At 46.4% G+C, this 72,089-nt stretch overlaps 1 protein-coding gene across 1 annotated transcript; it reads right to left on the bottom strand.

Moving 5' to 3' along the window:
* Positions 1-8,779: 8,779 nt before the first annotated feature.
* LOC138666423 (zinc finger protein 84-like) lies at positions 8,780-43,279 on the bottom strand. The gene is made up of 7 exons (XM_069754645.1): positions 43,223-43,279; positions 41,196-41,387; positions 40,887-41,066; positions 40,682-40,805; positions 40,501-40,598; positions 40,213-40,303; positions 8,780-10,969 (listed from the first exon to the last, which is right to left on the bottom strand). Exons 1-7 carry the CDS (start codon positions 43,277-43,279, stop codon positions 8,943-8,945), a joined length of 2,769 nt encoding a protein of 922 aa, XP_069610746.1. The 3' UTR covers positions 8,780-8,942.
* Between the last annotated feature and the right edge of the window lie 28,810 nt (positions 43,280-72,089).

Here is a 72,089-nt window from a genome sequence, read left to right on the forward strand (position 1 = left end):
CTGCCATCCTGTGCCCGTTCTGTCATGTGCTGCGGCCATCCTGCGCCCGTTCTGTCATGTGCTGCGGCCATCCTGCGCCCGTTCTGTCATGTGCTGCTGCCATCCTGCGCCCGTTCTGACATGTGCTGCTGCCATCCTGCGCCCGTTCTGTCATGTGCTGCTGCCATCCTGCGCCCATTCTGTCATGTGCTGCTGTCATCCTGCGCCCGTTCTGTCATGTGCTGCTGCCATCCTGCGCCCGTTCTGTCATGTGCTGCTGCCATCCTGCGCCCGTTCTGTCATGTGCTGCTGCCATCCTGCGCCCGTTCTGTCATGTGCTGCGGCCATCCTGCGCCCGTTCTGTCATGTGCTGCGGCCATCCTGCGCCCGTTCTGTCATGTGCTGCGGCCATCCTGCGCCCGTTCTGTCATGTGCTGCTGCCATCCTGCGCCCGTTCTGTCATGTGCTGCTGCCATCCTGCGCCCGTTCTGTCATGTGCTGCTGCCATCCTTCGCCCGTTCTGTCATGTGCTGCTGCCATCCTTCGCCCGTTCTGTCATGTGCTGCTGCCATCCTGCGCCCGTTCTGTCATGTGCTGCGGCCATCCTGCGCCCGTTCTGTCATGTGCTGCTGCCATCCTGCGCCCGTTCTGTCATGTGTTGCGGCCATCCTGCGCCCGTTCTGTCATGTGCTGCTGCCATCCTGCGCCCGTTCTGTCATGTGCTGCGGCCATCCTGCGCCCGTTCTGTCATGTGCTGCGGCCATCCTGCGCCCGTTCTGTCATGTGCTGCTGCCATCCTGCGCCCGTTCTGACATGTGCTGCTGCCATCCTGCGCCCGTTCTGTCATGTGCTGCTGCCATCCTGCGCCCATTCTGTCATGTGCTGCTGTCATCCTGCGCCCGTTCTGTCATGTGCTGCTGCCATCCTGCGCCCGTTCTGTCATGTGCTGCTGCCATCCTGCGCCCGTTCTGTCATGTGCTGCTGCCATCCTGCGCCCGTTCTGTCATGTGCTGCGGCCATCCTGCGCCCGTTCTGTCATGTGCTGCGGCCATCCTGCGCCCGTTCTGTCATGTGCTGCGGCCATCCTGCGCCCGTTCTGTCATGTGCTGCTGCCATCCTGCGCCCGTTCTGTCATGTGCTGCTCCCATCCTGCGCCACCATTGTATTATATGCCCCCCGCTCCAGTGTGTATGCCCCCGAATGCTGCTGCCATATAAAAAAAAAAAAAATACCATACTCACCTATCGTCCGGCTCCACTGCAGGTATGTCTTCAAGAAAATGGCGCCGGAAAGCGGGGACTGCGCAGGCGCCGATTCCGGCAGCAGGAATCGGCGCCTGCGCAGTCCGCGCTTTCCGGCGCCATTTTCTTGAAGACACACCTGCAGTGGAGCCGGAGTGTGTCTTCAAGAAAATGGCGCCGGAAAGCGCGGACTGCGCAGGCGCCGATTCCGGCAGCAGGAATCGCCGCCTGCGCAGTCCGCGCCCTCCGGAGCCGGGAGCAGAGGAGCCGGGAGACGGAGCCGCAAGCAGCGCTGGAACCGGGAAAGGTGAGTATACTTACCCTCCCTCCTGGCGGTCCCTGACTCTCCAGTGGAGATCGCGGTATGCGTTCAGTGCTTACGCATACCGCGATCTCCCGGGAGCGTCGCTCTGTGAGGCCCAGACTGCGCCGGCGCTTGCGCTTGCGCAGTCTATAGAGGCTTCGGACAGAGTGATGCTCCCAGCGTTATATTATAAGATAACAAAGCGTTTTCAAGTTGCCCTTTCCTCAGTTCGAAATGTAACTAAGAAATAGCAGTTACCAGGAACAGTAGAGGTCAAGATAAGGTCTGGAAGACCAAGCAATATATTTCTAATATTAATGCGCCAGTAATGGGGAATCTCCACATAGCTTCACTTACAGAGCTGCACACCAGATATATGGCTGCTGTGTGGGCACAGGACCTCTGATGAGGTCACAGGAGGGGAGGAGTCAGGGGTCACATGATCAGGGGCCTCAGTGTATGCATTACTCTACTGTGCTGGTTAGGCCTCTTTCACGCTTCCGTCGGTCGTCCTGAGTCAGAGTGCGGTGAACCCGATGTATCGATGGACGCTGTAAAAATAGTGGAAAACGAGAGAGAGACTGACTTTTCCCCGGGTTCGAATATGCTTCCATGCATGCACAGATGTAAAAACTGCGTCCGTCACTGGATTCTGGCGTTTCACAGTGTGTGCAGGATCCAGTGTCCATAGGCTCCCATTCTGTGGAATGACGTATGCCGCAGGAGGCGTCGGGGCACGTTTTTCCACTGCAGACAGAAAACGTTTCATGGAACGTTTTTTTCAAAAGACGGGCCGTCAAATTCTACAGGATCCAGTGCACGATGGATCAAACGTGTGGCCACACGTCGCGATACGGAGCTAATACAAGTCTATGGGAAAGTGTGAAAGAGGCCTTATAATGTTACTGAATGAGCTGAAGTTTATGTGTGGGGTCAGGAGGGGTTTACAGTGTGGATGTAGCTGTCCCGTGTGTGCATGAGGTTTACTGAGCTGAGCCGTGTGTGTATGAGGTGTACGGAGTAGAGCCGTGTGTATGGGATATATGGAGCTCAGCTGCCTGTGTATGGAGTGGAGCTGCGTGTGTACGGGGTGTGCAGTGCTGACCCGTGCGTGTACAGTATGTACGAAGCAGAGTTGTTTGGGTACGGACAGAAGCCATGTTTGTACGGAGCGCAGCCGTGTGTGTACGACATGTACTGAGCAGAGCTGTGTGTGTACGACGTGTGCGGAGCTGAGTGTGTGTACGAAGCGGAGGTTTGTTCCATCATGTTTTGATTCATTTAATAAGTAATTTTGCTATAAAATAATGATTGGATTCATCTGAATATTACATGTAGTGTTCTTTTTCCTTCTTCCTAATATTATTCTGTGTTCCGCAGCTGCAGGAGAGAATGGCGAAAGTTATGACTATCATGAAGGAGAATCTTCTCCAGGCACAGGCAAGGCTGAGGTAGTTTCAGCCCGGGAACCCCATGCTAGTGCTTATCCGTACGGTGGAGAGCAAGTTGCTAGCTAAGAGGCAAGGCCCATGCAAGGTTGTGGAAAAACTGGGTGAAGTTAATTGCAAGGTCCACAGCCGCATCGAAGGAAGTCGCACCAAGTCTATCATGTGAACTTGCTAAAACCTTGGCGAGACTGAGAATCGCTGGACGCCCCTTGCCTGGGAGCCAGTCCCAAAGCCAGAGTGGACGATGTCACTGTTGCGGAGACTCTAACGCCCACCCAGAGGCAACAGTGTCGGGAGCTGCTGCAGCAGAACCATGACCTGTTCTCGGAGCTGTCAGGGCATACTCAGGTGGTAGATCATGACGTGTTGACAGAATGTCAGGGTGAACCTCAAACCCTATAGAATTCTAGAAGCACATCAGGAGGTGATTTCAAATGAGGTAGAGAGGATGCTAGATCCCGGGAAGAGAGAGGAGTTGAAAAGTGGATAATCGAGTCCAATCGTCCTTGTGCCAAAGCCTGATGAGTGGCGGTTCTGCAACAACTACCGCAAGCTGAATGAAGTCTAAAGATTTGATGCATACCTAATGCCTTATGTGGACAAGCTCATTGAGAGACTTGGTCCCGCAAGGTACATTACAACCCTAGACGAAGGGCTATTGGTAAATCCTCATGTCTCATATTGTCAAGGAGAAGATGGCCTTCTCGACACCTGATGGATGTTTTCAATACACCAGAATGCCCTTCGGTCTGCAGAGGACCCCGGTAACCTTCCAGAGGGCGATGAATTGGATCCTGACTCCGCATAAGAAGTATGCTGCAGCATACCTCAAATGACATTGTTGTCTTTAGCCCTTACTGTCATCTGCCAAAATTACTGACGTTCTGGATGCTTTAAGAAATGCGGGGTTCACCATAATTCCGAAAAAATATGCCAAGTACCTAGGCTATGTCATCGGGAGGGGAGAAATTATGCTACAATTAAACAAGATCAAGGCAATTCAAGAGTGGCCGCAACCACTTTCCAAGAAGCAAGTGAGGGCTTTTCTTGGAATTGTGGAGTACTATCGGCTTTTTATTCCGAGTTTCGCAATAATAGCAGCACTATTGATAGATCTTCTTAAAGGCAGCTGTTAGAAAAAAATAACGCTTTCTTACTTTTTTAAGTAAGAGCACGGTGAGGATAGAAAGGAAAGCAATATTGAATTGTGTGGATAAAACAAATCTTGTTTAATGTTCATTCAAAAAATTGATTACAAAAATAAAGAAAAGTTCATAGCGCACAAAAATAAGTATTAGGTTATAGAAGAGAAAACAATCATTCATTGGTTCTTACATATGGGGTCTTGAGGCATAATGTGGTCAGTGTTGGAGATTCTGAAAGAGATCTGTCTGAACAGAAATAAGGTCGGTTTATATACTATTTTGACCCATTGACTTACATTGGTTTCTATTTTTCCTGTCTCATAACCACCTTTGGTGATTTGCTGCTATATTCGTAGTCTCTACCCTATTAGAAGAACACTAGTAACTTATGGAATATGCTTATTAGTTATTTGTACATTACCTCATTTTGAAATACTTAAAGGGAACAGGTCACCCGCCCCAGGGTTTTTGTAACTAAAAGAGCCACCTTGCGCAGCACTAACGCTGTATTCTATCAAGGTGGCTCTTTTAGTTGGGGGTTGTGTATCTAAGAAGAGGCAATTGTGTGGACTGAGACAAATATTATTTTGCTGACACCTGGGGTATGAGGATATAAATTCCTGGTTTACTATAAGGAAATGGGGAAACAGTCCGGTATAGGATTTCTGGGGTTTAATGAAGCAATACCGGGAGTAATAAACTATTGTTCCATATGTGGATGGATTTCTTGAGTGCGTTCCATTAATGTAATCTTCCCTTTCCAAGCATAGCGTGATATTTATCCTGGGTTATAGTTCTGTTATCATTGGGGGAGAATTGTCTATCCAATATAGTGCCAACAACTTTCTGGCTAGAATAATATTCTTGAGCTATTACTATATGGGAGTCTGGGTCTACGTCCTCTCCCAGGAGTCCTAGGATACAGATTTTAGGTTCCAACTGAAGTTGGATACCAAATACAGATAGTACAAGAGCGATCCCCCCTTCCAGTAGTCGCCAATATTCTCACATCCCCACATCATATGCATCAGGTGGGAGTCATTGTGACCACATCTAGTGCATGTGTCATCCGTTCATGCTCCAATATTAAATAAAATACTTGGGGATCTATATTCCCTATGCATGAGGAATTTGGGACATTCTTTGTGACTTCGACATGTAAAGGTTAGGTGTCAAATACTGCATTTTCCCCCATTGCTCCTCAGATAAGGGACCCACATCCTCCTCCCATTTTGTCTTAACTATCAAACATAGGTCCAGTAACTGCCTATAAATAAGGAATATTAGACCTTTTCTATCCACGGCTGTAGAAATGGTATCTATTGTGAGATATCTATAAATCAGTATGGCGTTTATTCTTATTTGCAGACTAGATATTGAACCCGTTCTATGCCCGGGTGGTGAGCATTTATATTGGTATATGGTCTCCATCCTGGTATGTGCTGCTCCATCCTGCGTCCCCATCCTGTCATGTGCTGCACCCATCCTGCGTCCCCATCCTGTCATGTGCTGCTCCATCCTGGTCCCTATCCTGTCATGTGCTGCACCCATCCTGCGTCCCCATCCTGTCATGTGCTGCACCCATCCTGCGTCCCCATCCTGTCATGTGCTGCACCCATCCTGCGTCCCCATCCTGGTATGTGCTGCACCCATCCTGCGTCCCCATCCTGCGTCCCCATCCTGTCATGTGCTGCACCCATCCTGCGTCCCCATCCTGTCATGTGCTGCACCCATCCTGCGTCCCCATCCTGTCATGTGCTGCACCCTTCCTGCGTCCCCATCCTGTCATGTGCTGCACCCATCCTGCGTCCCCATCCTGCGACCCCATCCTGTCATGTGTTGCTCCCATCCCCTGCGCCCCCATTCTGTCATGTGCTGCTCCCATCCTGCACCCCCGTTCTGTCATGTGCTGCTCCCATCCTGCGCCCCCGTTCTGTCATGTGCTGCTCCCATCCTGCGCCCCCATTCTGTCATGTGCTGCTCCCACACTGCTCCATTATGGTTTATGGCCTCATAAGATGCTCCATACTCTATGCCCCCGTACACTGCTCCATTATGGTTGATGGCCCCCTTAACATGCTCCATTCTATATGCCCCCGTACACTGCTCCATTATGGTTGATGGCCCCCTTAACATGCTCCATTCTATATGCCCCCGTACACTGCTCCATTATGGTTGATGGCCTCCTTAACATGCTGCATTCTATATGCCCCCGTACACTGCTCCATTATGGTTGATGGCCCCCTTAACATGCTCCATTCTATATGCCCCGTATGCTGCTGCTGCTGCAATATAAAAAAAAAACAAAAAAACACTCACCTATCGTCGCTGGGCGCCGAGTGCTGGGGGCCTGAGCAGGCGGGGACACCGGCGCGCTGTGGGGGTCAGGTGCCGGTATCGCCGCCAGCTCAGGCCCCCCAGCACTTACTATATTCACCTGTACCGGTTCCACCGCTGAGTGCCGCCATCTTCCCGGCTCCTCTGGCTGTGACTGGTCAGTCAGAGGGCGGCGCCGGTGCTCATTAAGCGCGTCATCGCACCCTCTGAACTGAAGGTCACAGGCCGAAGACCGGGAAGATGGCAGCGCTCAGCGGTGGAACGGGGACAGGTGAATATGGCCGATAATTACCCTCCTGGTGGTCCCTGCTTCTCTGTTGGAGATCGCGGTGTGCGTTCAGTGTGAACGCATACCGCGATCTCCCGGGAGCGTCACTCTGTGAGGCCCAGACAGCGCCGGCGCTTGCGCTTACGCAGTCTATAAAGGCTTCGGACAGAGTGACGCTCCCAGCGTTATATTATAGATACTGGTAAAACACCCTATACGGAAGGTTTAAATCGGCCTTTATTTGTTCAAAGCTCTTGAATAATCCATTCCTCAAGATTTGTGATACACCTGAGAGACACCTGTAAAAAGGCTCGAGTTACCTGCCATGCGGGTAGTGTCCTACCAACAAGGGGGACAGAGAGAAAGTGAGGACCTTGTGTGAGGCCTAAGGCAGTAAGGGACTAGAACAAGGAGCAGAGAGGAAGGCTTCCAACCCCACCTGACTAAGGGGATTCCTGAATCGCTTCCAAGCCGGCCGGACCATACCAGTACCAGTGATCCGTTACCCTGGACTGTAGCTGCCTTACACCAGTAAAGAGGTAAAGAGACTGTACCTTGTGTCCTCTAGTTCTTTCTACACCATCTACCATATGCCCCTACTGTACCGGGAACCCTGAGGACCTCAGCTTCACCTGTGGGAAGCCATACCATCCTTGCTGCAGTGCCATCACTCCCCAGAGGACCCCTTTAGGCAGCGTCGGTAAACTCTGACCGAATACCACAGGTGGCGTCACGAACATTTCTTATTCTATTAACCCCTTTAAAGTCCTTTCCTTTAATTTGGACATTCAGGGTCACGGACCGGGTCGCTGCCACCGTGACCACCCCTTTAACGACGACTGGACCCGGTACCGAGTAAACTCTAGGCCCTGGGGGGCGCTTCAGAACCATGGAATATATAGTGAGTAATGTAATACAGCCTGATATTACAGTAATATAATGTGAACTCAACTTATATGTCTTTCTAAGATCTCATATGAACTGAGACATTCTATATAGTGGGTGAGAGGGGATATAAAACTCTATTAAGCTATATTTAATTCTATTCTTAAAGAAACAACCAAACATCTGCAAACTGTCTCTCTCATCACATAAGACAAGTTTCATTTCAGAGTTCATATGATTGGCAGGTTCCTTTCCCATCTGTATTTATCACATCAAGTTCCTGATCCATTGAAAGTCTTCTGCAACGTGCTGGAGCGCTTTGTGGCAATGGTGGAGCAGGTGGCCAGTCAGATATATGGATTCTGGGAATGTCCAGGGCATCATAGAATGGGCTCATTTACATTGAAAAAACGTGTGACAGATAATGTCTATTGGACTCTCAGAATCTGAGCCATGATTGTCTAGTGTACGGTACATCCTATCAATCTCTAGCTCCTTATCAATAGAATCACCAAGGATATTATTGAATAATGTGACCAGTGGTTGCATAATCGCTTATATATTGATGCTTTCAGGTATAACCCTTTATCTAGATGTTATTATGATTTTCTTTGTCATCAACCATATTATCAAGACGGTTTATTTGCTAGCTGTGAAGATCCAGTGTTTGTTTATGAGCAATTTTATGGTCCAAAACCTGTACATCATCCTCTAATCTCTGTACTTTGTCAGTAAGCTGTGACAGGCTAGAAGTGAGGGAACGTATTTAAGTTTTGTATGTGGTCTCCGGCCTTTGTATATATTGTTCCATGTTTTGTTTAATAGGGATAGATGCAATATGGTATACAAATCGATTATGGCGTTCCCCATATCAGAATCCCCTGTGGCTTGGGAGGAGAGGAGGTAAATTCCCCTGTGAAGCAAACATTGCTCAGTATGTGGGCTTCGGTGAGAACACAAGGAGATTTGTGGCGCTATTTTCTTGTGAAACCGATATTAAGAAAGGAGAAATTGCTGGACTTACAGGCTTGAGCTGTCTTGCATTGTGAGGGTTAAAAGTGCTTCTCTTATCAAGCGGAGGTAGTAATGGCACCGAAGTGGGACGATGAGCCCTTCGATAAGAAATGCGGGAATGCGAATCGCGACACCAATGAATCAGCACCGGCATGGAATGAAAGTATGAGTGTTTTTATTGTAAAGAGACCAAACATAAGAAATGAGAAGGTCCAATTTTCAGATAAAAAAACACCATTCTGAAGATGAAAAAGGCTTCTCCCCTCTGTGACTTCTCTGAAGTTTATTAAGAGTTAATTTCCATGTAAAATATTTCCTGCATTAAGAACATGAAAAAAGCTTCTCCCCCGTGTGACTGCTCTGATGGTTAAGAAGAGATGATTTCTTCTCAAAACATTTTCCACATTCTGAACATGAAAAAGGCTTCTCCTCTGTGTGAATTCTATGGTGGCTATCAAGATGTACTTTCTTGTTAAAACATTTCCCACATTCTGAACATGAAAATGGCTTCTCCCCTGTGTGAGTTCTCTGATGTGTGATAAAATTTGATTTATGGTTAAAACATTTTCCACATTCTGAACATGAAAATGGCTTCTCCCCTGTGTGAGTTCTCTGATGTGTGATAAAATTTGATTTACGGTGAAAACATTTCCCACATTCTGAACAGGAAAATGGCTTCTCCCCTGTGTGAGTTCTCTTATGTTTGATAAGACTTGATTTCTGGTTAAAACATTTTACACATTCTGAACATGAAAATAGCTTCTCCCTTGTGTGAGTTCTCTGATGTGTGATAAGACTTGATTTCTGGGTAAAACATTTTCCACATTCTGAACAAGGAAATGGCTTCTCATTTGTGTGACTTCTCTGGTGTGTAACAAGATGTGATTTATGGCTAAAACATTTCCCACATTCTGAACAGGAAAAAGGCTTCTCCACTGTGTGGGTTCTATGGTGGCTATCAAGACTTGCTTTACTGTGAAAACATTTCCCACATTCTGAACAGGAAAATTGCTTCTCCCCTGTGTGAGTCCCATGATGTCTGATAAGCCCTGATTGATCTGTAAAAGATTTTCCACATTCTAAACATGAAAAAGGCTTCTCTCCTGTGTGAGTTCTATAGTGGCTATCAAGATTTGCTTTTTTGTTAAAACATTTCCCACATTCTGAACAGGAAAATGTCTTCTCCCCTGAGTGAGTTCTCTGATGTGTGATAAGACTTGATTTCAGGCTAAAATATTTTCCACATTCTGTACATGAAAATGGCTTCTCCCCTGTGTGAGTTATCTGATGTCTAACAAAAGTTGATTTCTCTGTAAAACATTTTCCACATTCTAAACATGAAAAAGGCTTCTCCCCTGTGTGAGTTCTATGGTGGCTATCAAGATATGCTTTCTTGTTAAAACATTTCCCACATTCTGAACAGGAAAATGGCTTCTCCCCTGTGTGAGTCCCATGATGTCTGATAAGCCCTGATATAGCTGTAAAAGATTTTCCACATTCTAAACATGAAAAAGGCTTCACCCCTGTGTGAGTTCTATGGTGGCTATCAAGATTTGCTTTATTGTTAAAACATTTCCCACATTCTGAACAGGAAAATGGCTTCTCCCCTGAGTGATTTCTCTGATGTGTGATAAGACTTGATTTCTGGTTAAAATATTTTCCACATTCTGTACATGAAAATGGCTTCTCCCCTGTGTGAGTTCTCTGATGTCTAACAAGAGCTGATTTCTCTGTAAAACATTTTCCACATTCTAAACATGAAAAAGGCTTCTCCCCTGTGTGAGTTCTATGGTGGCTATCATGATTTGCTTTTTTGTTAAAACATTTCCCACATTCTGAACAGGAAAATGGCTTCTCCCCTGAGTGAGTTCTCTGATGTGTGATAAGACTTGATTTCCGGCTAAAACATTTTCTACATTCTGAGCATGAAATTTTCTTCTCACTTGTGTGACATCTCTGGTGTGTAACAAGATGTGATTTATGGCTAAAATATTTCCCACACTTGGAACAAGAAAATCTATTCTCCACTGTGTGAATGTTTTGATATTTAAGAAAAGACTTTTCGAGGGGAAAGTTATTTATATATTCTGAACGTGAAAATGGCTTCGTTGCTTTATCAGTTTGTTTTTTAATGTTTATTTTGTGACTTAGATTTGCCTCAGAGGTCGGTAATGAATCAGAAGACAGGATCTGTTTCAAAGGATCAGATGGTAGATCTTTGCTGCGAAAGGATGATGGTATATCTGGAGTAATGGCATTCACTTCAGTTGTATCCTGTGGAATCTCAAGATCATGTGATTTAAATATTGAAGATGTCAGCTGTCCCTCTGATCTCCTGGTACAGTCATCTGCCAAGAATAAAACCAATTATTATTTTTGAATAAAATCCTTGAAACTTTTATTAAAATAATAAATAAAATATTTTTTTAACATTTCTTCTTAAACTATCTGTATACATGCAAGTTATGTTAAAAAAAGTTTAATTATTCACGAAGACAATGACATTTCACAGTCTGATAGAAAACCTCATAGCATGAACCAGTAGAGCGTGGTGTTCGACTGTTTGTTCATTCTGCCTCCCAAAAGTAGGTGAAAATAACAACAATAAATACTTCTGCTCATCTCACAAAAAACAAGCCCCACTCAGGTCCATCATCTCCCAGAGGAAAAACAGAAGTTTCCACATTATTAGTTGTTATGATGCGGTGGATTAGGAGCAACATGGAACAAGCTCAGAAGGAAGTGGTATCTGTACTGAAAGCAGTCCCTAAGCTCAACACAACACTAGACGTAGCCGTGGGATGCTCCTAACTCTCCCTAGGCACCTCGTCACAGCCTAAGAGCTAACTACCCCTAAAGATAGAAGCAGGAAAACTATCTTGCCTCAGAGAAAATCCCCAAAGGATAGATTAGCCCCCCACAAATAATGACTGTGAGTGGAGAGGGAAAAGACATACACAGAATGAAACCAGGATGAGCACAGGAGGCCAGTCTAGCTAGATAGATAGGACAGGATGGAATACTGTGCGGTCAGTATAAAACCCTACAAAAATCCACGCAGAGTTTACAAAAATCTCCACACCTGACTAAAGGTGTGGAGGGTAAATCTGCTTCCCAGAGCTTCCAGCAAGACAGAATTAATTCATACTGATAAGCTGGACAAACATAGAAAGCACAGAACGGATAAGTCCACTATCTGAGGACAGAAAAGAGCAAGCAAGAACTTAGCTTTGCTGAACTGGTCAGGATAACAGGGAAATCCAAAGAGATGTGAATCCAACCAGAAACCATTTACAAGTGGCACTGGCTGAAGGACAGAGCCAGACATAAATAGCCGAGAGAAAAGCAATCAGTGGAAGCAGCTGCCGACAGCTAAATCCAAGGAGCAGCCATACCACTTGAAACCACAAGAGGGAGCCCAAGAGCAGAACTCACAAAAGTGCCACTTACAACCACCGGAGGGAGCCCAAGAGCGGAATTCACAACAATTAGTGGCTTAAAGGCTCTTGAAAAGCAACATGATTTCCATAAACCAATTCAGCAATATCCGCTCTCCCAAAGTCAAGTCTTTCCCTCACTTCTGAGCCTTGCCGTGTGCCCCAACCACATTCAACATCCATGTATTTGGCAATACAATATTGAGAAGAACCGACTTCATTTACGGTGTGTCTCCTTTAGCACAATCTGGGCACTATGTGTAGGGTAATAAAATGGCAAATGTGCCATTTTCACTCTCCAACATCCACTCGGTGCTAATTTCCAGAAAGTGGCTGTGAAGTCAAAATAGTCACTATTCCTAAAGATTAATTCCCTTGGGGCTATTATTTCCAAAACTGAGCCACTTTATTGGGTTTTCTACTGCTATGGTTTTCTATTTTGTCATATTAGGACTTCTGAAAATGATGTGTCACATTTTTTACTGGATCTGCTCCTGCAATGTCTGTTTCTGCCACCAGGTGCCACCTTTATTCCTTCTGCAGGCAGTGCTGGTGATGCAGGAGAGATAGCAACCAGAAACTCTGGATGGCACAGGCTCAGTCCTTCCAATAAGATTAGGTTGCCTGGGACCTGTAGTACCATCCAGTCTAGCAGTATGGGATTGCATGGTGTCCAACTGCAGTAATCTGCTTCCTATTCTCTTCATACAGGTATATAGCTCATTCAACTACTGCATAGATCCTGCATGTCTCCAGACATTTCTATTCCATGTCAGCAAGCATATCTAATTGTATATAGTTTCTTCTTACTCTGCATTTCCCTTAATGCTGTAAGGTCATGTAACTTTGTCAAAGAGGTTTATGATCCATGTAGGCCTGCAAAGTTGTTTATTTGTCTCTCCATTTGTCTACTGCTGTCTTAACTTGGTTGCTTGATTGCTAACAAGGTAAAATAGTGATAGATCTAGGAGCAAGCGTCCTCTATATTCAGACACAGCTTGGGGATGCATTTATGTAGGGATGGCATTTATCTACATTTATTCAAAGTACATTTTTCAAAGTATCTTACAGTTATACATGGCAGTTAGAAAGGGCAAGAGACAGGTAAGACATTTAAACAAACCTGTTCCCAGTACATTTGGAATGCAACAAATACCATATGCATTTGTATCATTTATATTCTGGTTGCTGCATTCACACCTACCCACCGTGCATGCATTAACTCTTTACACTTCATCCACATTGGCCCCTCAGTCCTCTCCTCTACTATGTATAGCATTCACGCTCTTTTCACATTGCTAAACTGCACAGATCCATTCAGTCCCACCATTCAACAGAAGAGACGCTTTCACAAGTCTCTTAACCATCTGCTCACTCTTTCTATCCTCCTAGTCGCAGGAGATCTCTCCCAACCCTGGCCCCTCATGTTATAGTAAGTCACACACCTCTACTGCTACATTCAGAAACCCCTCAAATCTCATTAACATTCCCTGTGTGTCTTAGGTCTCTTAATTGTGCCCTTTGGAATTCTCGCTCAGTGTGTAAAACTCTCCTTCATCCATGACTTCTTCCTTTCTGATTCTCTTAACCTTCTGGCTCTTACCGAAACCAGGATCCAGCAGTCAGACACCACCGCTGCTGTTGCCCTTTCACATGGTGGACTACACTTTTCTCATACCCCAAGATCGGACAACAGAGCAGGTGGAGGCGTTGGTCTGCTCCTATCACCCAAATATACCTTTCAGGTTATCCCTCAAGTACCCTCACCTATCTTCCCTTCTTTTGAGGTCCATGTTGCCAGACTATACATCCCTTCTCCATGTGAGTAGCGGTTGTGTATCATTCTCTGGACCCCTCCCATCAGTTCCTGGATCACTTTGGCACCTGGCTTCCACATTTTCTCTCCTGTGACATCCCACCCCTCATCATAGGAGACTTTAACATCCCCATTACTTTTCCCCTCTCCCCATCTGCTACTCACCTTTTATCTATAACCTCCTAGTTTGGCCTTTCGCAGCTTACTAAGTCTCCTACACATGAAGACGGAAACTCCCTCGACTTGTTCTTCTCCCGCTTTTTCTCAGTGTATGATTTTCCAAACTCCCCTCTCCCGCTCTCGGACCACAATTTTCTTTCATTCTCGGTTAAGAACTGCTATCCTGCTCAGGTCACCCCCACTTTCCACACTTACAGAAATATACAGACCATTAACAGCCAAAATCTTATGAAGAACTTGCAGTCATCATTGGCCCCTATCTCCTGACTCTGAACTGAAGCATTATAATGAAACACTGCAAAGTGCCCTGGATGAAACCGCACCCCTATACATAGAACAACTCAGCACAGATGGCAACAACCCTGGCATGCACTGCAAAAACGTTTCCTACAGCGGTGCTCCAGGTGCCCCGAACATCTGTGGAGAAAATCCAATCTATCTATTATAAGTTTATGCTTAAAACATACAACACTGCCCTTCACCTCTTAAAACAAACCTATTTCAACACCTTCATCACCTCACTATCCAATAACCCTAAACGTCTCCCTGACACTTTTCATTCCCTACTCAACCCAAGAGTGCAGGCTCCAACAACGGATCTCTGCGCTGAAGATCTGGCCAATTAATTAAAAAAAAAAATTGACCATATCTGACTGGAAATTTTCTCCCAATCCCCTTAAACCATGTACTGTCCTCCCTCCCCCACTGCATCTAGCTCACTCTCTGATTTTGAACTAGTCACAGAAGACGTGATCAGGCTCCTTGTATCTTCTCGTCCTATTACTTGCACCAGTAACCCTATTACGTCAAACTTCCTCCAGTCCCTTTCCGCTGCTGTCACCACTCACCTAACAAAAATATTCAACTTCTCGCTCTTTCTTTTGGTATCTTTCCCTCCTCATTTAAGCATGCCATCATACATCCATTACTTAAAAAAACCATCCCTCGATCAAAACTGTGCTGCTAACTATAGACCTGTCTCTAATCTTCCCTTCATCTCTAAACTTCTCAAACGCCTGGTCCACTCCCATGTTATCCACTATCTCTCAGATAACTCTCTTCTCGACCCTCTTCAATCAGGTTCCCGCTCTTTACACTCTACTGAACCTGCCCTCACTAAAGTATCTAATGATTTACTAACAGCTAAATCTAATGGTCACTACTCCATGCTAATTCTTCTGGATCTCTCTGTAGCATTCCACATGGTGGATAATAGGCTCCACCTCACTATGCTTTGCTCCATTGGCCTCAAGGACATCGTTCTCTCCTGGTTCTCCTATCTTTCTGACTGATCCTTCACTGTATCTTTTGCTGGTTCCTCCTCCTCTCATCTTCCCCTTACTGTTGGGGTTCCTCAAAGATCAGTCCTAGGCCCCCTCATTTGAATACTGCCCCTATTGGACAAACAATCAGTAGATTTGGTTTCCAGTACCATCTCTATGCTGGTGAAACCTAGATTTACACCTCCTATCCTAACATTACGCCTGCCTTTTTAGAAAACACTAGTGATTGTTTTACCGCTGTCTCCAACATAATGTCCTCTGTTGTGAATTCTGTTGTCAAGCTCCCTCCTGTGGTCATGAATGGCACTTCGGCTGGTTCTGTCCATGGACTTCCTCTGGTGGCTGTGAGTGGAGCTGCTGCTTCTGAGTTTCCTTCCACAGGTGACGAGGTTAATTCGTTAGCGGGCTGCTCTATTTAACTCCACTTAGATCATTGCTCCATGCCAGCTGTCAATGTTCTAGTATTGGTCTAGTCCGCTTCTGGATCGTTCTGGTGACCTGTCTTCTCCAGCAGAAGCTAAGTTCCTGCTTGTTTTTCTCTTGTTTGCTATTTTTTCTGTCCAGCCTGCTATTTTGATTTTTGTCTTGCTTGCTGGAAGCTCTGGGATGCAGGGTGGCGCCTCCGCACCGTGAGTCGGTGCGGAGGGTCTTTTTGCGCACTCTGCATGGTTTTTTGTAGTTTTTGTGCTGACCGCAAAGTTACCTTTCCTATCCTCTGTCTGTTCAGTAAGTCAGGCCTCTCTTTGCTAAAATCTATTTAATCTCTGTGTTTGTGATTTTCATCTTAACTCACAGTCATTATATGTGGGGGCTGCCTTTTCCTTTGGGGAATTTCTCTGAGGCAAGGTAGGCTTTATTTTTCTATCTTTAGGGCTAGCTAGTTCTGAGGCTGTGACGAGTTGCATAGGGAGCGTTAGGAGCAATCCACAGCTATTTCTAGTGTGTGTGATAGGATTAGGGATTGCGGTCAGCAGAGTTTCCACTTCCCAGAGCTTGTCCTGTATTATTGTAACTGTCAGGTCTTTCCGTGCGCTCTTAACCACCAGGTCCATTATTGTCCTAACCACCAGGTCATAACAGTACAGCTGGCCCAAAGTATTAATGCATCTCAATAGAGGGATAAGAGAAGTTCTGAGACCATTTTTTTTTTCTTTGCAGTGTGTTTTGTCTCTCTTTTCCCCTTTACCTCTGGGTGGTTCAGGACACAGGTGTAGATATGGACATTCAAGGTCTGTCCTCTTGGATGGATAATCTCACTGCAAGGGTACAAAACATTCAAGATTTTGTGGTTCAGAATCCGATGTCAGAGCCTAGGATTCCAATTCCTGATTTGTTTTTTGGGGGTAGATCTAAGTTTCTGAATTTCCAAAATAATTGTAAATTGTTTCTTGCTTTGAAACCTCGCTCCTCAGGTGACCCTGTTCAACAAGTGAAAATCATTATTTCTTTGTTACGTGGCGACCCTCAAGACTGGGCATTTTCCCTTGCGCCAGGAGATCCGGCATTGCGTGATGTTGATGCGTTTTTTCTGGCGCTTGGATTGCTTTATGATGAACCAAATTCAGTGGATCAGGCAGAGAAAATCTTGCTGGCTCTGTGTCAGGGTCAGGATGAGGTAGAGATATATTGTCAGAAGTTTAGGAAGTGGTCTGTGCTCACTCAGTGGAATGAGTGTGCCCTGGCAGCAATTTTCAGAAAGGGTCTCTCTGAAGCCCTTAAGGATGTCATGGTGGGATTTCCCATGCCTGCTGGTCTGAATGAGTCTATGTCTTTGGCCATTCAGATCGATCGACGCTTGCGTGAGCGTAAAGCTGTGCACCATTTGGCGGTTTATTTGGCTCTGTCTGCAATAAACTTTCATTTATCCATGACCTCTTTACCAATAACAAACTCTCCTTCCTCGGCATGACTGAAACCTGGCTCACCCCTTCTGACACAACCTCCCCTGCGGCACTCTCTTACGGTGGCTTCCACCTTTCTCACACACCCCGCCCCAGCAGCAAGCATGGCGGAGGAGTTGGTTTTCTCCTGTCAGATAACTGCTCCTTCACCCCAATCCCACTGCCACCCTCTGTTACCCTCCCTTCCTTTGAGGTGCACTCTGTGCGCATCTACTCCCCCTCCAACCTCCAAATGGCTGTCATCTACCATCCCCCAGGGCCAGCCACCACCTTCTTTGACCACTTCACCACCTGGCTACTCCATTTCCTCGCCGCTGACATCCCCACTATCATCATGGGCGACTTCAACATCCCCATTGACACTTCCCTCTCAGCTGCCACTAAACTTCTATCTCTCACTTCCTCCTTTGGCCTCACTCAATGGTCTTCTACAGCCACCCACAAAGATGGTCACACACTGGACCTCATTTTCACCCGCCACTGCTCCCTATCTAACCTCTCAAACTCACCTCTTCCTCTTTCTGACCACAACCTACTTACATTCTCTTCCCTATCCACTCCTTGTCTACAACCCCCACCCCACAAACTCTCACACCCTCGCAGAAATCTTAAACACCTTGATCTTCACTCACTCTCTGAATCCTTCCTCTCTCTCACAGACATAAGCTCCCTACACAATGTGGATGATGCTGCCGCTCTATATAACACCACAATAGCTGCAGCTTTGGAATCTCTTGCCCCTCTCACACATACCAAAGGTCGCAAAATCAACAGACAACCCTGGCACACCAGCATGACCAAAGAACTGAGGCGAGCTTCCAGAGCTGCTGAGCGCAGATGGAAAAGATCCCACTCCAACGAGCACTTCATCGCATTCAAACAGTCCCTCACTACTTTCAAAACCACGCTCGCCACAGCAAAACAAACCTACTTCTCATCTCTCATATCCTCCCTGTCTCACAACCCCAAACAGTTATTCAACACCTTCAACTCTCTCCTCCGTCCCCCAGCACCTCCTCCCTCCCCACTCATCTCAGCTGAAGACTTTGCCTCATTTTTCAAGCAGAAAATTGAGAACATCAGAGACAGTTTTAGTAAACAACCCCCAGAACCCTTCTTCCCAACTACCCAGCCCTCCACCTCCAAAACCAACTTCTCCACCATTACAGAAGACGGACTCTCAACTCTACTCTCAAGATCGCATCTCACCACCTGTGCACTTGACCCACTCCCATCCCACTTCATCCCAAACCTCACCACAGTCTTCATCCCAACCCTAACCCATCTCTTCAACCTATCACTAACAACTGGCATTTTCCCCTCAAGCTTTAAACATGCCTCAATCACACCTATCCTCAAAAAGCCCTCTCTTGACCCATCCTCTGTATCTAGCTATCGCCCTATATCACTTCTCCCCTTTGCCTTAAAACTACTGGAACAACATGTCCATCTTGAACTGTCCTCCCATCTATCTTCCTGCTCCTTCTTCGACCGCTTTCAATCAGGCTTCCGGTCACACCACTCCACTGAAACTGCCCTAACTAAGGTCACCAATGACCTATTAACCGCCTAGAGCAAGCGACACTACTCTATCCTCCTCCTCCTGGACCTGTCCTCTGCCTTTGACACAGTGGACCATTCCCTGCTGCTGCAGACCCTCTCATCCCTTGGAATCACAGAATTGGCCCTATCCTGGATCTCATCATACCTAACTGACCGTACATTCAGCGTCTCCCACTCACACACCACCTCCTCACCTCGCCCCCTATCTGTCGGAGTCCCGCATGGTTCAGTTCTAGGACCCCTGCTCCTCTCCATTTACACCTTTGGCCTGGGACAGCTCATAGAATCTCACGGCTTTCAGTATCATCTCTACGCTGACGACACAGATCTACATCTCTGGACCAGATATCACCTCCCTACTAACCAGAATCCCTCAATGTCTGTCTGCTATTTCATCCTTCTTCTCCACTAGATTTCTAAAACTTAACATGGACAAAACAGAATTCATCATCTTTCCCCCATCTCACACGACCTCCCCAACGAACCTATCCATTACAGTAAACGGCTGCCCGCTCTCCCCAGTCCCACAAGCCCGCTGTCTTGGGGTAATCCTTGACACTGATCTCTCCTTTAAACCACATATCCAAACCCTTTCCACTTCCTGCCGCCTCCAACTCAAAAATATTTCACGGATCCGCACATTCCTCAACCAAGAATCTGCAAAGACCCTAGTCCATGCCCTCATCATCTCCCGCCTTGACTACTGTAACCTCCTGCTCTGTGGCCTCCCCTCTAACACTCTTGCACCCCTCCAATCTATTCTAAACTCTGCTGCCCGACTAATCCACCTGTCCCCCCGCTATTCCCCGGCCTCTCCCCTCTGTCAATCCTTGCACTGGCTCCCCATCACCCAGAGACTCCAGTACAAAAGCCTAACTATGACATACAAAGCCATCCACAACCTGTCTCCTCCATACATCTGTGACCTCGTCTCCCGGTACTTTCCTGCACGCAACCTCCGATCCTCACAAGATCTCCTTCTCTACTCCCCTCTTATCTCCTCTTCCCACAATCGCATACAAGATTTCTCTCGTGCATCCCCCCTACTCTGGAATTCTCTACCACAACATATCAGACTCTCGCCTACCATCGAAACCTTCAAAAAGAACCTGAAGACCCACCTCTTCCGACAAGCCTACAACCTGCAGTAACCACCAATTGACCAAACCGCTGCACGGCCAGCTCTACCCTCACCTACTGTATCCTCACCCATCCCTTGTAGATTGTGAGCCCTCGCGGGCAGGGTCCTCTCTCCTCCTGTACCAGTTGTGACTTGTATTGTTCAAGATTATTGTACTTGTTTTATTATGTATACCCCTCCTCACATGTAAAGCGCCATGGAATAAATGGCGCTATAATAATAAATAATAATAATAATAATATTATCTGAGCATAGACCTGAGCCTATGCAATGTGATAGGACTTTGACCAGAGCTGAACGGCAAGAACACAGACATCGGAATGGGCTGTGTTTTTACTGTGGTGATTCCACTCATGCGATCTCCGATTGTCCTAAGCGCACTAAGCGGTTCGCTAGGTCTGCCACCATTGGTATGGTACAGTCGAAATTTCTTTTGTCCGTTACTCTGATTTGCTCTTTGTCATCCTATTCTGTTATGGCATTTGTGGATTCAGGCGCTGCCCTGAATTTGATGGACTTGGAGTTTGCTAGGCGCTGTGGTTTTTTCTTGGAGCCCTTGCAGTATCCTATTCCATTGAGAGGAACTGATGCTACGACTTTGGCCAAGAATAAGCCTCAGTACTGGACCCAATTGACCATGTGCATGCTTTTTGGTGTTGCATAATCTGCATGATGTGGTCGTTTTGGGGTTGCCATGGCTACAGGTCCATAATCCAGTATTAGATTGGAAATCTATGTCTGTGTCCAGCTGGGGTTGTCAGGGGGTACATGGTGATGTTCCATTTTTGTCAATTTCGTCTTCCACTCCTTCTGAAGTCCCAGAGTTTTTGGTGGATTACCGGGATGTATTTGATGAGCCCAAATCCAGTGCCCTACCTCCTCATAGGGATTGTGATTGTGCAATTAATTTGATTCCTGGTAGTAAGTTTCCTAAGGGCCGACTGTTCAATTTACCTGTGCCAGAACACGCCGCTATGCGGAGTTATATAAAGGAATCCTTGGAGAAATGTCATATTCGCCCGTCGTCATCACCGTTAGGAGCAGGGTTCTTTTTTGTGGCCAAGAAGGATGGTTCTTTGAGACCTTGTATTGATTACCGCCTTCTTATTAAAATTACTGTCAAATTTCAGTATCCTTTGCCGCTGCTGTCTGATTTGTTTGCTCGTATTAAAGGGGCTAGTTGGTTCACCAAGATAGATCTTCGAGGGGCGTATAATCTTGTGCGTATTAAACAGGGCGATGAATGGAAAACAGCATTTAATATGCCCGAGGGCCATTTTGAGTACCTGGTTATGCCATTCGGGCTTTCCAATGCTCCATCAGTATTTCAGTCCTTTATGCATGACATCTTCCGAGAGTACCTGGATAAATTCCTGATTGTATATTTGGGTGATATTTTGGTCTTTTCGGATGATTGGGAGTCTCATGTGAAGCAGGTCAGATTGGTGTTCCAGGTCCTTCGTGCGAATTCCTTGTTTGTGAAGGGGTCAAAGTGTCTCTTTGGAGTTCAGAAGGTTTCATTTTTGGGTTTCATTTTTTCCCCTTCTACTATCGAGATGGACCCTGTTAAAGTCCAGGCCATTTATGATTGGACTCAGCCTACATCTGTGAAGAGCCTGCAAAAGTTCCTGGGCTTTGCTAATTTTTATCGTCGCTTCATCGCTAATTTTTCTAGTGTTGCTAAACCGTTGACTGATTTGACAAAGAAGGGTGCTGATGTGGTCAATTGGTCTTCTGCGGATGTGGAAGCTTTTCAGGAGTTGAAGCGTCGTTTTTCTTCTGCCCCTGTGTTGTGCCAGCCAGATGTTTCGCTCCCGTTTCAGGTCGAGGTTGATGCTTCTGAGATTGGAGCAGGGGCTGTTTTGTCGCAAAGAAGTTCTGATGGCTCGGTGATGAAACCATGTGCTTTCTTTTCTAGAAAGTTTTCGCCTGCTGAGCGCAATTATGATGTTGGCAATCGAGAGTTGTTGGCCATGAAGTGGGCATTCGAGGAGTGGCGTCATTGGCTTGAAGGAGCCAAGCATTGCGTGGTGGTCTTGACGGATCACAAGAATTTGACTTATCTCGAGTCTGCCAAACGGTTGAATCCTAGACAGGCTCGTTGGTCGCTATTTTTCTCCCGTTTTGATTTTGTGGTTTCGTACCTTCCGGGCTCTAAGAATGTGAAGGCTGATGCCCTGTCAAGGAGTTTTGTGCCTGACTCTCCGGGTGTTCCTGAGCTGGCGGGTATTCTCAAAGAGGGGGTAATTTTGTCTGCCATCTCCCCTGATTTGCGGCGGGTGCTGTTATGAAAGGCAATTCAGTACCACAATGGACATAGCGGTCAGAGCACATACAGTGATCTGACAATAACCGAAAATCATAGAACGAGCTCTGAGACGTGGGAACTCTGCAGACCGCAATCCCTAATCCTCTCCAAACAACACTAGAGGCAGCCGTGGATTGCGCCTAACTCTGCCTATGCAACTCGGCACAGCCTGAGAAACTAACTAGCCTGAAGATAGAAAATAAGCCTACCTTGTCTCAGAGAAATACCCCAAAGGAAAAGGCAGTCCCCCACATATAATGACTGTGAGTTAAGATGAAAAGACAAACGCAGAGATGAAATAGATTCAGCAAAGTGAGGCCTGACTTTCTTAACAGAGCGAGGATAGAAAAGGTAACTTTGCGGTCTACACAAAACCCTAAAGAAAACCATGCAAAGGGGGCAAAAAGACCCTCCGTACCGAACTAACGGCACGGAGGTACACCCTTTGCGTCCAAGAGCTTCCAGCAACAAATTAGACAAGCTGGACAGAAAAAATAGCAAACAAATAGCAAAGAAGAACTTAGCTATGCAGAGCAGCAGGCCAGAGGAATGATCCAGGGAAAAACAAGTCCAACACTCGAACATTGACAGGAAGCCAGGATCAAAGCACTAGGTGGAGTTAAGTAGAGAAGCACCTAACGACCTCACCAGATCACCTGAGGGAGGAAACTCAGAAGCCGCAGTACCACTTCCCTCCACCAACAGAAGCTCACAGAGAGAATCAGCCAAAGTACCACTTGTGACCACAGGAGGGAGCTCTGCCACAGAATTCACAACAGTACCCCCCCCTTGAGGAGGGGTCACCGAACCCTCACCAGAGCCCCCAGGCCGACCAGGATGAGCCACATGAAAGGCACGAACAAGATCGGGAGCATGGACATCAGAGGCAAAAACCCAGGAATTATCTTCCTGAGCATAACCCCTCCATTTAACCAGATACTGGAGTTTCCGTCTAGAAACACGAGAATCCAAAATCTTCTCCACAATATACTCCAATTCCCCCTCCACCAAAACCGGGGCAGGAGGATCAACAGATGGAACCATAGGTGCCACGTATCTCCGCAACAATGACCTATGGAATACGTTATGTATGGAAAAAGAATCTGGAAGGGTCAGACGAAAAGACACAGGATTAAGAACCTCAGAAATCCTATATGGACCAATGAAACGAGGTTTAAACTTAGGAGAGGAAACCTTCATAGGAATATGACGAGAAGATAACCAAACCAGATCCCCAACACGAAGTCGGGGACCCACACGGCATCTGCGATTAGCGAAACGTTGAGCCTTCTCCTGGGACAAGGTCAAATTGTCCACCACATGAGTCCAAATCTGCTGCAACCTGTCCACCACAGTATCCACACCAGGACAGTCTGAAGACTCAACCTGTCCTGAAGAGAAACGAGGATGGAACCCAGAATTGCAGAAAAATGGCGAAACCAAGGTAGCCGAGCTGGCCCGATTATTAAGGGCGAACTCAGCCAAAGGCAAAAAGGACACCCAGTCATCCTGATCGGCAGAAACAAAGCATCTCAGATATGTTTCCAAAGTCTGATTGGTTCGTTCGGTCTGGCCATTAGTCTGAGGATGGAAAGCCGAGGAAAAAGACAAGTCAATGCCCATCCTACCACAAAAGGCTCGCCAAAACCTTGAAACAAACTGGGAACCTCTGTCAGAAACGATATTCTCCGGAATGCCATGCAAACGAACCACATGCTGGAAGAACAATGGCACCAAATCAGAGGAGGAAGGCAATTTAGACAAGGGTACCAGATGGACCATCTTAGAAAAGCGATCACAGACCACCCAAATGACTGACATCTTTTAAGAAACGGGAAGATCTGAAATAAAATCCATAGAGATATGTGTCCAAGGCCTCTTCGGGACCGGCAAGGGCAAAAGCAACCCACTGGCAAGAGAACAGCAGGGCTTAGCCCGAGCACAAATCCCACAGGACTGCACAAAAGCACGCACATCCCGCGACAGAGACGGCCACCAAAAGGATCTAGCCACTAACTCTCTGGTACCAAAGATTCCAGGATGACCAGCCAACACCGAACAATGAACCTCAGAGATAACTTTATTGGTCCACTTATCAGGGACAAACAGTCTCTCCACTGGACAACGATCAGGTTTATTAGCCTGAAATTTTTGCAGCACCCGCCGCAATTCAGGGGAGATGGCAGACACAATTACTCCCTCCTTGAGGATACCCGCCGGCTCAGACAAACCCGGAGAGTCGGGCACAAAACTCCAAGACAGAGCATCCGCCTTCACATTTTTAGAGCCCGGAAGGTACGAAACCACAAAGTCAAAACGGGCAAACAACAGCGACCAACGAGCCTGTCTAGGATTCAACCGCTTAGCAGACTCAAGATAAGTCAAGTTCTTATGATCAGTCAATACCACCATGCGATGCTTAGCTCCTTCAAGCCAATGACGCCACTCCTCGAATGCCCACTTCATGGCCAGCAACTCTCGGTTGCCCACATCATAATTTCGCTCAGCAGGCGAAAACTTCCTGGAAAAAAAAGCGCATGGTTTCATCACTGAGCAATCAGAACCTCTCTGCGACAAAACAGCCCCTGCTCCAATCTCAGAAGCATCAACCTCGACCTGGAACGGAAGAGAAACATCTGGTTGACACAACAGAGGGGCAGAAGAAAAACGACGCTTCAACTCTTGAAAAGCTTCCACAGCAGCAGAAGACCAATTGACCAAATCAGCACCCTTCTTGGTCAAATCGGTCAATGGTTTGGCAGTACTAGAAAAATTGCAGATGAAGCGACGATAAAAATTAGCAAAGCCCAGGAACTTTTGCAGACTTTTCAGAGATGTCGGCTGAGTCCAATCATGGATGGCTTAGACCTTAACAGGATCCATCTCGATAGTAGAAGGGGAAAAGATGAACCCCAAAAATAAAACCTTCTGCACACCAAAGAGACACTTTGATCCCTTCACAAACAAAGAATTAGCACGCAGGACCTGAAAAACTGTTCTGACCTGCTTCACATGAGACTCCCAATCATCCGAGAAGATCAAAATGTCATCCAAGTACACAATCAGGAATTTATCCAGGTACTCTCGGAAGATGTCATGCATAAAGGACTGAAACACTGATGGAGCATTGGCAAGTCCGAATGGCATCACTAGATACTCAAAATGACCCTCGGGCGTATTAAATGCAGTTTTCCATTCATCTCCTCGCCTGATTCGCACCAGATTATACGCACCACGAAGATCTATCTTGGTGAACCAACTAGCCCCCTTAATCCGAGCCAACAAATCAGATAACAATGGCAAGGGGTACTGAAATTTAACTGTGATCTTATTTAGAAGGCGGTAATCTATACAAGGTCTCAGCGAACCATCCTTCTTGGCTACAAAAAAGAACCCTCCTCCTAATGGTGACGATGACGGGTGAATATGCCCCTTCTCCAGGGATTCCTTCACATAACTGCGCATAGCGGCATGCTCAGGCACGGATAAATTAAACAGTCGACCTTTTGGGAATTTACTACCAGGAATCAAATTGATAGCACAATCACAATCCCTATGCGGAGGTAGGGCATCGGACTTGGGCTCATCAAATACATCCCGGTAATCAGACAAGAACTCTGGAACCTCAGAAGGGGTGGATGACGAAATTGACAGAAATGGAACATCACCATGTACCCCCTGACAACCCCAGCTGGACACCGACATGGATTTCCAATCTAATACTGGATTATGGGCTTGTAGCCATGGCAACCCCAACACGACCACATCATGCAGATTATGCAACACCAGAAAGCGAATAACCTCCTGATGTGCAGGAGCCATGCACATGGTCAGCTGGGTTCAGTATTGAGGCTTATTCTTGGCCAAAGGCATGGCATCAATTCCTCTCAATGGAATAGGACACTGCAAGGGCTCTAAGAGAAACCCACAATGCTTAGCATACTCCAAGTCATAGTAACATAGTAACATAGTTAGTAAGGCCGAAAAAAGACATTTGTCCATCCAGTTCAGCCTATATTCCATCATAATAAATCCCCAGATCTACGTCCTTCTACAGAACCTAATAATTGTATGATACAATATTGTTCTGCTCCAGGAAGTCCATCAAATTCAGGGCAGCGCCTGAATCCACAAATGCCATGACAGAATACGATGACAAAGAACAGATCAAGGTAACGGACAGAAAAAATTTTGACTGTACCGTACCAATGGTGGCAGACCTAGCGAACCGCTTAGTGCGCTTAGGACAATCAGAGATAGCATGAGTGGAATCACCACAGTAGAAACACAGCCCATTCAGACGTCTGTGTTCTTGCCGTTCAACTCTGGTCAAAGTCCTATCGCACTGCATAGGCTCAGGTTTAAGCTCAGGTAATACCGCCAAATGGTGCACAGATTTACGCTCACGCAAGCGTCGACCGATCTGAATGGCCAAAGACATAGACTCATTCAAACCAGCAAGCATAGGAAATCCCACCATGACATCCTTAAGGGCTTCAGAGAGACCCTTTCTGAATATTGCTGCCAGCGCAGATTCATTCCATTGAGTGAGCACAGACCACTTTCTAAATTTCTGACAATATACCTCTATCTCATCCTGACCCTGACAAAGAGCCAGCAAATTTTTCTCTGCCTGATCCACTGAATTAGGTTCATCGTACAGCAATCCGAGCGCCAGGAAAAACGCATCGATATTACTCAATGCAGGATCTCCTGGCGCAAGAGAAAATGCCCAGTCCTGAGGGTCGCCGCGCAAAAAAGAAATAACAATCAAAACCTGTTGAACTGGATCACCAGAGGAGCGAGGTTTCAAGGCCAGAAATAATTTACAATTATTTTTGAAACTCAGAAACTTAGTTCTATCTCCAAAAAACAAATCAGGAATAGGAATTCTTGGTTCTAACATAGATTTCTGATCAATAGTGTCTTGAATCTTTTGTACTCTTGCCGAGAGCTGATCCACAAATGAAGACAGACTTGTAATGTCCATCGCTACACCTGTGTACTGAACCACCCAAATGTCTAGGGGAAAAAAAAGGCAAAACACAGTGCAAAGAAAAAAAAATGGTCTCAGAACTTCTCCTTTCCCTCTATTGAGAATCATTAGTACTTTTGGCTTCCTGTACTGTTATGAAAGGCAATTCAGTACCACAATGGACATAGCGGTCAGAGCACATACAGTGATCTGACAATAACCCAAAATCATAGAACGAGTTCTGAGACGTGGGAACTCTGCAGACCGCAATCCCTAATCCTCTCCAAACAACACTAGAGGCAGCCGTGGATTGCGCCTAACTCTGCCTATGCAACTCGGCACAGCCTGAGAAACTAACTAGCCTGAAGATAGAAAATAAGCCTACCTTGCCTCAGAGAAATACCCCAAAGGAAAAGGCAGCCCCCCACATATAATGACTGTGAGTTAAGATGAAAAGACAAACGCAGAGATGAAATAGATTCAACAAAGTGAGGCCCGACTTTCTTAACAGAGCGAGGATAGAGAAGGTAACTTTGCGGTCTACACAAAACCCTAAAGAAAACCACGCAAAGGGGGCAAAAAGACCCTCCGTACCGAACTAAAGGCACGGAGGTACACCCTTTGCGTCCCAGAGCTTCCAGCAACAAATTAGACAAGCTGGACAGAAAAAATAGCAAACAAATAGCAAAGAAGAACTTAGCTATGCAGAGCAGCAGGCCACAGGAATGATCCAGGGAAAAACAAGTCCAACACTGGAACATTGACAGGAAGCCAGGATCAAAGCACTAGGTGGAGTTAAGTAGAGAAGCACCTAACGACCTCACCAGATCACCTGAGGGAGGAAACTCAGAAGCCGCAGTACCACTTCCCTCCACCAACAGAAGCTCACAGAGAGAATCAGCCGAAGTACCACTTGTGACCACAGGAGGGAGCTCTGCCACAGAATTCACAACAGGGTGCTGCAAAAATTTCAGGCTGATAGACCTGACCGTTGCCCAGCGGAGAAACTGTTTGTCCCTGATAAATGGACTAGTAGTTATCTCTGAGGTTCATTGTTCGGTGTTGGCTGGTCATCCTGGAATCTTTGGTACCAGAGATTTGGTGGCTAGATCCTTTTGGTGGCCGTCTTTGTCACGGGATGTGCGTTCTTTTGTGCAGTCCTGTGGGATTTGTGCTCGTGCTAAGCCCTGCTGTTCTCGTGCCAGTGGGTTGCTTTTGCCCTTGCCGGTCCCGAAGAGGCCCTGGACGCATATTTCTATGGATTTTATTTCGGATCTCCCTGTCTCTCAAAAGATGTCGGTCATTTGGGTGGTTTGTGATCGCTTCTCTAAGATGGTCCATTTGGTACCCTTGTCTAAATTGCCTTCCTCCTCTGATTTGGTGCCATTGTTTTTCCAGCATGTGGTTCGTTTACATGGCATTCTGGAGAACATCATTTCGGACAGAGGTTCCCAGTTTGTTTCGAGGTTTTGGCGATCCTTTTGTGCTAGGATGGGCATTGATTTGTCTTTTTCCTTGGCTTTCCATCCTCAGACACATGGCCAAACCGAAAGAACTAATCAAACTTTGGAAACATATCTGAGATGCTTTGTTTCTGCTGATCAGGATGATTGGGTGTCCTTTTTGCCTTTGGCTGAGTTCGCCCTTAATAATCGGGCCAGCTCGGCTACTTTGGTTTCGCCGTTTTTCTGCAATTCTGGTTTCCATCCTCGTTTCTCTTCAGGGCAGGTTGAGTCTTCGGACTGTCCTGGTGTGCATACTGTGGTGGATAGGTTGCAGCAGATTTGGACTCATGTGGTGGACAATTTGACATTGTCCCAGGAGAAGGCTCAACGTTTCGCTAACTGCCGGCGCTGTGTGGGTCCCCGACTTCGTGTTGGGGATTTGGTTTGGTTGTCGTCTCGTTATGTTCCTATGAAGGTTTCCTCTCCTAAGTTTAAGCCTCTTTTCATTGGTCCATATAAGATTTCTGAGGTTCTCAATCCTGTGTCATTTTGATTGACCCTTCCAGCTTCTTTTGCCATCCATAATGTGTTCCATAGGTCGTTATTGCGGAGATACATGGTGCCTGTGGTTCCATCCGTTGATCCTCCTGCCCCGGTGTTGGTTGAGGGGGAGTTGGAGTATGTGGTGGAGAAGATTTTGGATTCTCGTATTTCGAGACGGAAACTCCAGTACCTGTTCAAGTGGAAGGGTTATGGTCAGGAAGATAATTCCTGGGTTTTTGCCTCTGATGTTCATGCTGCCGATCTGGTTTGTGCCTTTCATTTGGCTCGTCCTGGTCGGCCTGGGGGCTCTGGTGAGGGTTCGGTGACCCCTCCTCAAGGGGGGGGGTACTGTTGTGAATTATGTTGTCGAACTCCCTCCTGTGGTCATGAATGGTACTTCGGCTGGTTCTGTCCATGGACTTCCTCTGGTGGCTGTGAGTGGAGCTGCTGCTTCTGAGGTTCCTTACACAGGTGACGTGGTTTATCCTTTGGTTGACTGCTCTATTTAACTCCTCTCAGATCGTTACTCCATGCCAGCTGTCAATGCTTTTGCATTGGTTAAGTTCGCTCCTGGATCTCTCTGGTTACCTGCCTTCTCCTGCAGAAGCTAAGTTCCTGATAGTCATTATTTGTTCATTGTTTTCTTGTCCAGCTGGTTTTCATGATATTGTCTTGCTAGCTGGAAGCTCTGGGATGCAGAGTGGCCCCTCCGCACCGTGAGTCGGTGCGGAGGTCTTTTTTGCACACTCTGTGTGGTCTTTTGTAGGTTTTTGTGCTGATCGCAAAGTTACCTTTCCTATCCTCTGTCTATTTAGTAAGTCTGGCCTCCCTTTGCTGAAACCTGTTTCATTTCTGCGTTTGTGACTTTCATCTTTACTCACAGTCAATATATGTGGGGGTCTTCCTTTACCTTTGGGGAATTTCTCTGAGGCAAGGTAGGCTTTATTTTCTATCTCTAGGGCTAGATAGTTCTTAGGCTGTGACGAGGCGCCTAGGTCTGGTCAGAAGCGCTCCACGGCTATTTCTAGCGTGTGTGTAACAACTCTGCTGGCATCACGGCATGGCCTCACATCTCTCACACAATCTTACCCACTGCTCCAGGCCATGATGTGGTTTCTGCTTCATGCCAGCTCCATGTTCTGTGTCTCTGCTCTGTGCATGCTTCATGGCTATGTGTATAGGGGGCCGGCGCCTGAACTCTCTGGTTCTTATAGGAATCAGGTGCATCTGTCTAATCAGTTCCTGACCAATTACCAAGAGGCCTCCTGTATATAGTGCAGCTCCACCCTGTGGTCGGGGCCTGTGCAACTTACTCCCTCAGTCAGTTCTTTGCTGCTGAGGTGCCAGGTCCTGTCTCGGTTACTCTCTCTTGTCTGCCACCCAGGGGGGCGTTGTACCCTGGTCTGTGTCCTGTATAGCCACCCAGTGGGGCTTAGTACCCTGGTCTCTGTCTTGTGTAGCCACCCAGCGGGGCTTCGTACCCTGGCTTGTGTCTATGTCTCTGTGTCTTGTCTCGTTCCTGACTGTCTTAGTCTAGTCCTATTCCACTGTCTGTTTATATCTGTCTTGGTTTGCCTTTTCTGCTCTGTTCGCCACTGTCTGTGGCTCTGCTTCTCTTTTCTCAGTTCAACCACAACCTGTACTTCTGTGTCTCTCAGCTTTTCCCTCAGCTCTGCTCTCTGTAACTTTGCTCTGCACTCTGACCTTGCTTTACACTCTGTGGCTTTGCTCTCAGCTCTGCACTCAGACCTTGCTGCGCACTCTGTGGCTTTGCTCTGTGGCTCCGCTCTTTGCGGTTCTACCTGGCTCCGCTCTTTGCGGTTCTACCTGGCTCCGCTCTTTGCGGTTCTACCTGGCTCCGCCTCCTGCGTCTCTGCACTTGGCTCCGTCTCCGCTCTTGGCTCCGCCTCCAGCGTCTCCGCTCTTGGCTCCGCCTCCAGCGTCTCCGCTCTTGGCTCCGCCTCTTGCGTCTCCGCTCTTGGCTCCGCCTCTTGCGTCTCCGTCCTTGGCTCTGCCTTCTCCTTCTCTTCTCTTAGTTCCACCTTCTACTCGTACTCAGCCTCCTGCGTTTCTGTTCTTGGTTCTAGCTCTTGTGCTTTCGCTCTGCATCCGCTCTTGCGGTCTTTCTCTACTTGTTACTTAGTCCTCCTGTCTGAACAGGTTCCTACCTGTTTCACATACCAGCCTGCAGACCGGTCCCTACCGGTTCTTCCTATGTTCCAGCCGTACCCGCCTGCCTACCAGAGAGCCAGCCGTGTCCGCCTGCCCACCAGTGTCTGTTGTACCCGTCTGCCTGCCTGTGTCCCAGCCGTGCCCGCCTGTCAGCCAGAGTGCCAGCCGTGCCCGCTCCGTTCCTTAGTGGGATCAGCAACCACAGCCAGACATCACCCTGGAGTGGCACCTGGTAGCTTCCTATTGCACAAGTCTGACCTCACCATCAGAGGCTCCAGCGAACACCTAGGAATCTACTTAGTTACGCCCCTTCCAGGGAAGTTTGGTCTGTGGTCCAGTGGGGCCACACCCCCGTATGCCCGCGCCAACCAGTCTGGGCGCGTGCGTGACAGTGTGTGATAGGATTAGGGCTTGCGGTCAGCAGAGCTCCCACATCCCAGAGCTCGTCCTGTATGAGGTTTAACTATCAGGTCATTCCGGGTGCTCCTAACCACCAGGTCATAACACTCCACCTCCCATAAGGGTGGAGCCGCATATTCATTACTGTAATGAGCGGTAACGGTGACCGCTCAATACAGGAAGAAGCTGCCGCGCCGGGAAGCAGGGACTGCACTGCGGCAGGAGTAGGTGAGTATACGGGGAGGGGAGCGCTACCCGATAGTCACCTGCTCCTCGTTCCAGCCGCCGCTCCGCCTCCGTCTTCTGCAGTGACGCTGAGGTCAGAGGGCGCGGTGACGTGGTTAGTGCACGCCCTCTGCCTGGGGTCAGTGCAGAAGACGCTGAAGAAGATGGAGCGGCGGCTGGAACAAGGACAGGTGAATATTGAAAGTGCCGGGGGCCTGAGTGACAGAGAGGTGAGTATGTATGGGGCAAGTGTCTGTATGGGGCATCTTATGGGGCCGTAACGTTTGTGCAGCACTATATGGGGCAAGTGACTGTATGGAGCATCTTATGGGGCCATAACGTTTGTGCAGCATTATATTGGGCAAGTGACTGTATGGAGCATCTTATGGGGCCATAACGTTTGTGCAGCACTATATGGGGCAAGTGACTGTATGGAGCATCTTATGGGGCCATAACGTTTGTGCAGCATTATATCGGGCAAGTGACTGTATGGAGCATCTTATGGGGCCATAACGTTTGTGCAGCACTACATGGGGCAAGTGTCTGTATGGGGCCATAACGTTTGTGCAGCACTATATGGGGCAAGTGTCTGTATGGGGCCATAATGTTTGTGCAGCACTATATGGGGCAAGTGTCTGTATGGAGCATCTTATGGGGCAATAAAGTTTGGGCAGCACTACATGGGGCAAGTGTCTGTATGGAGCATCTATGGGCCTATAACGTTTCTGCAGCACTTTATGGGGCAAGTGTCTGTATGGGGCCATAACGTTTGTGCAGCACTATATGGGGCAAGTGTCTATATGGGGCCATAACGTTTGTGCAGCACTATATGGGCCAAGTGTCTGTATGGGGCCATAATGTTTGTGCAGCACTATATGGGGCAAGTGTCTGTATGGAGCATCTTATGGGGCAATAATTTTTGTGCAGCACTATATGGGGCAAGTGTCTGTATGGAGCATCTATGGGGCCATAACGTTTGTGCAGCACTATATGGAGTAAGTGTCTCTATATACTACATGGCTGTTCTATATACTACGTGGGCTGTTATATGCTACGTGGGCTGTGCTATATACTAGATGGCTGTTCTATAAACTACTTGGGCCTTGTTATATACTATGTGGCTGTGCTATATACTAAATGGGCTGTTATATGCTACGTGGGCTGTGCTATATACTACGTGGCTGTGTTATATGCTACGTGGCTGTACTATATACTACGTGGGCTGTGTTATATACTACATGGCTGTGTTTATATGCGATCATGAATCGTGGTATGTGTTAAAGGGGGGGCCCACTGAGACTCTTTCGCCCGGGGCCCTCAAAAACCTGGAGCCGACCCTGATATGACGTACTATCCCGTCACTGGGAATTAAGTCCCAGGTCACCTTGACGGGATAGTACGTCATATGGGATTAAGGGGTTAAAAAGTATTAGACATTCAAGGAGGACTTTTTATAATACTGCTAATAAAATTTAGATCTCGGGGATCGCAAAGGCGACCTTTTTTAAAGACTACCACGAAGTTACAGGCTCACATAACTGAGGCAGGCCAATTCCAGAACGACTCATACAATATGAAAAACTAAATAAACATGACAATGGTATTGTCGAGACACTGTGTATACCGGGTGACCACCCTTACCTTGGATCACCTCCCTTTTCTCCGTTACCCTCCCCCAATCCCATTCCCACAAAACACAAGACAAGAATTATCTTTGGAATAATTTGGCCACAGCAGCCTTTTATTTAACACATAAAATAAATAACAATTAACCACAATGTAAATATTATCTTGAATTAGGAGGAGTCCTTGAAGCTACAAAAGGATCTGGTGAATATCCCAAACATAACTGTGAACATAACAGTAAACACATAATTACTCCCAGCCGTTACCACCCTGGCTCGGGAGCACCAATAAACCCCAAGGGGTTTAACTGTTCACGAAAACTTCACGGGGATTCGGCCACCCCAGCCGAAAGTCCCCACCACAATTCACCAGATCCAAAACCTGGGGACCCATATGCCGATGGATCCCCAGAACCAATTTCCACCAACTCCAAGGACTCCCCCCAGCCGCCACAACGAGGGCCGATGACCACCTCAAAGACCCGAGACCCCCCCAGACCGAAAAACCATGGCCCTTTCAATTCCTCCTTGCAGGCCTAAAGCCCAAAGATCACTACCCACCGCATTTAAATGCACACCGTCCGCCAACCAATAACCACCTTCCCCCTTTTCTAATTCGAAATGTCGCACCGCCACACCCCCGTTCCGTGAAACAAACGCTGACACCGCCCTGTTCACCTTCACCCTGGCCTTGTTAATTTTAACACAAGATCGCATGTTCCGCCAACGAGAACGCGGCACAATTTCTGAAAAAAACAACAGTAAGGCCAAGATACAACACCCACAACCGCAGCAAATCCTGTTTAATGTCCCTGATGAATTCCCTGAACGGACGGACCCCAAGGTCGTTCCCACCGGCGTGCAACACCAAAATATCCGGTGCCCTGTCCAAACTCGCACTGTTGTGCACCTCTTTCAAAACTCCGCTCCAGAGCATACCCCGGAAACCCAACCACCGAACCACAGCCACCGCTCGTTCGAAACCCAGTTGTCTCCCCTCTCTCCGCATGTCCGCACGCAAGGATTCCCAGTGAACAAACGAGTGACCGAAGATCCACACCAATACCGGCGGAGACCCTGAAACAACAAAAAGCAACACTTAAACAAACCATCACAGCAAGCAAATACCCCAGGTCACGAGGCCTTACTGCTCCACGGTAACCCGATGCGGCCTAACATAACTACGATACCTATTGGACTGCCACTGCCCAATACGGCGAATTTCCTCACTACCCAAACCGCACAACGCGGCCTCCGTTGCCGCCCCGATACGAAAAGAGTGAGGAGCGAAGCACGAACTGTCCAGCCCCAATAACCTCAACGCCTTCTTAAAAACCACCGTAAATTGATGTCTGGACAAAAACGTACCGTCCGCATGACACAATAAAGCCCCTTCCCCCGTCGGCATTAGCCTACAAAAATTAGCTAAACAATACACGGGACACATAACCGAACTCGCAACCTTTCCCAATACCACTCTCTGACCCCGACCTTCCTGATCCGTTTTTGACCTTCGCAACCAAAACTCCAAACTATCAGAAGACAATAGCACATCCCTCGCTAAAATGCCCCCCAAAACATGTTTACTGGGAGCAACCAACTCCCCCAGTCTAAGCGCCCCAAAAAATGCGAGTGAAAATGCCAACCTGAAGAGACAGCATTCAAAATCCGACAAGCACACGGAAGGCAAAATCCCCCCCAAACGTTCCAACAAGGCAAACGAAACCGGGCGCCTAGTATCACCCTGACCTCGACGCCTCCGAAAACCTTTAACCGCCTGCTTCACCAAAAAGACCTTTGACAGATCTTTCTGCCCCCTTAATTTAAAACCAAAGGCTAGCGCCGCCAAAATACGCGACACCTTAGCCGCGGACCAACCTTCCCCTGCCCACACACTTAACCAGGATAACAATGCCCCCACCTGATCGTCCACGCTCGCCCCGTAATGCCCCGCCGCCAATAACCCCTCCCAGGACGACCAAACTGCCTGATAAGCATCCCAAGTCTTAGGCGCCAGCGACAACCTAATCAAACCTTCAGCGTCTCGAATACCACCTGCCAAAGCTCCGCATGGCATCTCAAGCCGACGACTTCTGCCTCCGGGGCCAACAATCGGAAACGGTCAAACTGTGAACGAGAAAGAGAATCAGCAATGGCATTGTGAGCACCTGGCACATAGGATGCCGTCACCTGTGCATTCAACGCTAAGCATGCCAAAACCAACTGTCTCAGCACGCGCACCACAGGAGGCGATGACGCAGAAAGCCCGTTGATAGCACAAACGACACCCATATTATCACAATTAAAGCGCACACCCCTATTACGGAAGTCTTTACGCCATAAATGGACCGCCACCAGGATGGGAAAAATCTCCAACAATGCAATATTCCTGACCAGGCCGGCAGCAATCCAAGCTTCGGGCCAATGTTCCGCGCACCCCTGCCCCTGAAAATATGCTCCAAAACCAATGCCCCCCGCGGCGTCCGTAAACAACTCAAGCGTGTCGCTATCCATCACCTCATCCATGATCAAAGAGTGTCCGTTATAGTCCGTCAAGAACCTATTCCAAACAACCAAATCCTCCCTCACCTCTGCAGACAGTCTGATAAAATGATGAGGGGCACGCACTCCAGCCGTAGCACTAACTGTAGCTAACCTTCTGGAAAAAACTCTACCCATGGGCAAAGCACGACACGCAAAATTAAGCTTCCCCAGCAATGACTGCACCTCACGCAGAGACAACTTTTTTAAACAACAGGCCCTGGCCACTTCAGCCCGAAGACCTTCCACCTTCTCCATCGGCAAACGAAACTCCCACCGCACCGTGTCGATCACAATGCCCAAAAAGGAAAGACACGTGTCTGGGCCTTCAGTCTTTCCCGGTGCCAACGGGACCCCGAAAAGATCAGCCACCCGCTGAACAGCGCTCAACAACCTCCTGCAACCATCGGACCCAGCTGGGCCGACGCACAAAAAATCGTCCAGGTAGTGTATAACAGAATCACAACCGGACACATCCCGAACCACCCACTCCAGAAATGAACTAAACGATTCAAATAAAGCACAGGACAAGGAACAACCCATCGGTAAACACCTATCCACGAAAAAAACCCCATCCCAAAAACAACCTAACAGCCTAACACTGGAGGGGTGAACCGGCAACAAACGAAAAGCTGATTCAATGTCCGTTTTCGCCAACAGCGCCCCTTTTCCAGACCTGCGCACCCAAGCCACCGCTTCATCAAAAGATACATATACCACCGAGCAAAGCTCCGGCGCTATACCATCGTTTACGGACAACCCACGCGGGTAGGATAAATGATGAATTAAGCAAAATTTTCCTGGCTCCTTCTTAGGCACTACCCCAAGCGGAGACACAACTAAATCCGGCAACGGTGATACCTCAAACGGGCCCGCCATACGACCCAACGACACCTCCTTCTCCAATTTTTCAGTGACCACCGCACTGTGCAACAAGGCAGAACGCAAATTTTTAACCCCTCGTGGCACCTCAAAACTAGGAGCCGGTATCACGAAACCATCCTTAAAACCTGAACATATTAATTCGGCCTTCTCCTTATCCGGGTATCTACTTAGATAAGGGGCCATCTTTTCCAAACTCACTGGAGTCGCCCCCTTGGGTATTACCAACCCCTGACTTGGGCTTGCCTTTTTTAAAACATTTAGCGGCCCCATGCGAGGAGCCGCTACAGTGGGAGCAGAGATGCTTAAATTTGCAGCTGGCCCCAAACTTGCATTGCCCCTCATTGAGCTACCAACACAATCCCAACTTCCGCTCTCCCGAATTACCCAACAGGGCCTGGTTAGCCTGACCCAAGGATCCGGATCCCCCATGAAAGGAATGCCCAAATTTGTACTGCGCCATGACCCTCAGCCATAAACCGATATCCTTCTGATCCCACCTTATGGCAGGCCGGATAGCTTTCCGCTGCCGAAATTGCTCATCATACCTGAGCCATGCCTGCCCCCCGTAAACCCAATAAGCCTCACCGATGGAATCCATATAATAGAACAACCCACCAGTGTTCTCCAGCGCCTTTTCGGCAATCACACTAGCTAAAATCGCAAACGCCTGCAGCCAGTTCGAAAATGTTTGCGGTATCAGACGCCACCTCCGTTTCTCCTCATCCTCTTTCTTGCTTTCCTCTCTTTTGCCCTTATCCAAATGAAACTTCTCTAGCGGAAGCAACGAAAAAATCTCAACGTATTCATCCTTACTGATTTTCTCTTTCACTTCCTTCTTAAGATGGGCCCCCAAAGAACCTTCAAAACATACATAGACTTCCCCATGAGCCCTATCATCAAGATGCACCCTGCATTCCTTTTCCTTTTCCGTCTGCACCGACACAGAAACCGGCGACACCTGCACCTGCCTTGTCGCCACAACACCAACTGGGGGCCCGCCAGGGGTTACCCAAGCAGCTAGCTGCCTCTGCTCCAATAAACCCCTATCCAACCTAGACAGTAACGCTTGTACGCTATGTAACACCTCCTGCACACCTGCCCCCCCCCCCCCCCCCGCAATGGCAGCAGCATTCACCACATCCGCACCTGCCATACTACCCAGTGTACCACCAGCCACCGGTACGGAAACGTTTTGCATAAATGGACTAGACATGGACATATACTCACCGGGCTGCGAGGAGGCTGTGACCCCTCCAGCCGGACTGCCGGTCTCCTGACGTCCCTGCTGCACGACCTCCTGACTCGACACCTGCTGTGATCGCTGTGCCTCCTGCGAGTAACCCAATGCCGCCGCTGGGGAATGAGGTGTACTGCTGCTTCTGGCCGGAGAGCCTGCCAATCCTGAGCCTCCGGCCGAGACCCACTGAGCTCCAGCCACCCGATCAGGCACCGCCGCTGTGCCCCCGCAGTTGTCCAGCTGGGCCGGATAATGCCCAGCTCCCGGCGATGGGACCGGCACATCCCTGGGCTGCCCATAGCCGTCCGCACCCCCGCTGGCTCCATCGCTGCTGTACTGAAGGACAGGCCGTGCGACAGGAGCATCGCCGCTGCGGCCCCCCGCAGTGCTGCGCCTCCCTCGCTGCCCGGCGCACGCTGGCTCCGCCCCCCTAGTCGCACGAGGCTGAGGCCCAGCAGCCGCCGCAGGGACCCGCCCGGCAATAGGATTCCTCCCAGGCCGGGGCCTGCTGGCACCGCTACTCACCGGCGCACGGCCTGGAGAGTCCCGGGAGGGGCTTCTGCGCCTGCGGGGGACCCATATCTGGGGACAGTCTCTCTGGGGGCCTACATCTTCGGGCCCGCCCCTCCAGCGGGGACGCTACTGCCGCCGCCTGGCTCCCGCCGATAATCGCCGCCACCTGCGCCTCCAGCCAGCCATCAGGGTGCGAAGCAGCCGCAGCCCTAAGGCTCTCCAAGACCCGGTCCACCCCCGACATGGTAAGGGATGTGCTCCTGGGGCCTGAAGAGCGGGAACTGACAGGCCCCACCCCCCACCTATTCCCATATTACCCCCCATCCCTAGACCCTCCTCCCAATTACCCTAAATACCCTCCTCCAACCCCTTGTCATGCTGGCCTCCGCTCAGGCCTTGCTGTGGGGGTTGGGCGGCCCTGCTCCAGCCATTACTGACATAGAACAAAAAAAACATGTTACATCCTTAACAAGAACGTATGCATGAGGGGCAAGCTCCAATACTAAACAGGACTTGCACTCATTTATGGTGGACCACTGGAGCTACTATGAGTGTTGACCAGAAGAGTAGAGAAAGTATTAGCTCCCCCATTTCAGGAGAGATTGTGGAGTAATCTGAATTTCTTAGGATTATAAACATAATGGAATTTATGAAGTGTAATCAATCCATGAAATCAGGGCTCGAGTCATTCCAACACATCTCCTGCAGGTGAGAATAAATGTATATTACAGACATCAGCTACGCACAGCTTACATCATGGCAAAGGTGTAATGTTTTTATGTAGTTTCTCATGACCATTTCTGAAGTTAGCCAATTTTAAATTGAAAAGTCAGGATAAAGGGAAACTCTGTTGTTATTGTACAGAAAGTCACACTTGGCCTCACTGCACATTTAATGTTACCGATCACAAAAGCAAAGTTTGGCCAGAAAGACTGGACCTGGTCTTGTGGGGACCATATGAGCACATTCAGCAGCACAGAAGGGAGAGAAGGTAGATTCATCCAATAAGATATCAGGATTCTAGAAAGCCAACAGCATCATTACCATACACTTTCTCTTAGAGGCCATTTTAATATTTTTCTTCAAGTGATTTTCTAACTTGTCAGCACATTCTACGTACACGGTCATTTGGCTTTTTAGTTTACAGATCTGGGCAGGTAATGGTCAGCGTCTTCTAATCCCAGGGGGCAGGTGGATCCTCCAGGTTGTAACTTCTGTAGAAAAGGGCTTTCAATGACCAACATCATTTTAACCGTTTTGGGTGGAGGAACATATTGTGGTCTAGCGGCAAAATGGTGATCACACGATTGTGATACAGCCGGACTACACCACCGATAAAGCAGCCACAGCCGGTGACTGAGAAGAATCTGTGACTTCTCTATATATAGTGGTCACTACTCACCTGGGTAGTCATATGTAGGAATCTCCTCTTTACACCGCTCATCATCTCTCATATAGGTCTCTGTAGTATTAATATGGGTCAGATCTTCACCCTAAAATAAATATTGTAAAAGTCACAGACAGATTGAGAATTCACAGCTATCATCATATCTAATCCTGCCATCTCCATTGTTCTCATTACACAAGCAAAAAAAATATATAATATTGGTGGATAAAACAAGACTAAGCTCAAGACCTTCACCACCATCTACACAACATATGGGAGATATCATGACACCTCTCTATCTACCTGATGATCCCGAGGAACATTGGGATCTTCTTGTTTACAGTCCTGTAGAAGAAGAGGACGGGGACATCTCTCTGGTGTTGTCCTCTTACTGGACAGATCTGGAGGAAACACATACAGGGACTGAATTCATTCTTTACATACAGATAATTGTAGGCCAAGTGTATTTAGTCCTGTCTATTACCTGGTGATGTGAGGGGCTGGGGAACCTCCATCATGATGTCCTTGTACAGATCTTTGTGTCCTTCTAAATACTCCCACTCCTCCATGGAGAAATAGACGGCGACATCCTGACTCCTTACAGGAATCTGACACATACAATGATACCATCATCCCCGATCACTTCATAGCGTTACTGTATAATGTCCCAACATTCCCAGCAGTGTCACCTCTCCAGTCAGCAGCTCAATCATCTTGTAGGCGAGTTCTAGGATCTTCTGGTCATTGATGTCTTTGTGTATTATGGAGTGAGGTGGAAACCCCGTGATTGGGCTCAGGGGTCTTCCCCATCTCTCAGACACAGGGTCCTGACAGCGCTCACTAGAGGTCTTCTTCACCACTGTGTAATCCTGGTTATGGAGAAACACATTAATAAACCTCACTACAGACATTTCCAGAGTCCTCACCTCTCCAGTTCTGTCAATCTGTTATTCCCATAGATAAGAATGATGTAATGTGACATCATCAGAATCTCTCACCTCTCCAGTAAGACGGAAGATGATCTCTAGGGTGAGGTGTAATATCCTCTCTGCCATCTTGTCTCTGTCCATATCAATGATTGATGGGTAAATCAGGAAAATTTTCTTTTGTAGAAGATCTTCACTGAGAGGATCCGATATTGTAGAGACCTGAATGAGAAGAAGATGAGCCGATGTAACATCATAAAAATCCTGTGTAATAACACAATTACTGGAAATAATAAGGGAAACATATGAGGAGATTTATTATTTTACAGTATTTAGTTTCCTTCTTTACATCCACTAATATAACCTATATATTTAGGCCACAGACAACAAGCAGTTTCTTCCTCGGAGTCGGCAGCTGAATACGTTCCTCATAGACTCATCTTCCATAACGCTAATTCTCGTCTCATTTACCGACACTGGAATCGGCATTAGCAATACTGCAGGAGATATTCATTACACGTGACAGGAGAAATAACTACTTCATGAGGAGAACGACATCTTCATCTTCTACTACGGCTCTAGAAACAGATTTGTCCAGAGTCCGTCACTGACTCCATCACCACCGGCCGTCTATATGAAGGTTTCCCGTCTTCCCCGCACTGTAATCTTCTATCACGTTAGATCTCAGGTCTGATTCACACACAGAAGTTTGAGGCTTTTAGAAAAGATGGTTTGTAAGAACAACAAGACAAGAGTTATTTGATGATAATCTCTCAATGTACAGTGTTTTTTTTCTGGATGTTTTTTAGCATTTTCCTGTACGTTTCCATATATTACATGAAAAACACCAGAAAAAAAACAATACTGTGTGAATATTACACTGTGTAGGGGCCAATAAAGGAGCCCCATACTATAAGAGTAATACATGTTTCTTTGGGTTCCATCTTTCATAGTTGCGTCGTTTATATCCATCAGCGGAAAAGGAAAAAAAAAACATTGTGATTCTTAGGGTACATTTCCACGGTCAGGATTGCATCAGGATTTGACGAAGGATTTGACACAGGTAAAATCTGCACCTGAGGTCACTGGCAGGTCACACCTGCGTTTTTCATGCATTTTTTTTTCATGCGGATTTGTGTGTATTTTTGTAAGCTAAATAATGATATACAAAAAAAAAAAAGAATTGTGATGTCATTTCTTGTCCAACCTCTTCATTTACATACTCCATTGAAGAATAATGTTTAGACACACAGATAGATATATAATATATAAATAAGATTAGATCTATAGATAGATCTATCTATCTCATGTATATCCATCTATTGTATCTATCTAGCTATCTAGCTATCTATAGATATATCTATCTGTAGATAGATATACACTATGTTCCAAATTATTATGCAGATGACATTTTTCTCGGATTTTCCTAAATGGTCGATGCAAATGACAGTCAGTCTAATATAAGTCATCACCCATTAGATTATACATCAAATTTTATTGAAGAAACCTCCCAATGATAAGAGTATAATCTCCAAAGTGAATAAAAACTCAAAATGCACTGTTCCAAATTATTAGGCACAGTAGAATTTCTAAACATTTGATATGTTTTAAAGAAGTGAAAATGCTCATTTGTGGAATTTGCAGCATTAGGAGGTCACATTCACTGAACAAAAAAGCTATTTAACGCCAAAACCTCCTAACAGGCCAAGTTACATGATAACATAGGAACCCTTCTTTGATATCACCTTCACAATTCTTGCATTCTTGAGTTTTTGGAGAGTTTCTGCTTGTATTTCTCTGCATGAAGTCAGAATAGCTTCCCAGAACTGCTGTGGTCACGTGAACTGCCTCCCACCCTCATAGATCTTTTGCTGGATGATACTCCAAAGGTTTTCTATAGGGTTGAGGTCAGGTGAAGATGTTGGCCACACCATGAGTTTATCTCCTTTTATGCCCATAGCAGCCAATGACTCAGAGGTATTATTTGCAGCATGAGATGGGGCATTGTCATGCATGAAGATGATTTTGCTCCTGAAGGCACGTTTCTGCTTTTTATACCATGGAAGAAAGTTGTGAGTCAGAAACACTATTTACTTTACAGAGGTCATTTTCATATCTTCAGGAACCTTAAAGGGCCCCACCAGCTGTTTCCCCATGATTCCGGCCCAAAACATGATTTCTCCACCTCCTTGCTGACGACGCAGCCTTGCTGCGACATGGTGGCCATCCACCAACCATCCACTACTCCATCCATCTGGACCATCCAGGGTTGCTCGACACTCATCAGTAAACAAGACTGTTTGAAAATTAGTCTTCATGTATGTCTGGGCCCACTGCAACCATTTCTGCTCATGAACACTGTTTTGGGGTGGCCGAATAGTAGGTTTATGCACAACAACAAGCCTTTGAAGGATCATACACCTTGAGGTTCGAGGGACTCCAGAGGCACCAGCAGCTTCAAATAACTGTTTGCTGCTTTGTAATGGTATTTTGGCAGCTGCTCTCTTAATCCAATGAATTTGTCTGGCAGAAACCTTCCTCATTATGCCTTTATCTGCATGAACTCTGTCTGTGCTCTGTTTCAGTCACAAATCTCTTCACAGTATGATGATCACAAAGTTTTTGTGAAGTATCTAATTTTTTCATACCTTGTCCAAGGCATTGCACTATTTAACGCTTTTCAGCAGCAGAGAGATCCTTTTTATTTCTCATATTGCTTGACACCTTTGGCCTGCTTAATAATGTGGAACATCATTTTTAAGTAGTTTTCCTGTAATTAGAATCACCTGGAAAACTAATTATCACATGTGTTTAAGATTGATTTCAGTTATCTATTGAGCCCTGAGACACAATACCATCCACGAGTTTATTTGAAAAACAAAACATTTAAATCGTTTTGACACTTAAATCCAATTTGCATAATAATTTGGAACGCAGTGTATTTATAGATAGAGATGATAGATAGGATGGATAGATAATAAATAGATATGATAGATAGATAATAGATATGATAGATAGATAAATACCAAGCCAGCTGTTTAGTAATAAACATAATAAAATGTTAATAAAGAGTTAGGCCGGGATCACACATGCGAGAAAATCACACGAGTCTCTTCTCAATACCCGGCACTCGGGACCAGAGCGTTCAGCTGCATAGAAATACATACAGCCGCACACTCTGGTCCCGAGTGCCGGCGCCAGTGTCGGGTATTAAGATGCGAGACTCGTGCGAGTTTCTCACATGTGTGATACCGGCCTTAAATAAAGACACACACACGAAATCTGCGTTAGGCCGGTGTCACACTTGCGAGAAACTCACACGAGTCTCTCGCCTCAGTACCCGGCACTGCCGCCGGCACTTGGATCAGTGCGTTCAGCTGCATAGAAGGAATAGGATAAGGGGATGGCAGTACAAAATGTAGCAGAAAAATAATGCAATATCGTAGAATAATCCGAGGACCACTAGTAATCAATGACAAAAATTCTTTTATTTATTAAATATTGTGACCAGTCATACGCTGCTCCAACGTTTCGGTCAGTGAGGCCTTTGTCAAGGTGATTATCTACAAAATAATATGACATAATGAAAACAAGCCAAAATATTCACTAATACAGAGATCAAAAAAATAAACTGGTCTATCATCCACCAGAAACACATTTTAGACAATTAAAAAAATGCAATCGTGTATCAATAAATATATATACACAAACGTATAAGTACGTGTATATCTGACCGCAGACATGTAACATGTGTCATAGAGATTTAACAACTAAAAAATATTCCATAGAGATGCCACCATATAGCAAATGTCAGTTGTGGAGACTGTGAAATAAAAAATAATGACGACAATTACTATACATTAGAGGTATATCCCAAAGTTCAGCAGATATACTAAAGAGGTCCATAAAGTGAAAGCAAGTAGTACCATCATACACCTCAAATGGATTTTCCTGGGAAATATGTCTCCTATACGGGTATTGTCTTTGCAGTGAGTGGCAGGGGTGCCAAAAATTAGGGACGCACCACAATACCTCTTTGACGAGACGTACAGGAGGGCCTCACGAAAAAATGTTCCCATTATAAGAGAGTGGGTCTCCCATAGTGTTTGCCTATGCATTGAATGCAAGGCCTGCTTTGCCCCAAAGTTACATGCACCCCAATAACCCTTTGAACTGATGTCCTGGATGGCCACATGAAACCAAAGTTCCCATTATTATTTATTTGGTACTGCCACACTGTTAGCCCATGCATTGAATGCAAGGCCTACCTTGCCACAATGTAAGACGCACCCCAATAACCCTTTGAACTGACATAGTGGATGGTCACCTGAAACCAAAGTTCCCATTATTAGAAATTTTGTACTGCCACACTGTTCGCCTATGCATTGAATGCAAGGCCCGCCTTCCCACAAAGTTACACGCACCCCAATAACCCTTTGAACTGACGTAGTGGATGGCCACATGAAACCAAAGTTCCCCTTATTAGGAAGTTGGTACTTCCATTCTGTTTGACTATGCAGTGAATTGAAGTTAAGCCTGAAGAACCTCCGTCGGAGAATTGCAGTGGTTTTGGATGAAGAGACTGCAGTGGAGAATTGCAGTGTTGAGGATAAAGAGCCAGCAGTGGAGAATTGCAGTGGTGAGCCTGAAGAACCTGGAGTGGAGAATTGCAATGGTGAGGCCAAAGAACACCTGGCAGTGGAGAATTGCAGTGTTGAGGATGAAGAACCTGCAGTGGAGAAATTCAATGTTGAAGCTGGAAAACCTGCAGTGCAGAATCTCAGTGTTGAGGATGAAGACCCAAAAGTTGAGAATTACATTATTGAAGCAGCTGACCAACGCTACAGTTCCCACTATTATGAACTGGGTCTCCCATACTGTTTGGCTATACAGTGAATGCAAGGCCTGCCCCAAATTTGCACGCACCCCTATCCCCCTTGGAAGAAATGTGGAGGAGGGCCTCATGAAAAAAAAAAAATTCTCATTACAAAGCAGCGGGTTGCCTATACTTGTAATAATAACCATACACTAAGCGTATGGGCTGACAAACATTTCACCCTGGGGAAAAAAAACATCCACATAATGTGTAAACTTTTTTTATTGACATCAAAAACACCCTTTAACACAATAACGTGGTTGTTGCATCACGGACCACGTTCACCCTGGTGATCTAGTGGTGCTGGATGATGAGGAGAAGGCGGAGGACGATGACAACAGCAAATAGGCAAAATCAGGAAGCGTATACCCATGTGTGGGTGTGAAGAGGTGCATGGTAATAGAGTTTCCAAAAAAAGACACTGGATCACAGTTTATGTTTCGCTGCTATCACTCGGAGGTGTACAGAAGTCTGGCCCAATCCAGCCCTTGTTCATTTTTATAAGTGTCAGCCTGTAGGCATTTTCAGTTGACAGGTGGATGTGCTTATCAGTTATAATTCCACCAGCAGCACTAAACACCTGCTCTGACAAAACGCTAGCGGCAGGGCAGGCTAGGACCTCCAAGGTGTAGAGAGACAGTTCATGCCACGTATCCAGCTTGGATACCCAATAACTATAATGCAATGACAAATCACAGAGGACATTGGTCAGCAAGACACTCCCTCAGCATCTTCCAAAACTTTGCACTCCTTGTGAGAGAGTACTCCGTGCCTCAGGGCCTGTGTGATGGAAGGGTCTGAGAAAACTCTCCCAGAACTTTGCCAGAGTTCCCCTGCCTCTCCTGGATGGGAGTTGTGTCTCTCTCGCCTGTACTCTTTGGTTGTCTAACGAACTGTGATTGCCTTGTGCAGGCATGTACTATGGAGGACAGAGAATGAACTTCAATCCAATATTGCAGCCAGCATGCAGCCAGCGGGTAAGGAAAGGGTGAATCAAACACCCGAAAACCCCACCTCTATGGCTGAAGATTGTTCCCTTCAAATTCAGGTGACAGAGTCCCTTTAAATAGAATCATGCTTAAGGAAAATGAACACAGGTGATTGCAGCAGAATAAATATAACAGAAAGCATGGAAAGTCTACTTCTAAAGCAGATAGATGAAGCTGCAACCCATAATGGGGTCCTGGTTATGGGGGACTTTAACTACCCGGATATTAACTGGGAAACAGAAACCTGTGAAACCCATAAAGGCAACAGGTTTCTGCTAATAACCAAGAAAAATTATCTTTCACAATTGGTGCAGAATCCAACCAGAGGAGCAGCACTTTTAGACCTAATACTATCTAATAGACCTGACAGAATAACAAATCTGCAGGTGGTTGGGCATTTAGGAAATAGCGACCACAATATTGTGCAGTTTCACCTGTCTTTCACTAGGGGGACTTGTCAGGGAGTCACAAAAACATTGAACTTTAGGAAGGCAAAGTTTGAACAGCTTAGAGATGCCCTTAATCTGGTAGACTGGGACAATATCCTCAGAAATGAGAATACAGATAATAAATGGGAAATGTTTAAGAACATCCTAAATAGGCAGTGTAAGCGGTTTATACCTTGTGGGAATAAAAGGACTAGAAATAGGAAAAACCCAATGTGGCTAAACAAAGAAGTAAGACAGGCAATTAACAGTAAAAAGAAAGCATTTGCACTACTAAAGCAGGATGGCACCATTGAAGCTCTAAAAAACTATAGGGAGAAAAATACTTTATCTAAAAAACTAATTAAAGCTGCCAAAAAGGAAACAGAGAAGCACATTGCTAAGGAGAGTAAAACTAATCCCAAACTGTTCTTCAACTATATCAATAGTAAAAGAATAAAAACTGAAAATGTAGGCCCCTTAAAAAATAGTGAGGAAAGAATGGTTGTAGATGACGAGGAAAAAGCTAACATATTAAACACCTTCTTCTCCACGGTATTCACGGTGGAAAATGAAATGCTAGGTGAAATCCCAAGAAACAATGAAAACCCTATATTAAGGGTCACCAATCTAACCCAAGAAGAGGTGCGAAACCGGCTAAATAAGATTAAAATAGATAAATCTCCGGGTCCGGATGGCATACACCCACGAGTACTAAGAGAACTAAGTAATGTAATAGATAAACCATTATTTCTTATTTTTAGTGACTCTATAGCGACAGGGTCTGTTCCGCAGGACTGGCGCATAGCAAATGTGGTGCCAATATTCAAAAAGGGCTCTAAAAGTGAACCTGGAAATTATAGGCCAGTAAGTCTAACCTCTATTGTTGGTAAAATATTTGAAGGGTTTCTGAGGGATGTTATTCTGGATTATCTCAATGAGAATAACTGTTTAACTCCATATCAGCATGGGTTTATGAGAAATCGCTCCTGTCAAACCAATCTAATCAGTTTTTATGAAGAGGTAAGCTATAGGCTGGACCACGGTGAGTCATTGGACGTGGTATATCTCGATTTTTCCAAAGCGTTTGATACCGTGCCGCACAAGAGGTTGGTACACAAAATGAGAATGCTTGGTCTGGGGGAACATGTGTGTAAATGGGTTAGTAACTGGCTTAGTGATAGAAAGCAGAGGGTGGTTATAAATGGTATAGTCTCTAACTGGGTTGCTGTGACCAGTGGGGTACCGCAGGGGTCAGTATTGGGACCTGTTCTCTTCAACATATTCATTAATGATCTGGTAAAAGGTTTACACAGTAAAATATCGATATTTGCAGATGATACAAAACTATGTAAAGCAGTTAATACAAGAGAAGATAGTATTCTGCTACAGATGGATCTGGATAAGTTGGAAACTTGGGCTGAAAGGTGGCAGATGAGGTTTAACAATGATAAATGTAAGGTTATACACATGGGAAGAGGGAATCAATATCACCATTACACACTGAACGGGAAACCACTGGGTAAATCTGACAGGGAGAAGGACTTGGGGATCCTAGTTAATGATAAACTTACCTGGAGCAGCCAGTGCCAGGCAGCAGCTGCCAAGGCAAACAGGATCATGGGGTGCATTAAAAGAGGTCTGGATACACATGATGAGAGCATTATACTGCCTCTGTACAAATCCCTAGTTAGACCGCACATGGAGTACTGTGTCCAGTTTTGGGCACCGGTGCTCAGGAAGGATATAATGGAACTAGAGAGAGTACAAAGGAGGGCAACAAAATTAATAAAGGGGATGGGAGAACTACAATACCCAGATAGATTAGCGAAATTAGGATTATTTAGTCTAGAAAAAAGACGACTGAGGGGCGATCTAATAACCATGTATAAGTATATAAGGGGACAATACAAATATCTCGCTGAGGATCTGTTTATACCAAGGAAGGTGACGGGCACAAGGGGGCATTCTTTGCGTCTGGAGGAGAGAAGGTTTTTCCACCAACATAGAAGAGGATTCTTTACTGTTAGGGCAGTGAGAATCTGGAATTGCTTGCCTGAGGAGGTGGTGATGGCGAACTCAGTCGAGGGGTTCAAGAGAGGCCTGGATGTCTTCCTGGAGCAGAACAATATTGTATCATACAATTATTAGGTTCTGTAGAAGGACGTAGATCTGGGGATTTATTATGATGGAATATAGGCTGAACTGGATGGACAAATGTCTTTTTTCGGCCTTACTAACTATGTTACTATGTTACTATGTTACTATGACCCAGCACAGACTGACAGCCCCAACACAAAGTATAAAAAAGACAGAAAGAGTGGAAACCGTGACACTACCCCCTCTTCAAGGGGGGGCACTAGACCCCCAGATTTCCCAGGAAACCTCTGAAGAAAAGGCCTGGACCAACCGATCAGCCCATACAGAATGAACTGGAACCCAGGATCGATCCTCAGGTCAATACCCCTTCCAAAGTACCAGATATTGAAGGGAATTCCGGACCATTCGGGAATCAATGATCCTCTGTTCCTCATATTCCAAGCCTCCCTCAACAGAAACCGGATAAGGTGGGGAAAAGATGACTGAACAGGGGGAATAACTTCCTTCAACGATTACTTGTGGAACACATTAGAAATATGGAAAGACCGAGGGAGCTTTAACTGGAAGACAACTGGATTGAACACCTCCAAAATTTCATACAGACCAATGAATCTAGGACCCAACTTTAGCGAGGGCACCCTCAACTTAATATTCTTAGAGGAAAGCCATACCTTATCTCCCACTGTCAAGGCGACCACTGACGAGCGCCTTCTATCGGCTTTCCACTTCTGCCGATACTGAGCCACCCCAACGTTCTTTTTAGCCCTCCTCCAAACATCCCCCAGCTCTTGAATGGTGACATTCACCCAAGGACACCGAGAACTTATCCTGGAGAACTCACCAAAATGAGGATAAAACCTGTAATTACAGAACAACAGCGAGGTCCCCGTGGACTGATTAACCCGATTGTTAAAGAAAAACTCAGCCAGCGGAAGAAACAATGACCAATTCTCCTGTTGATCAGCGACAAAACATTTTAAAATTTACTCCAAAGACTGATTTGTCCTCTGTCTGACTGTTAAGGTACCGTCACATTTAGCGACGCTCCAGCGATATAGACAACAATCCGACCTAAACTAGATCGCTGCAGCGTCACTGTTTAGGTCGCTGTAGAGATGTCAAACACAGCAACTCCAGAACGATGCAGGAGCGATCCAGTGATGTACTTATCGTTCTCGCTGGTTGTTAGCTCCGTGAAAAAACATTGCAGTCATCGTTGCTTTTGCTGTCAAACATGACGATACACGCCGACCTGACGACCAAATAAAGTTCTGGCCTTCTAGCTCCGACCAGCGATGTCACAGCAGGATCCTGATCGCTGCTGCGTGTCAATCACAACGAGATCGCTATCCAGGACGCTGCAACATCACAGATCATTGTCGTTCTCGTTGTAAAGTTGCTCAGTGTGAAGGTACCTTTACTCCCAGGATGATAAGCAAAGGATAAGGACAAATCAATTCCCAGTTTACTGCAGAAAGCCCTCCAAAATCTAGGGACAAATTGTACACCCCTATCAGATACAATATTTTGAGGAATTGCATGCAATCGTACCACGTGAATAAAATAGTGTGGAGAGAGTTTCAGCATTGGGTAATCCAGATAATGGGACGAAGTGAGCTTGTTTACTGAAGTGATTGACTACTACCCAAATAGCAGTCATCCCCCCAGACCTTGGTAAATCTGAAATGAAATACATGGACAAATGAGTCCATGGCCTTTCTGGAATTGGCAAAGGTGCCGGCAATGCTGTACCTCAGCGCGTGCACAAGTTTCACAAGCAGACGCAAAATCTCTAATATCCTTATGCATGGCGGACCACCAAAAGTGTCTAGCAACTGCTCTCTGGGTGGCAGTGACCCCAAGATGACCACTCAACACAGAATTATGGAATTCTTGCAAAAGGCATAATCTGAGATACACAGGGATAAACAGCTTGCCTTCAGGGATATTGGAAGGAGCCAAGGACTGAGCAGTACGAATCTCATCTTCCAGCTCAGAGGAAACCATGGCCACAACAACACCCTGAGAAAGAATGGAGGAAGGAGGTTCTGGAATAGTCACAGAATCAAGACTATGATACAGGGCATCTGCCTTCATGTTCTTAGACCCTGGTCTGAAAGTAATAGAAAAATTGAATTGTGAAAAAAACAAACACCATCGGGCCTGTCTAGGTGTAACCGCTTGGCAGACTCAATATAAGCAAGATTTTTGTGATCCGTCACCACAGTGACTGGATGAACAGCTCCCTCCAAAAAATGCCTCCACTCTTCAAAGGTCAACTTGACCGGAAGCAACTCCCGATTACCCACATCATAATTTCTCTCAGCAGGAGAACATTTTTTAGAGAAGAAGGCACATGGTTGCAGGTTAGATAAAGTCTCAGGACTTTGAGACAACACAGCACCCACCCGACCTCAGAAGCATCTACCTCCACAATAAAAGGCCTCTGGAGGTCTGGTTGCACCAAAACAGGAGCAGACATAAAACATTTCTTTACATTTTCAATAGCCCCAACTGCTTCCGGCGACCAAACTTTTAGCTCCGCCCCTTTATGAGAGGTCCATAAGAGGCTAGACGATCTGAGAAAATCCTCTAATAAATTTTCTCTAAGGCTAGTTCCACATTTGCGTAGGGCAGAGCTGCGGAGGGCTGCACAGTTCCTCTGTTAAGCCCTGCCCACTGCCGCACCTCTTCCATTCAGCTCCGCCTACGTCAGCATGCATCCTGCGTACCTATTTTCAACATTGGGTACGCAGGCCATGCGAATGTATGTGGATGCCTTGTTTCCCGAGAACGCTCGGGTGTCCTCCGAGTATTTGTCAGTGCTGGCAATTAAGTTTTCATCTCCGCAGCTGAATGATTTACAGCTACTAGCCAGCATAAGTACTTGTGGGGGTTGCCTGGTTGTTAGGGAATCCCCACATGTAATCAAGCTGGCTAACAGATGTAAATCATTCAGCTGCGGCGATGAAAACTAAATCTCCAAGCACTAACAAATACTCGGAGACTACCCGAGCGTGCTCAGGAAATCTTAAGTAACGAGTATATTCGCTCATCACTATGTTCTATCAATGGCCACAATTTCAATAGAGCTTTCTAGCTTAACTGTCCCTAATCCTAACTTCAGAACCAGTCCCGCATCTATGAAATTAGCAACAGATCCGGAGTAATAAAGGCAAATGTGAACAGACTCTGATCTTGAAAAAGAAGTTCAGCATTAAACAACACCTTATCAGAGGAGTAAAAGGGTACCTGTAAAGGTACCGTCACACTGAACGATATCGCTAGCGATCCGTGACGTTGCAGCGTCCTGGCTAGCTATATCATTCAGTTTGACAGGCAGCAGCGATCTGGATCCTGCTGTGCCATCGTTGGTCGCTGCAGAAAGTCCAGAACTTTATTTCGTCGCTGGACTCCCTGCAGACATCGCTGAATCGGCGTGTGTGACGCCGATCCAGCGATGTCTTCACTGGTAACCACGGTAAACATCGGATTACTAAGCGCAGGGCCGCGCTTAGTAACCCGATGTTTACCCTGGTTACCAGCGTAAAAAAACAAACACTACATACTTACCTTCCGCTGTCTGTCCCCCGACGCTGTGCTTCCCTGCACTGTCAGCGCCGGCAAGCAGAGCACAGCGGTGACGTCACCGCTGTGCTTTCCGGCCGCTGTGCTTACACAGTGCAGTGAAGCACAGCGCCGGAGGACAGACAGCGGAAGGTAAGTAGGTAGTGTTTTTTTTTTTACTTTTACACTGGTAACCAGGGTAAACATCGGGTTACTAAGCGCGGCCCTGCGTTACCAGGGAACCGGCATAGTTGGTCGCTGGAGAGCTGTCTGTGTGACAGCTCTCCAGCGACCAAACAGCGACGCTGCAGCGATCGGGATCGTTGTCTGGATCGCTGCAGCGTCGCTTAGTGTGACGGTACCTTTAGTCTGAGTGACCTCCTCGACAATCACCCAGACTTGAGCTTTTCCCGATGACTTGTTTGCTGAAGGTTGTGCCAAGCAATCCTTTAAAGGGACTCTGTCACCTGAATTTGGAGGGAACAATTTTCAGCCATAGAGGCGGGGTTTTCGGGTGTTTGATTCACCCTTTCCTTACCCGCTGGCTGCATGCTGGCTGCAATATTGGATTGAAGTTCATTCTCTGTCCTCCGTAGTACATGCCTGCACAAGGCAATCTTGCATTGCGCAGGCGTGTACTATGGAGGACAGAGAATGAACTTCAATCCAATATTGCAGCCAGCGGGTAAGGAAAGGGTTAATCAGACACCCGAAAACCCCGCCTCTATGGCTGAAAATTGTTCCCTCCAAATTCAGGTGACAGAGTCCCTTTAAGAAATGTCCAGCTTGGCCACAATAGAGACAAAGTCCAAGTTCCCGCCGGTCTCTCCTCTCCTTAATCCTAGAGTTTGCAGCACCAACCTCCATTGTTCCACCTCAGGTGCACAAGCCGGACCAGTTGGAAAAAATGGAGGCTCTTTTTGCAGCTCCTGCATCCTCTGATCCATGCGGATAGCCTGAGTCATGGCCGCCACCAAACAACCAGGTGGAGCATGTAGAGCCAGAGCATCTTTAAGAGACACTGAAAGACCCCTGAGGAATTGGAATCTGAGAGCTGTGTCATTCCACAGGACCTCAGAAGACCACTGACGAAACTCAGTACAAGTCTTCAGCTATGCGGTTCCCCTGTGTAAGGTTTATAATCCTTGTCTCTGCCACCTTGACCCTGTCAGGTTCATCATAGATCTGTCCTAAAGCATCAAAACAGACGTTCAGGAGCAATAGAGGGTAGGGAAAATACCCAGGTCTGGGGACCACCCAGCAAAATTCACACCCGCTGTTGATTCATTCCCTGCTGATCGGGGCACAAGGCAAACAATAATTTGCAACTCTAAAAATTCGGAACTGGTCCTTTTCTCCTGAAAACTTGTCAGGGAGTGCAATAGCAGGTTCAGAGGTGCTGAACGAGACATCAGATGGTACCGGAGTCATAACAGCGGTCTGAAAAGAGGGATTCTGAGGGGCAGTAAGAGTACCAAAAATCTGGCCCTGTAACTAAGCATGAGAGGAAGCCAGTATGTGATGTTCCAAGGCTAAATCTTGGACGGAGTCATATTTGCCAGCTGATCACACAAAGTATTTTTCAGACTATAAGATGCTCCGGACCATAAGGATCACCTAGGTTTTAGAGAAGGAAATTATGAGAAAAAAATTAAAGCAAAAAAATGGTCAATTCTGTACTGCAATATCCCCTATCCTGGTATATACGGTCCCCTCATCCCCATTCTGATACACATGGCCCATCATCCCTATCCTGGTATTCATGGCCCCCTCATCCCTATCCTAGTATGCATGGCTCCCTCATCTCTATCCTGGTGTGCATGACCCCATCCATATCCTGGTATGATTGGCACCATCACAGTCCTGGTTCTATTGGTCTCATCCTTTTTCTGGTATAATTGGCCCCATCCCATTCCTGGTATGCATGGTCCCATCAGGAAAGATTTAAAAAAAAAACACATTACATTCACCTACACGGCGCTCTCCGGGACCGTTCATCGCAGAGAGCAGTGAGTATCCCTTCCTCTTCGGTAGCGCGCAGTGTCAGCCAGTGGCTTTCTGCTGCTGCCGGCGGTCACGTGTGCCAATACTTAACACGTGACCGCTGGCCGCTGCAGGAAGGCTCCAGTTGACACTGCACGCTACTGAAGAGGAATGGAAACTCACCGCTCTCTGCAATGAACGGTCTCAGTGAGTATTCTGGCAGCTGTGCTCTGCTTGTGAACAGCGCATGATGTCCCTGCCATGCGCTGCTTACAAGCATTAAGCAGCTGCTGGCACCAGAGCAGGACACTGCGAGGGAGCGTCGTGTAGTGAGTGTAAAGTTTTTTTGTTTTTTTTTTCATCTTTCCTGATGGGGCCATGGATACCAGGAACTGGATGGGGCCAATTATAAAAGTAAAAGGATGGGACCAATTATACCAGGAACAGGATAGGGCCATTTATAGCAGGATGTCAGAAAAATGAGTATGCACTGCCCTCCACGGCCATGGACGTGGAATGCAGTGCATATTCATTTCTCTTTACCAGCGGGCACAGGAGTTAGCCGGAGCTGCCGGCTGAAGCCTCCTTTGACCCGATGCTCCGCCGAAACCGCTCGCCCACCACAGCCAGAGCCCATACATCCAGACAATAGGAGGCAAAAATACGGTATGTAACGGATCCGGAGGTGGAAAACTGAAAAAATTTTAACGGTCAATCGTATTGTGACGCAAGTCACGACAGTAATTATGTATGCTACTTACTGTAGGTAAAGGGAGGTCAAACAATCCGAAGTTAAGTCCAGGAAATGGTGCAGTACGACAAAGGGAAGTCAGAGACGAAGTCCAATACACAAGCTGAGGTCAGAAAAGCCAGAGAGACAAAAACAGTTACAGGGAAGAGGCACAAGCAAAGTCAGGTCACAAGCAAAGGGTAAGAGTCCGGGAAGCGAATCAAGTCAAGCAGGGTCAGGCACAGAGCGCAGAGGGATCAATGTTCCACAGGAAACAGCAAGTGTATGATTGACACTGGGGGAAGGAACTAGCGTGTTTAAATAGAATCCTGATTAAGGAAAATGAACACAGGTGATTGCAGAACAGACCCAAAAAAACAGAAACAGAGAGGAAATCATGACAGTGAAATCTTATATAGACAGGTGTGTGCCTTTCCAAATCAAGTCCTATCAGTTTTATTAAACACAGCTGGACTCCAATGAAGGAGTAGAACCATCTCAAGGAGGATCACAAGGAAATGGACAGCATGTGACTTAAATATGAGTGTCTGAGCAAAGGGTTTGAATACTTATGACCATGTGATATTTTGGTTTTTCTTTTTTAAGAAATTGGCTAAAATTTACAATCTACATTTCTGTTTTTTTTACATCAAGATGGGGTGCAGAGTGTACATTAATGAGGAAAAAATGAACTTTTTTGAATTTACCAAATGGCTGCAATGAAATAAAGATTGAAAAATTTAAAGGGGTCTGAATACTTTCTGTACCCACTGTAGATGAGGCTTGTGATGGAGATACCGCACTAAAATATGTGGGCTGTATTTTCATTATTTTGCAGAAAAATAGTGTCAAGACCTAGGGTAACACACAGCAAAAACAATTGAATGTAGGCCTGAAATGCCACACAATTTTTAGCCTACTGACGGTTAGTCGTGTAACGGAGACACCATACTGTAAAATATGTGGCCTGTATTTCTCCAGTCACCTTCCATGACAGTCACCGTGGAGAATGTCTCCCCGCCCTAATGGGGGACAGGAAACACAAAGAGGTTAAAAAACTCTCCCCTTCCTGCTATCTCCAGTGCCCCCCAATGAGGCATGAAGAGGTTCATCTCAGGTGCTGCTGCGGCCGGCGAGTGGAGCCCTAGAAAAGCCTTACCACGCCAGGCAGCCGAGGTCGGGTGGCTCGCCTCTCCTCCTCCACGTGGCTGCTCCCGTCTCCATGGCTCATGCGACTCAGGACCTCCTTCTCGCCACTCGCACACCTCTTCGTGTGGCAAAGCGGGGTGGTGACGTGCGGCCGGGGTCCTCCCAAAGCTCCCTGGCGTCCTCCTCCCATAGTGTTGCCGAAGTTCCAGAGTCCATGCACGCCAGAAGTGACGTCGATGGCACACTTCCGGTTCACGTCCTGAGATGTCGATGCTGGAATGCACGCGCCGCTTTGCGGTCCAGGGGCTCCGGTGCCTTAGCCGGCATAAGGGTCGCTCTTGGGATCCTCCCTGCAGACCATGGGGAGGAGGGGCACACAATTGACCCTGGACCACGATGTCTTCATATCCTGGTCAGGAGCCTCCAGGTAAGATGCAGTGTCTCTGTGTGACTGGTGACAGTTCTGACCATGGACTACAGATGCGTCTGCATAGCCCAGCGTTCACCCTCCTACCATGAGTAGCGGGGCTGGTCCTTCACTGCCCAGGCATTGATACAGTTAGGGCCAGAAATATTTGGACAGTGACACAAGTTTTGTTATTTTAGCTGTTTACAAAAACATGTTCAGAAATACAATTATATATATAATATGGGCTGAAAGTGCACACTCCCAGCTGCAATATCATAGTTTCCACATCCAAATCGGAGAAAGGGTTTAGGAATCATAGCTCTGTAATGCATAGCGTCCTCTTTTTCAAGGGACCAAAAGTAATTGGACAATGGACTCTAAGGGCTGCAATTAACTCTGAAGGCGTCTCCCTCGTTAACCTGTAATCAATGAAGTAGTTAAAAGGTCAGGGGTGGATTCCAGGTGTGTGGTTTTGCATTTGGAAGCTGTTGCTGTGAGCAGACAACATGCGGTCAAAGGAACTCTCAATTGAGGTGAAGCAGAACATCCTGAGGCTGAAAATAAAGAAAAAATCCATCAGAGAGATAGCAGACATGCTTGGAGTAGCAAAATCAACAGTTGGGTACATTCTGAGAAAAAAGGAATTGACTGGTGAGCTTGGGAACTCAAAAAGGCCTGAGCGTTCACGGATGACAACAGTGGTGGATGATCGCCGCATACTTAATTTGGTGAAGAAGAACCCGTTCACAACATCAACTGAAGTCCAGAACACTCTCAGTGAAGTAGGTGTATCTGTCTCTAAGTCAACAGTAAAGAGAAGACTCCATGACAGTAAATACAAAGGGTTCACATCTAGATGTAAACCATTCATCAATACCAAAAATAGACAGGCCAGAGTTAAATTTGCAGAAAAACACCTCAAGAAGCCAGCTCAGTTCTGGAAAATTATTCTATGGACAGATGAGACAAAGATCAACCTGTACCAGAATGATGGGAAGAAAAAAGTTTGGAGAAGAAAGGGAACGGCACATGATCCAAGGCACACCACATCCTCTGTAAAACATGGTGGAGGCAACGTGATGGCATGGGCATGCATGGCTTTCAATGGCACTGGGTCACTTGTGTTTATTGATGACATAAGAGCAGACAAGAGTAGCCGGATGAATTCTGAAGTGTAGCGGGATATACTTTCAGCCCAGATTCAGCCAAATGCTGCAAAGTTGATTGGACGGCGCTTCATAGTACAGATGGACAATGACCCCAAGCATACAGCCAAAGCTACCCAGGAGTTCATGAGTGCCAAAAAGTGGAACATTCTGCAATGGCCAAGTCAATCTCCAGATCTAAACCCAATTGAGCATGCATTTCACTTGCTCAAATCCAGACTTAAGACGGAAAGACCCACAAACAAGCAAGACCTGAAGGCTGCGGCTGTAAAGGCCTGGCAAAGCATTAAGAAGGAGGAAACCCAGCGTTTGGTGATGTCCATGGGTTCCAGACTTAAGGCAGTGATTGCCTCCAAAGGATTTGCAACAAAATATTGAAAATAAAAATATTTTGTTTGGGTTATGTTTATTTGTCCAATTACTTTTGACCTCCTAAAATGTGGAGTGTTTGTAAAGAAATGTGTACAATTCCTACATTTTCTATCAGATATTTTTGTTCAACCCTTCAAATTAAACGTTACAATCTGCACTTGAATTCTGTTGTAGAGGTTTCATTTCAAATCCAATGTGGTGGCATGCAGAGCCCAACTCGCAAAAATTGTGTCACTGTCCAAATATTTCTGGCCCTAACTGTAGCTATGGGTTATTTAGTATGTCTTATCTCTCTTTTAGGGAGAAGAGGTCTCTGCCCCAAAGAGCAAACCCAGCCGCAAGTGTGGCATTTGGTTCAAGGCTTCCTTCTGCTTACAAGAAGACATTATGCCAACCTTGCACGAATGACATATTACGTGCTGAGCAGCCCTCCTTCCTGGACAGTATTAAAATGCTCATTAAGCAGGAGGTGCAAACCTTCAGGGCAGCCCTTTCCCAGTCCCCAGTGCCGTATCCCCCTCTCACTAAAAAGAGGAAAATGGCGCCGGCTGAAACCGTCTCAGACTCGGGTGAAATTCGTACCTCAGGGTCAGAGGATATTTGAGAAAATGAGGGCTCAACATCCACCCCTAAACCCAATAGTAAAATATACTATTTCTCTTCTGAGAATATGGAAGAGCTTGTTTCCATAATGAGAAACATCATAGGGGTTGAGGAAGTGGAGGTGAGGCACTCAGTCCAAGATGAGATGTTTGGGGGGCTGAAATCAAGAGGTAAAAAAGGGTTTCCTATTCATAAAAATGTCCTAAATCTTATTTTCCAGGAGTGCCCCTTCCCCCCTAGGGAGGGGACTTAGCATACCCTTGGAATTAAGAAATCGCTTTCCCCTTGAAGGTGACAATTCTATTTGGGAAATCCCTAAGGTAGATGTCCAGGTCTCTAAAGTAACCAAGAAGACGTCTCTCCCTTTCGAGGATTCTTCCCAATTAGAAGATCCTATGGATCGGAAGATAGAAAGCCACCTAAAAATGTCCTGGGAAGCCTCTACTAATTTGCTCAAAACAAATGTAGCTTCTACTTGCATTGCCAGAGCCCTATTTCTCTGGCTTCGCAAGTTGGAAGAACACCTCTCTCAGGGGACCTCCAGAGAGGAGATCCTGGACTCTCTACCCCTTCTCCAAAAGGTGATGGGTTTTTTAGCCAATGCCTCGGGAGAATCTGTTCGGGTGGCAGCAAGGTCCTTTGGCTGAAATCGTAAGGGGGTGACCACCTCTAAAACTAAAGTTTGTGCCATCCGCTTTCAAGGACAGCACGTGTTTGGGCCAGTCTTGGATGATATCCTTGAAAAAGCTTTAGATAAGGAAAAAAAATAATAAAATCGCTTCCCAAACAGAAAATTACTAGGAAGTGTTTTTTTTCGTCCCCCTCGTTAACAGTCCTCCCAGAAGGAGTTCAGGGGAAAAGGTAAATCTGGACGGTGGAGCAAACTGAAGGGGGGGTAAAGGCAAGAACATCTTTGTTGCTCAACAACAGCAGACCCCGGACAAACAGTGACTCTCTGGTGGGGGGGGGTCGACTCATGCATTTTCTGTTATGATCTGGTGATTAAGGAGTGGCATGGGACTATCTCTGAGCAGGTGGTAGCTAATACTGACCGCAGTCCCTAAGCTCAACACAACACTAGAAGCAGCCGTGGAATGCTCCTAACTCTGCCTAGGCATCTCGTCACAGCCTAAGAGCTAACTACCCCTAAAGACAGAAGCAGGAAAACTATCTTGCCTCAGAGAAAATTCCCAAAGGATAGATTAGTCCCCCCACATATAATGACTGTGAGAGGAGAAGGAAATGACATACGTAGTATGAAACAAGATTTAGCACAGGAGGCCACTTCTAGCTAGATATGAAAAGTACAGGAAAGAGCACTGTGCGGTCAGTAATAAAACCTAGAAAAAGTCCACTGCAGAGAAATGCAAAAAACTCCACACCTAACTAAAGGTGTGGAGGGCAAACTCTGCTGCCCAGAGCTTCCAGCTTAACTGAATAGATCCATACTGATAAACTGGACAAATGAGCAAAAACAAAGACAGTACTGAACAATTAAGTCCACAATAAGTGAACTGCAAAGGACAAGCAAGGACTTAGCTTTGCAGAACTGGTCAGAGTGTCAGGAAAATCCAAAGAGCAAAGACTCCAGGCAGGAACAATTGACAACTGGAATTGAATGAGGGCTAAGGCCATACTAATATAGCCGAGCCCATAAGACGATCAGTGAAAACAGCTGCAGAAGCTAAATCCAAGAAGCAGCCATACCACTCAAAACCACAGGAGGGAGCCCAAGAGCAGAACTCACAAAAATACTACTTACAACCACCGGAGGGAGCCCAAGAGCGGAATTCACAACAGTACCCCCCCCCCCTTGAGGAGGGGTCACCGAACCCTCACCAGAGCCACCAGGCCGATCAGGACGAGCCAAAAGAAAAGCACGAACCAAATCGGCGGTATGAACATCGGAGGCAACAACCCAAGAATTATCCTCCTGGCCATAACCCTTCCACTTGACAAGATACTGAAGCTTCCGCCTTGAAAAACGAGAATCCAAAATTTTCTCAACCACATATTCCAACTCCCCCTCAACCAACACCGGGGCAGGATGATCAACAGATGGAACAACGGGCACCACATATCTCCGCAACAAAGATCTATGGAAAACATTGTGGATGGCAAAAGAAGCTGGAAGGGCCAAACGAAAAGACACAGGATTGATAATCTCAGAAATCTTATAAGGACCAATAAACCAAGGCTTGAACTTAGGGGAAGAAACCTTCATAGGGACATGACGAGAGGACAACCAGACCAAATCCCCCACACGAAGCCGAGGACCAACACACCGACGGCGGTTAGCAAAACGCTGAGCCCTTTCCTGGGACAACATCAAATTGTCCACCACATGATCCCAAATCCGCTGCAACCTGTCCAGCACAGAATCCATACCAGGACAATCAGAAGGCTCAACCTGCCCTGAAGAAAAACGAGGATGGAAACCAAAATTACAAAAGAAAGGCGAAACCAAAGTAGCCGAACTGGCCCGATTATTAAGGGCAAACTCGGCCAACGGCAAAAAAGTAACCCAATCATCCTGATCAGCAGACACAAAGCATCTCAAATAGGTTTCCAAGGTTTGATTAGTTCGCTCAGTTTGGCCATTTGTCTGAGGATGGATCGCCGAAGAAAAAGACAAATCAATACCCATCCTAGCACAAGAGGCCCGCCAAAACCTGGAAACAAACTGGGAACCTCTATCAGACACAATATTCTCCGGAATGCCATGCAAACGAACCACATGTGGAAAAAACAATGGAACCAAATCAGAAGAGGAAGGCAATTTAGGCAAAGGTACCAAATGGACCATTTTAGAGAACCGGTCACAAACCACCCAGATAACAGACATCCTCTGGGACACAGGAAGATCCGAAATAAAATCCATGGAAATATGCGTCCAAGGCCTCTCCGGAATGGGCAAAGGCAAAAGCAACCCACTAGCACGGGAACAGCAAGGCTTAGCCCGGGCACAGGTCCCACAGGACTGCACAAAAGAGCGCACATCCCGAGACAAGGAAGGCCACCAAAAGGACCTAGCAACCAAATCTCTGGTACCAAAAATCCCAGGATGACCGGCCAACACAGAACAATGGACCTCAGAAATTACCTTACTTGTCCATCTATCAGGAACAAACAGCTTCCCTACAGGACAGCGGTCAGGCTTATCAGCCTGAAATTCCTGAAGCGCCTGCCGCAAATCAGGGGAGATGGCAGAAAGAATCACCCCTTCCCTAAGTATGCCAACCGGCTCAAGGATTCCAGGGGAATCAGGCAAAAAACTCCTAGAGGGGGCATCCGCCTTAACATTCTTAGATCCCGGAAGATATGAGACCACAAGATCAAAACGGGAGAAAAACAGGGACCACTGAGCCTGTCTAGGGTTCAGCAGCTTGGCCGACTCAAGGTAAATCAGATTCTTATGATCGGTCAAGACCACAATGCGGTGCTTGGCTCCCTCAAGCCAATGTCGCCACTCCTCAAATGCCCACTTCATAGCCAACAACTCCCGATTGCTGACATCATAATTGCGTTCCGCAGGCAAAAACTTTCGGGAAAAGAAGGCACATGGTTTCATCAAGGAACCATCAGAATTCCTCTGTGACAAAATGGCCCCTGCCCCAATCTCAGAAGCGTCAACCTCAACCTGAAAAGGAAGAGAAACATCCGGCTGACGCAAGACAGGGGCAGAAGTAAATCGGCGTTTAAGCTCCTGAAAGGCCTCAACAGCCTCAGAGGACCAATTAGTCACATCAGCACCTTTCTTCGTCAAATCGGTCAGGGGTTTAACCACACTAGAGAAGTTGGCAATGAAACGGCGATAAAAATTAGCAAAGCCCAAAAATTTCTGAAGGCTCTTCACAGATGTGGGTTGAATCCAGTCATGAATGGCTTGGACCTTAACAGGATCCATTTCTATAGACAATGGAGAAAAAATAAACCCCAAAAAGAGACCTTCTGAACTCCAAATAGGCACTTAGACCCCTTCACAAATAGAGCATTATCACGAAGGATCTGGAATACCATCCTGACCTGCTTCACATGAGACTCCCAATCATCGGAAAAAATCAAAATATCATCCAAGTATACAACCATAAATTTATCAAGATAATTGCGGAAAATATCATGCATAAAGGACTGAAATACAGAAGGGGCATTAGAAAGCTCGAAAGGCATCACCAGGTATTCAAAATGACCTTCAGGCGTATTAAATGCAGTTTTCCATTCGTCACCCTGTTTAATACGAACAAGATTATATGCCCCTCGAAGGTCAATCTTGGTAAACCAACTAGCCCCCTTAATCCTAGCAAACAGATCAGAGAGCAAAGGTAAAGGGTATTGGAATTTGACCGTGATCTTATTAAGAAGGTGATAATCAATACAGGGTCTTAAGGAACCATCCTTCTTGGCAACAAAGAAGAATCCCGCGGCGGACCTGCATACCACTGAGCTCCGGCCGCTGCCCCCTGTTGGTGCGGCCGGTCAGAAGAGAGGTTGCGCTCACTGGAGAGGGTGCTGAGTGAGTTGCCAGCTGCGGCGCTCTGTCCCTCGGCCGCTCCGGTGGATTGGTGTCTGTGGGGGTGAGACTCTGCCGGCGGTGGAGATCCTGGGGATTTCCCGCCACTCACGGCGCCATCTTGTTGCCCCTGCAAGGGGCTGGAGTGCCTGTGTGTGTGCGCCGCTGGCGGTCTGTGCCCACCTCTCCTTCGTGGCGCGGCGCTGCGTCCCTGCTGCTGCCCCATACCCACCAGCTTCTGGGTCACGCTGGAGGAGGCTTAAAGCAACGCTAACACCCTGTAAAACGACACACATTTACATAGCCCCCTGTGGCACCTGCTCCCCCCCTGAGACCCATAGTGGAATAACACAGTAACCCTTTGGCTGCCCAGAGTTAAAAACAGTTGCACTATAGACTTACGCACGCATCTCGGAGGGGGCTTGCTGATGGGGGGTCACGGCTAATGTGGTGATGGCTGCACCCCCATGCTCCCCTAAACACTTATCTGGGATATAATTGATAGCAGCAGACATCTATGGGCAAAAACAAAAAGATCTCTGAAAACCCCACAAGCCTACATAAGGAACCTCTTCCGGAGGATATGAAACGGTTTCTAAATCAGCCGACCCAAACAAGGAGCACGAGATCAACAATGTCGCAAGCCCCACATAAAAGCAACTCTTCTTCGGGAGAGTCACAGGCTCCACATTTTTCTCCCAAAAAATCAGCAGATATCAATAAGGGAGACAAAGACTTGCCTGAAGACATGAATATAGCTGATCTAAGCAAATATATTAAAGCTCTACCAACAAAAATGGACCTGGAAGGCTTTGCATGCAGGCTTGAGAACTCGTACAAAAAGGAGATACATAACCTACAGAAGGAGTTTATATCACGGATAGAGGATGTAGAAAAGACGCAGGAGGACATCTCACAGGAACTTCAGGCACATAGAGAAATTTTAATGGACCATACTATAAGAATGGAGGAAATGTCTTCTGGCCTTGAGGATCTGGAAAATCGCAACAGGCGTAACAATATTCGCATACGGGGCCTCCCAGAATCCGTTAGTCCTCAGGACTTAGATCGCACAGTTCAAAAAATATTTCTAGACATCCTGGGTGATTGTGAAGACAGTACCATCGAATTTGATAGGATCCATAGATCTCTTGGTCCCAAACCCACCTCTGATTTACGCCCTAGAGACGTCATTTGTAGGGTGCATTACTTCAGAACCAAGGAATCCATCATGATGGCCTCTAGGAAAAATGGACCTCTCCAGTATGAAGGCCAACCAATTTTACTTCTATCAGACTTATCCAGGCGTACCTTATTTTTGCGCAAAGCCCTAAAACCCCTGTTAGCAGTTCTTAAGGAAAGAGATATCCCTTATAGATGGGGGTTCCCATTTCAACTAGCAGCATTCAAAAACGGGAAAAGCGCATACTTCCGCCGAATTGGGGACCTGGCCAATTTCCTAGGAACATTTGAACTGCCGTTAATAGATCTCCCAGAATGGCCTTCAACCCCAACACTTCCGGACGCTCCTCCAAGGTGGCTCAAGGTCCCTCAGTCCAAGAAAAGGCTCTCTAATGAGGTCCCTTCTGATCCTCCATGAAGTCTTTCTTTTTTCTTTTTGTTTTCTACATTTTTCTTTTCACTTGTTTCAATAAGTTCCTGGCAATTATTGTGTTATGTCCAGATGTTCTGCTGCAGTTAGATAGGTCCTATGTTAGTATATTGTTAATAGGCCGATCCCCCTGGCCGGATAGGCGGACATACTGGCGGCCTGCCATGGGGGTCTGGCTCAAGTTCTGAACCTTTAAATTTATGGTGTCGCGAATGTTATTAATGTTTTACAACTCTCTGTCAATAAGCGAGACACCTTGACCTTATTAGATATGCTATTAATATCACTATTATTCTGTTTTGCTTAGATATCATATGCATGTAGATTCTTGATCGTAGGACCTATCAAGTTCATGGGGAGGTGGGGGGTCGGTGTTCTCCTCGGCTTCCTTTTTCCATTTGAGGTGCACGGTTCGGGGGCGGGAGGGGAGCTATCTCTTCCCCTTCTGGTTGCCGCCGCCATACTGATGCGAGACCAGACTCGGTGCGTCAATCTCAACGCACCTTTTCCTATGTTCTTCACATATTTCTACCTTTTTCCTACCCTGTCTTTCTTCCCTCTTTCCCATTGTTTTTCCCCTACCACACCTGGCTATCCCGTGTCCCGGCGGGTGGGGCGCACGATGTCGCGAGAAACTGTCAAAATTTTAGATTATGGATAAAATAAAACTCTGCTCCTTTAACGTAAAGGGGCTAAATATTCCAGAGAAAAGGAGGCGGATCCTGTTCGATAGTCATAAACAACGGGTCTCTGTGCTATTGCTCCAGGAGACTCACTTCAAAACTGGAGTGATGCCGCATTGTGTCACGAAAAATTATCCCAAATGGTATCACAGCTCTAACCCGTATTCCAAATCAAAAGGTGTTTCAATAGCTTTCCACAAATCCTTCATGCCTGAAATTCTAGATTCTTTAATCGACAAAAATGGCAGATATATCTTCCTATTCATCTCATGGGCAACGTATAAACTTGTAATAGCCAATGTTTATTTTCCAAACCAAGGGCAACAGACTTTTGGAGCTGAATGCAAGAGGCGTCTTGGGGAGTTTGCTGGCTCCTCTCCTGTGATACTTGGAGGCGACTTTAACATTCCAATGGACCCTGCGGTGGACATCTCTTCAGGTAGGTCCTCCTATTCTTCATCTTCTATCAACAAAATTAGATCCCAACTACGCAGCTTGAGACTAGTAGATGTCTGGAGAGTTCTAAATCCTACAGTCAGGGATTATAGCTTCTTCTCGAAAATCCATAACACATACAGCAGAATAGATTACTTCTTTATTTCACATAGGTTACTGGACTTACAGATAGAGGCGGACGTGGGGTCGATACTGTGGTCGGATCATGCACCTATTTACTTATCTCTTTCACTTCATTCCGCCTTGGGATCGGGATTCTCCTGGCGTTTGAATGAAAATCTGCTCCTGGATCCATTATGTAAATCCGAGATTGAACAGACAATCGCGAATTTCGTGGCCGACCATGGTGGGGACACCACGTCTCCCACTGTGAGATGGGAGGCTTTGAAATGTGTAGTGAGAGGCGTTCTCATTTCCCACGGCGCCCGGTTGAAAAAAGAGAGAGCGGCGGAAATAATTATCCTAACAGATCAAATCCACCAATTAGAAAATCAGCACAAACGAGATCTCGACGCCAGTACATTTGCTCGGCTTACTTCAGTTAGGCAGAAATTATTGACTATCATAGATCAAAAGTCCAAGTGTCTCAGGGAGAGACTCAGAAGCCGCTTTTACCAACTCGGCAATAAAAGTGGTAAACTTTTAGCCAGAGCCCTTAACAAACACAGCCCTAATACTTACATTCCCTTTATCAAAAACAAAGAAGGGAATAAAGTGTTCAACACTAAAGATATCCTTTCCAACTTTAGTAGATATTACGAATCTCTGTACAATATAGCAGGACATTATAAAGATGCACCTCCACAATTTCTTCATAATAAAATTAAATCATACTTGCAGGAACACAAATTGCCCATATTGCCTGAAGGTGACCTAGCCGACCTCGAAAGGGAATTCTCTACAGAAGAGGTATCCGAAACCATTAGCGCCCTAAAACAAGGGAAATGCCCGGGCCCGGATGGGTTCTCAGCGGGCTTCTATAAATCATTTACTACACCACTGTGCCCACTGTTTCTGGAGGCCTGCAATTTTGTCTCTTCGGGAGGTTCTTTCCCTGCTCAATCACTCGCCGCCCACATTACAGTGCTTCCCAAACCTGGTAAAGACCTTTCTACATGTAATAATTATCGGCCGATTTCTTTGATAAACGTTGATATTAAAATATACGCTAAAATGTTAGCAAATAGATTATGCCCCCTCTTACCTAAACTAATAAACCAGGACCAGGTAGGCTTCGTTCCAGGGCGAGAGGCGAGAGACAACACAATCAGAACTATCTCTCTACTCGACAGAGCGAGCAGGGAGGGGGATCCCCTGTGTATCATGTCAATTGACGCTGAAAAAGCTTTTGACCGGGTTCACTGGGAATTTATCTTTCAAACCCTGGAAGAAATTGGCTTAAAAGAAAATATGATGCACAGAATTTCTGCTCTATATACCTCTCCTAGTGCCCAGGTCAAGGTCAACGGCAAACTTTCAGAAGTGTTTCCGGTCAGGAATGGTACAAGGCAGGGGTGCCCACTCTCTCCCCTCTTATATATACTAACAATGGAGCATTTGGCTGTGGCATTGAGAAATAACCCCTCAATCAAAGGGATAAAACTGCGTTCCGAAGAACATAAGATAGCACTTTTTGCAGACGATATTCTGCTATACATCACGTCCCCATCTACGAGCTTACCAAACATTATCTCAGAACTGCACAAATTCGGCCTCCTAAGTAATTTTAAAATTAACTCCCACAAATCCGAAATCTTAAACATCTCATTACAACTTCCCTTGGTCGAACAACTAAAGACCACCTTTCCATTTAAATGGCGCTTTGACTCCATCACTTACTTAGGCGTTAAAATAACCAGCCAGATATCCAAATTGTTTGAGACCAATTTTACAACAGCCCTACAAAAGGTTAACCTAGATTTAGAAAAATGGCATAGGCTCCAGTTGTCTTGGCTAGGCAGGATCAACGCAGTAAAAATGGACCTCTTACCGCGCCTTTTATACCTTTTCCAAACAATACCTCTATACTTGCCAGCTTCCTTTTTTTCTCGCCTTAAACAAATAATCACCTGGTTTATATGGCCTCATAATCAGGCACGCATTTCCTACACGTTATTAAGCAGATCAAAACTGACAGGCGGTCTAGGCCTCCCAGATCTTGCGACCTATAGTTACGCTTCATTAGGAACATGTATACTAGACCTCTATCACAACATAAATAGTAAAAAATGGGTAAAGCTAGAGAATGATCTAAATGGCTGTGACTCTCAGATTATTCTCTGGTCCGGGGGTGGATCGGGAACAGGCGCCTGCCTACCCTTCCTTACACGAAACATATCGCTTCTCATTAAAAATAGAAACTCAGACCTCAAGATCACAACTCTCCCAGGACCTTTGATCCCAATCTACGACAACCCTGCCTTCTCCGCGGGGCTAAAAAGAGAGATGTATTTAAACAAGAGAAAAGATTCCAAACCCATTCTCCATGACTATCTAAAAGAGAACAGGATGAAATCCCTCCAGGAACTATTTCCAGAGGAGGAAGCACCCTTTGCTGATTGTTTTTTTTATGAACAACTCAAAAGTTTCATTTATGCAATCTCTAAACAAACCAATATTGGCAGACCGCTAACTCCCTTTGAGACGCTTTGCACTTCAACAAGCCCTCCAGATCATACTGTCTCGCTGCTATATAAAATCTTCCAGGGGGGAAGGGCTCCACTGCAGGGATCACCAGCATTCTTCTCGAAATGGGAAGGTGAACTGGGAAAGCCTTTACTGCCTGAGGATAGAGAAAAAATTCTTCTCTTCACGTTTAGATCGTCATTATACGCGGTATCACAGGAGAGGAGCTACAAGATCTTGGCAAGATGGTATAGATGTCCCTCTATGGTACATGCCGTGTTCCCCACTACTCCTGACACTTGTTGGAGATGCTTAAAGGAGACTGGCTCTTATATGCACATTTGGTGGGATTGCCCCCCCATAAAAGCCTTATGGTTGGCTGTCTTTGAGCTTTATAACAAGATGTCTATCATTCAGATTCAACCTTCTCCATGCATAGCATTACTATCCCTATGTGATTTGTCGATTTCCCGATATAAAAAGAGCATCCTCAGACACTTCCTCACCGCGGTTAGGAACTTGATTCCACGCTTTTGGAAACAGGAAAAATTTCCCTCACGTGCGGAGTTTGTGGCGGAACTCAATGACATCTATAGGATGGAGCAGTTAATAAATCAATCTCTAGGCAATGTAAATAAAACCTATATCACATGGGCCCCCTGGATAGCTTTCAGGGAAACCCCTGACCTGGATCTCTGGATTTCTGAAGCCCGATGTAATACATGACTCGCTCTCGCTTATCATTAGATCATTCATCAGTTTACGTCCTGACAACTGGGACGGGATGATGGCCGCGCCTTTCCCCAACCTGCCCCATTACCCTACCCAATCCTCTCCTCTTCTTTCTACCCCTCTATCTCTTCTCTACTCTAATCTCTTTGTTTTCCACCCCTTCTTTAGTTTGAATACGCATTGTGATTACTGAATAGTCATAATGAGAATTAATATAGGTTATTATTCACTTCAATTGTTCTTTACTGTCAACATATTATAATATCAATCAGTAGTATTACTTTTTAGAATGTTAAGTGCAAGATACATGATGTTGCTGTAATGCATTTCTCGTCTAACGTGTAATTTTACCTGGTATTTTGCTGATATACTAGAGTGTATCGTTTACTTTTATTCTTCTTGCTTCACTCAATAAACATGATTTAAACAAAGAAGAATCCCGCTCCCAATGGTGACGAAGACGGCCGAATATGCCCCTTCTCCAAAGACTCCTTAACATAGCTCCGCATGGCGGCATGCTCTGGCACAGACAGATTGAAAAGTCGGCCCTTAGGGAACTTACAACCTGGAATCAAGTCAATAGCACAATCACAGTCCCTATGCGGTGGAAGGGAACTGGACTTGGGCTCATCGAATACATCCTGGAAATCTGACAAAAATTCAGGAACATCAGAAGAGGGGGAAGAGGAAATTGACATTAAAGGAATGTCACTATGTACCCCTTGACAACCCCAACTAGTCACAGACATTGATTTCCAATCCAGCACTGGATTGTGTACTTGTAACCATGGAAAACCCAGTACAACAACATCATGTAAATTATGCAACACCAGAAAACGGCAATCTTCCTGATGTGCAGGAGCCATGCACATAGTCAGCTGAGTCCAATACTGAGGTTTATTCTTGGCCAATGGTGTGGCATCAATACCCCTCAAGGGTATGGGACTCTGCAAAGGCTGCAAGGAAAAACCACAGCGCCTTGCAAATTCTAAGTCCATTAAGTTCAGAGCAGCGCCTGAATCCACAAATGCCATGACAGAAAAAGATGACAATGAGCAAATCAGGGTCACAGACAGGAGAAACTTAGGCTGCACAGTACTAATGGTAACAGATCTAGCGACCCTCTTAATACGCTTAGGGCAATCAGAAATAGCATGAGCAGAATCACCACAGTAAAAACACAGCCTATTCTGACGTCTGTATCCCCTCTGTTCCGCTCTAGTCAAAATCCTATCACATTGCATGGACTCAGGACTCTGCTCAGAGGACACTGCCATATGGTGCACCACTTTGCGTTCGCGCAGGCGCCGATCAATCTGAATGGCCGGAGACATAGAATCGCTCAACCCAACAGGCGTGGGAAACCCCACCATGACATCTTTAAGGGCTTCAGAAAGACCCTTTCTGAAAATGGCTGCCAGAGCATCCTTATTCCATTTAGTGAGCACAGACCATTTTCTAAATTTCTGGCAGTATAATTCTGCCGCTTCCTGACCCTGACACAGGGCCAACAGTGTTTTCTCAGCATGCTCTACAGAGTTAGGTTCATCATACAATAATCCGAGCGATTGAAAAAATGCATCTACATTAAGCAATGCCGGATTCCCTGACTCAAGAGAGAATGCCCAGTCCTGAGGGTCACCACGCAGCAAAGAAATAACTATCTTTACTTGCTGAATAGGATCACCAGAGGAACAGGGTTTCAGAGCAAAAAACAATTTGCAGTTATTTTTAAAGTTCAAAAACTTAGATCTATCCCCGTAAAACAAATCCGGAGTAGGAATTCTAGGCTCTAAGGCCGGAGTCTGAACAACACAATCTTGAATACTCTGTACTCTTGCAGCAAGCTGATCCACACGAGAAATTAACCCCTGCACATCCATGCCTGCATCCAAATACTGAATCACCCAGAATTTAAGAGGAAGAAAAAAGACAAAACAAACCAAAGAAAAAAAAATGGCTCAGAACTCCTTTTCTTT

This window comes from Ranitomeya imitator, chromosome 2 (assembly GCF_032444005.1).
Source record: "Ranitomeya imitator isolate aRanImi1 chromosome 2, aRanImi1.pri, whole genome shotgun sequence".
In the NCBI taxonomy this organism is placed as follows: Eukaryota; Metazoa; Chordata; class Amphibia; order Anura; family Dendrobatidae; genus Ranitomeya; species Ranitomeya imitator.

Excerpts from the sequence above, each read along its gene's own strand:
- LOC138666423 (XM_069754645.1), bottom strand. The coding sequence starts at position 43,279 with ATGGGGAAACAGCTGGTGGGGCCCTTTAAGGTTCCTGAAGATATGAAA. Across the intron at positions 40,599-40,681 it reads CCAGCCCCTCACATCACCAG|ATCTGTCCAGTAAGAGGACA; the intron begins GTAATAGACAGG and ends TGTTTCCTCCAG. Across the intron at positions 40,304-40,500 it reads ATGTTCCTCGGGATCATCAG|GGTGAAGATCTGACCCATAT; the intron begins GTAGATAGAGAG and ends TATTTATTTTAG.